General features: G+C 35.7%; 3 protein-coding genes and 2 long non-coding RNA genes across 6 annotated transcripts in view; 3 read left to right on the forward strand and 2 right to left on the reverse strand.

Annotated features, from left to right (window-relative positions):
- Nucleotides 1–20,588: 20,588 nt before the first annotated feature.
- On the reverse strand, nucleotides 20,589–21,424 carry LOC133783019 (uncharacterized). Its single transcript, XM_062222535.1, has one exon. The coding sequence runs from the start codon at nucleotides 21,253–21,255 to the stop codon at nucleotides 20,896–20,898; it is 360 nt and encodes a 119-aa protein (XP_062078519.1). The 5' UTR covers nucleotides 21,256–21,424; the 3' UTR covers nucleotides 20,589–20,895.
- Nucleotides 21,425–26,312: 4,888 nt separating this feature from the next.
- On the forward strand, nucleotides 26,313–27,815 carry LOC133784400 (uncharacterized). The gene is made up of 3 exons (XR_009871326.1): nucleotides 26,313–26,533; nucleotides 27,021–27,119; nucleotides 27,208–27,815. It is a non-coding gene; the product is annotated as an uncharacterized LOC133784400 (long non-coding RNA).
- Nucleotides 27,816–27,986: 171 nt separating this feature from the next.
- Nucleotides 27,987–29,413, forward strand: LOC133784401 (uncharacterized). Of its 2 annotated transcripts, none has more exons than XR_009871328.1 (5): nucleotides 27,987–28,093; nucleotides 28,228–28,362; nucleotides 28,594–28,647; nucleotides 28,752–28,835; nucleotides 29,369–29,413. It is a non-coding gene; the product is annotated as an uncharacterized LOC133784401 (long non-coding RNA). The 2 variants fall into 2 exon arrangements; XR_009871327.1 differs by having other exon boundaries at nucleotides 28,553–28,647; nucleotides 29,369–29,410.
- A 293-nt stretch (nucleotides 29,414–29,706) lies between these two features.
- LOC133783020 (7-dehydrocholesterol reductase) lies at nucleotides 29,707–32,943 on the forward strand. The gene is made up of 8 exons (XM_062222536.1): nucleotides 29,707–29,817; nucleotides 30,304–30,430; nucleotides 30,948–31,048; nucleotides 31,547–31,672; nucleotides 31,776–31,840; nucleotides 32,121–32,202; nucleotides 32,284–32,366; nucleotides 32,700–32,943. Exons 1-8 carry the CDS (start codon nucleotides 29,707–29,709, stop codon nucleotides 32,764–32,766), a joined length of 762 nt encoding a protein of 253 aa, XP_062078520.1. The 3' UTR covers nucleotides 32,767–32,943.
- Nucleotides 32,944–69,818: 36,875 nt separating this feature from the next.
- LOC133785883 (uncharacterized) overlaps nucleotides 69,819–72,089 on the reverse strand; it is a 2,643-nt gene continuing 372 nt past the window's right edge. Inside the window, exons 2-4 of the mRNA XM_062225099.1 lie at nucleotides 71,481–72,089; nucleotides 70,877–71,414; nucleotides 69,819–70,654 (exon numbers count right to left, since the gene is read on the reverse strand). The exon at nucleotides 71,481–72,089 is cut by the window's right edge and continues 60 nt beyond it. Of these exons, the coding sequence (XP_062081083.1) occupies nucleotides 69,819–70,654; nucleotides 70,877–71,414; nucleotides 71,481–72,089 (1,983 nt within the window). The remainder of the gene's footprint in view (nucleotides 70,655–70,876; nucleotides 71,415–71,480) is intronic.

Below are 72,089 nucleotides of genomic sequence, written 5' to 3' on the forward strand. Positions count from 1 at the left end.
TTTATACCTTGTTTGTTCAATTTTATTGAAATTTCCATGCTAAACATTTAATTTAGTATGCCAATGAGAGAGTATAGGATGATACACTTAGACATCTAGTTATTTCACATGAAAGAAAGTTCATTACCAGTAGCTTGAGTTGGTTAAGAACCTAAGAATATTCTTCCGTGTTTTTCTATTGATGGAATTATTATACATACTTGTTGTTCTTCCATCTTTTTCTATTGATGGAATTAATCTACATACTTCTCTCAACAGTAAATATAGTTGGTAAGCTATGCTTGTTATCCACAATTTACTGCCATGTATGCAAAAGTTTACTTTGTTGACATTATTGATATCAGACCCTGAACAACTAGGAAATGATATTTATGCAACCTAGCTCTTCTTATATTAATAATTTAAACATATTGAAATATGAATGTATTAGTGTGATGTCCCTAAGGTAGGGTACGTCTGCCACATACTCGTAATTCCAGAGTTTACGAGTATGTTAAGCACTTGACCAAATGAATTAAATAAAATGATACTAAGAAATACAAAAAAAATTATAACTTTTATATAAACTTATTAATAGAAATTATTACACGTATGAATACTTTAAATTTAAATGTAGCAATATGAAAAAAAAAACCCTAAACCACTATTGCATTGTTAATGAGTCCGTGCTCCACAAGTTGCTCAACATCTAAAGCCACGCTTGGAAAAATGTTGGAAAATAACATATTGAGCTAATGCTCAGTAAGTAAATCTCATGCATACACATACACATGAATGTCGTAAGTTTGAAGTGCACATATACTCATATGCTAACTTATAATACTTATGCATTTCATTAATTGATCAAGCACTTTCAAACTTTACTTTTGTGCATTTTCTTTCTTTTACTTTCACATTGTTATGGGTCTATTGTCTTATGTGCACACTGTTCGATTCAGCCAATGCCTACACGGCTTGTTACACATATAATATAAAATTCCATGGGTTCTCCTCCAGCTAGCCATCATCGCAGCTGGGCTCATCGTATTACTCATTTCATCGTTGCCATAGTTGCCATACTTATTACACATATAAATGGAGGAGAAAGACGGGAACATGACAAACATATCTGAATGGTCAACTCCGACCTAGCCCACACTAGTGGGCAACCACTATAAGCCTTATAGACTTCCGTCTTCTTTACTGAACTTACTTAATTGCTTCATCGAAATAGTAGCACCCTTTTTAAACATCGTATTATCACTTTGCTTAAGCTTTGTTGTCATTAAAATGTTCAACTTCATATAAGACTTTTCAAGGCATTTCACAACTTCTCCATATTCTTATGCATGGTATTATATCACATAATAATGTATCACATAACTGTACATGCCATGCATACATGCTGATGTTGAAATGTCAATGTTCAAGTTCACAATTGATGTTTGATGGTATTCAATCAAGGCATTGTATCACATCTCATATAACTCAAACATCTTTAGTCATAATACATGAAGCTTTGGGATGGTGGCATTGTTATACCTTAGCGTAAAGCTATGGCTCAGGTTTAAGGTTACCAACCTAAAATCTTAAAGGCTTCCTATATCATAACATGTAACAAAACCATGAACATAGAAGGCAATCAACATATTCATCAACATGAGAACACATACTTGCACATAACTCAGATCAAACTTAACCAATTAAGACAACTTTCACATATCACAAAATTCATCTATTATATATCATATAATCCATTATGATATACACACCACACATAACTCACATAACCATTCATCACATACTCATCATAGGCATCATCATCCCATACTTAACTCATCAGACATACACAATCAATGTATTCATGAATCTCACACTTAAGCACAAAAGGTGAAATTTACTTACCTTAGATCTTTAGCTTATTTTAAAACTGCTCATCAAGAGTCAATCAATCCAATCCATACATATCCTATTCAAGGTACATCATTTATTAAATTCTATCAAAATCGTAAATATACACTATTGATGATGTATATTAACAATACTAGAAACCACATAAATGATAATAATAATTATTATCATTATAATGCTAATACTCTTCATGCATCATAATCCTCTTTACAAAACAATGCTTTAAACCTTACTCATTATATAATGTACTTTTATGATACATTAATAATAATAATTTTCATCTATAAATAAACTTATTTCAATATTAAAAGTCTTTCAAACATATTGATAATATTAATAACAAAATACATGAATAACAATATGTGTGTGAGTGTATATATTCGAATAATCATTTTATAAAAGAAATCATATTTTTAACATAAAATTGTAATAATTGATATAATGATAATAATATAAATATAAATATTATATTACTATTAATCAGCCATAAAATCGATCACATTGATAAAATAAATATAATTTTTACAAAATTCAATGTTCTTACAAATATCAATAACTATATGAATTTTTTTTTATATTATCTTAGTATTCAAATATTAACCAAAATATTAATACACCATAATAACTATTAAATAATAGTTTAACCACAATCACACTTTACATATAAAAATTATATTCTTAATTTACCAAACAAAATAATAAAAATAAATTATAAAAATTAACTATTCATAATAATTTCCATATTAATAGAAAATCAATTAAATATGTCTATTAATAATTTATTTAATGTCTAATATTTTCTAGAAAATTGGACAACACATCAGCTATAAAATGGACAATCCCAAATTTAAAACATGTATCAGAAATACATATAATCCTAGATAGCCAATATAATTACAGAAAAATATTCATTATATCAAGAATATAAATATATACTATAAGTACACATAATAACAATTACTCAAATCAATCACAATTAAATCACATTATATATATCAAAGAAATTATACCACAATGATCGGGGTTTCAAAACGAATTAAATGATGATTTCTGAAGCTCAAAATGAACTCTAGGACCTCAAAACTAAGTTTTTACCGTCAGTCTACAGTGGATCATGGTGGCTCGTGGTGGGACCGCCACCCAACTATAGTAGATGTGGGAACAATTTATTGGGTTTTGAGGCCCACAACACGAGGAACATGAAGGTGGTGACGGATCAGCTAACAGATGCTCGAGGTGGATGGATTGAACCTTTGAAGTCGCGTGGTGGCCGAACTTAAATTGGCCGGATGAGGTACTTAACCGGCGAGTGAGTTCTAGATTCCCGCTTGGTCGATAGTTCGGAGGATTCTTCACATTTTGGTCAGGTGCGTGTCTATATGTGGCAGCCGGAAAGTGGTCGTTCATCGTCAGCAACAGTAGCACACAAAGAGGAAAAAGAGAGAGAAAGAAAAGAAATTGTTTGAGGAGAGAGAGAGAGAGAGAGGCTACGGGAAAATAAGGGCGAAGCCTTTTTTTAACTTACATTTGGACCCAAAATATTAAAATTCTTTTCAAATAAGCCCTTTAGCAAAACTTTATTAATTTTATAAAAATCTCCAATTAAAATTACATGGCATTTGAGTCCAATACTTGACTACTCAAGTTTATCTCTCTCTCTTTAATCTCGCTAATAACATAACATCATGTTTTAAACACTATTTTTCCATTACTATTTCTTAAATTTGTAAACTTGTACATTTTATGTATTGAAACTCTGATTTATAATAAAAAAAATGTATTATGAAAATGTTGGGTGTTACAATCCTTCCCCCGTTAAAATAATTTTGTTCTCGAAATTTCAAAATAAATTGGATAGTCGGAGAAGAAAAACTACGATTACTAATAAGCAAAACAACATCACACTGCACAAGGTTTTATACACAACACTTACTTTCACCCCGGAAAACGAAACTCATTCTTGGCTTGTAATCCTTATCATATACAAAAAGACAAGGATGTATAAACACCTCACATGTGAATTACAATATGAAAAAGAAAGGAAAATAGCTATAACAAGAGTATAAATTACAATGAATGTATACAAAAATACAAATGAATCCTCATCATCTATACTTCCGTACACATACCACACAACGTAAGAAGAGAAAACGACAATCCTCATGAAAACATCCATGAGATTCATCTTTTACGGTCAATTTTAAAGCATATGCAATTGACTAGTTATACCTTGAAGATAGAGGCTAATTTGAACAACAAGTTTTTTCAATAAAGAGTTTATCGACATAAAATAAAATTGGATAAATAGAAAAAAAATGAATAGCCAATGAAGATCAGTCTTTAAAACCAAGTCTCTGTGAAACCCTTCTGTTGTCAAAACCGAATTCTTGCCCTAAATGAGAAACAATGAGATAGGCCATCCATTAGGTACCAGTTCAAAAAAGCCTGACTCTCATTCTTTCTCTAAGAAAATATTTAAAAATCAAAATTGTTTCCAAATGTATAAAAAATAATAATAAGGGGCGTATTGATACTATGCAAGAATGCAAATAACCGTGGCCACTAAGAAATTCACATACTTAGCTTAGTATCCTATCATTGAATAAAACATGGGAAAAGTTTTAATTGACATATCCACCACCCCATTCACGCAAAATATTTTCCACATATCTAACAAGCTAGGCGTGTCACATTTCAACACCTATACAAATAATACTCAGTCATCACTTCACACAAGAAATGCATTAACTTACTTTTAGAATAATGTTGATGAACGCTATAATTTAATCGCCGAAAGTAATTCACACTACAGAGTAATTCAGTAATTAACATTTATCACCTCAATTCATTAAACAATTCACAAACTGTTCCCATGGTCAAATCAAGATCACAAAATCAATAGAAGTGATTCCTTTGTCGACAACATTTAATAAGTTTGACTTTCTTCATCAAAGAGGATAGTGTAATACATATTAAACAAGATAAAATTTGTGATATCTATCTTGAAAACAACCAAATTCAAGGATCCAATGACCCAACAGTTTAACACATATTTCTATAAATAAAATTCATCACAGACACACTAGAACACAATCCATCTAAAGCTTTTGAAAACCAAATCATTCTTACTTCCTTCCATTCCCCAAGTTAAGCAATACATGGCATCCTCATCATCTCAGATGAACTTAGACCTAACCATAGCTTTACTTGAGCCAAATCTACCCACTTTCGAACCTTCGCCAAAAATTTATGAACCCCTACCACAACCAATGGTGTATCCTACTGTAAACATCCCAGAACAAAAGACTCAATTTCCCAAAGTTTGGCTTCCGAAATTTTACTTTGATACTGGCCTTGTCACAATGGAGGATTCAGTTATGCTTAATAACAAGGTGGTCGTTAGTATAGGTCAAAGCATACTCACCCCTAAAGACCAAACAATTTTATCTCGTAGGTCAGTGATGGACCCAAAATGGGTATGTTTTAAAAATTTATACTCGCAAGCGCACGAATCGTATATAGAATATAGTGTTCATGTAAGCACGAGATCGAACCCAAAGGAGTTGTCTAAAATAAAAAAGAAAACTATTTTAAACCAAAATTAATAAATTCTAACCTAGCTCCAAAGATTGATGAGTTTTAATGTTATGAACATAAAATAAAAGATTGAAAATAAAACTATTGAAGAGAATAAAAATAAACCAATAATGATTTGAAAATAAGTGTTAAAAGAAAGATTATTAAGATACTAGAATCCACAAAATGTAAGTTTAATAATACTTATTAATATATTGATTCCCAAGTTTTAGTGATAGTTAAAATAAGTCAAACTATCATTTTCCAAATAGATTTATAATTTTAAGCACAAATTATTTATGAAAAGATAGGATTTTTCTTCACTTCTTAAAAAGTATAATTTCAAAGTATTTAATGTGAATCAACCTAATGAAACAACAAAAAATCAAATAACATTATTTATAAGGCAAAACATAATATTTTTTTTCTAAGCATTGGATGTGTACAATATGAGATATTAAAGATGAAAGACATATATGAAAAAGAAAAAATCATAAACTTTGTTGCATTACAAGGGAAATCAACATACAACATAAATATTATCTAGTTATAAGTTGCTTCATCATGATCTTAATAATCTTATAAAAAAGATTAGAAGTACATAACTAGAATAGAAATTACAAACCAAAAAATTACAAACATAAATAGGAAAATTTGGAGGAGGAACCCCCAAAATTTTCCTCTAAAAACTCATAGAAAAATGACCAAAAAGAAGAAAAAGATGAAGAGAATGGAGGGTCTTGAAAGTGTAGAAATTGTAGTGTAACCTCTCCTAAAATTATCACCCTAAATGGTCTTGAAAATTCCCTATTTATAGCCAAAATGAGAGTATTAAAATAATCAATATAAATTGATTAAATTAATTATAATATGGCAAATAGGGGTAAATTTTAGGGTGTAATGATGATTTTGGGGTAAAATTTGTGGAAAATTTTGGGTAAAAATATGACATTTTTAAACAAAGGGACAAGGGGACATTGTTGGGCTCAAGACAATTGGAGGCATTGTGGTGGCTATTGGCAACTAGGATGGCTGATGGGCCTGGTGTCGTGGCCTGGTTGAAGGCTTGGATTGGGCCGAAGGAGTGCATAGGAGGCGTGGGGAAGCTTGAGGCATGTGGGCCTGGAGGCGTTGCTGGGCTGGTGGGCTGAAGGCTGGCGGGCCCGTGTGGCTTGAGAGGGTAGCTGAAGGCTGTGATTGGGCTTGGATGACTTGAGCCTCGGCTGAAGCAACAGCGGGCCTGGAGGCTTCGGCTGGGCAAGAGGTGAAGGGGCATGGGTCGAAGGTGGCATGGAGATTTGGGCTCATGGTGGCTGGCTTCAAAATCACCATTTTGTCTTTCTTTTCTTTCAAAACTACCACTTTTCTTTGCAAAGTGCATCCCACAAAATAAGTAAACATTAAATTATAATCAAATATTTTCAATTATAAAATAACTCATATTAAGTCCATGAAAATATTAATTGAAATTTAATTTACTTTGGCAATTAAGTTCAATAAAATCATATTTTTAACTTTTAATCTAACAACACAAATTTCAAATAATTAAACTACAACATTTTACAACAAAATAACTATAAAAATACACAAAAGTCTATAAAATTAAAATAAACCTAATAAATTCAAAATTACTTAAAAACTTAATAAATTACTTCAAAACTCAAAGACTAAGCAACAATTAGCATAAAAAATGTGGTAAAATAACTCTATTTTATAGAATTATCAGTCAGACTTACAAGCTTTAAAAGATTCCTTAGTGTTTACCATTTAGGCTGCAGCATCGGTCTCAAACCTAGGCCAACTGGTTCTTGCAAGTGCACAAGAGCTTGACCACTTGAAAAGGTATATAGAAATGCATAAACAAGAGGTGTTAACCATTAGAAAGGTCAACCAGAGATTGACTCAAGAGAACGAGAAGTTGGTTAAGGAGAATGAGTCTTTAACTAAACTTATGGCAAACTACCCAACCGATATGAAGGAAAAATGTCAGACACTTCAAACCACTGGGAAGAACCTTATAGTTGAACAACGAAAGTTGATAATCGAGGTAGAACGTGTCCAGAACCCCAATCCTTAATGTGACTCCCAAAATTTTAAATGTATTACGTACTTTTATATATATATACTATTGTTTTTTGATTTCACTAAAGTTTCTTATTGTGTGTGCTCTGAACGAAAACTTAAAACTATGCTCTCCAAAACACTAACCTGACATATTAACCCTTTAACATACTAACTGAATTGATAGGTCACTTTCAAAGCTTGAGAATATCAAATAACAATCCAAACATCGACATCGATAAATCATCAATTATTTATTACATCAATAATAAAGGCATGCATTCAGAAAAATAACAAATTTTAATTTCTATATCAAGTATAGGAATAATCATTTAATCCAAATTCATACTTATATCATGGAAACTCAAACACACAATGAGTTTCTAATACAATTATACAACATCATTAACATACATTAACTAAAATATTGATAGATTATACTAACCATTCATGTGTGGCTTGTCTTGTGGCGGAACTCGGTAGCATTTCGGATCCCAAAATTTAATAACATAACGAGTATACGACATCTACAAAATCAAGGCTCTGATACGATCTGTGACGTCCCTAAGGTAGGGTACGTCTGCCACATACTTGTAATTCCAGGGCTTACAAGTATGTTAAGCACTAGACCAAATGAATTAAATAAAATGATACTAAGAAATACATAAAAATTTAAAACTTTTATATAAAATTTTAAATGTAGAAATATGAAAAAAAAACCCTAAACCACTATTTCATTGCTACTGAGTCTGTGCTCCACAAGTTGCTCAACATCTAAAGACACGCCTGGAAAAATGTTGGAAAATAACATAATGAGATAACGCTCAGTAAGTAAATCTCATGCATACATATACACATGAATGTCGTGAATTTGAAGTGCACATATACTCGTATGCTGACTTATAATACTTACACATTTCATTAATCGATCAAGCACTTTCAAACTTTACTTTTGTGTTTTTCTCTCTTTTACTTTCACATTGTTATGGGCCCATTATCTTATGTGCACACTGTTCGATTCAACCAATGCATACAGGGATTCTTACAAATATAATATAAAATCCCATGGGTTCTCCTTCAGCTAGCCATCATCGCAACTGGGCTCATCGTATTACTGTTAGGAAAATGTAATTTGCCTCAATGGAAATTGGCAAGAAAAATACAAATCTAGACAAAATATTACAAATAAATAATTATTGATTAAAAAATGTTACAACTCTATAACAAAAAATACATGTAAATATAGAGAAAGATGTAGAAGATGATAGAAGTAGAAAATACAACTCTAAGACAAAAAGATACAAATAAACTAGAAGTAGTAGAATGAAAGATATAGGTAAGATTACAACTCTAAAACAAAAGATACATATAAAAGAGTAAATAGAGAATAATAGAAGAAATGAAAAGCAATAGAATAAAAGAATAAGAACATGAACATGAACATGAACAATGAACAAAAAACTCTCTCTCACACAACCAAAGTGAACAGTGTTGGTGATCATCAACTTGAACAAGGTTTGAAACCTTTGTCCAAAAGCTTATTTCTCCCTAACTCAAGCACTAAGGGATCTCTCACAGATTTTGGAAATACTTTCTGGAATAATCAAGCCTCTAGGTATTTTCTAGCCAAGTGCTCTAATGGATAGAAAAGGTGTGTCTTTCAAGTGAGCAATAGGCTCCTACTTATAGAGTTTTGAGACACCCCTTTGAATTTGAAATTCCACCAACCCACATGGCTGTTACCAATGATTAGTTGGATGTTTATGGAATCAAAATAGAGATTTGGGAGTTACTTGGCTGTTGGAAACGTTCAAAATTGGATAAAACTGAAGTTTGGAAAACGTTGTCAGCCTCTCAGGCCGCGGCCTGAAAAACACTGGTCGCGGCCCACGATGTTTTTCTGCCTCTTGGGCCGCAGCCTGAAAAACACTGGTCGCGGCCCACGATGTTTTTCTGCCTCTTGGGCCGCGACCTGAAAAACACTGGCCCGACCCAAGACGTTTTTTCAGCAACCAATTTTCCAAAATTTCCAAAACGTTCCAAAGTCATTCCCACTTGATTTTGTAACTTCCATACACATTATGGGAGTTAAAATCACATCTCTAACATCCATATCACATATGGCTTTAAGAAATTCATCTCAATATTGTGTAGCAACAAATCTACATAATAATGGGTAATATTTGGAAGTTACAAATTTGTGATTGAATTTGTAACACCAAATATGGTACATATTTGGAAATTTCACATATATCTAAATAATGTAACTCTCTATTATATGTTACAATATGTGACACTCTTTGTCACATTTATTTAATCTAAAACATTATATTATAAAATAATATAACAATTGCTCATTTCATCGTTGCCATAGCTGCCATACTTAATACACATATAAATGGAGGAGAAAGACGGGAACATGGCAAACATATATGAATGGTCAACTCTGACCTAGCCCACACTAGTGGGAAACCACTATAAGCCTTATATACTTTTATCTTCTTTACTGAACTTACTTAATTGCTTCATCGAAACAGTAGCACCCTTTTTAAACATCTTATTATCACTTTGCTTAAGCTTTGTTGTCATTAAAATGTTCAACTTCACAAAAGACTTTTCAAGGCATTTAACAACTTTTCTCATATTCTTATGCATGGTCTTATATCACATAATACTGTATCACATAACTGTACATGCCATTCATACATGCTGATGTTTAAATATCAATATTCATGTTTGACGGTATTCAATCAAGGTATTGTATCATATCTCATATAACTCAAACATCTTTTGTAACACCCTGGGTAACCAAGACCATTACACTGTGTGTTTAAAATAGTGCAAGACTTGCTAATCAAGTCATTTAAACAAAATGTGAATCTAACATCATCAACGGATTAAGAATAAAAGAATTTGGTCATAAACAGGTTATTTTATTAAAAATGACAGTTTAGTACATGGAATCTCAAAACAGGGTTTAGATGACATATTTACAAAAGTTTAAGAATTTATAAACAACTCAGGCCACTCTAATGGAAAAATACACATTTTAGGTTTCCGTCCCTGTACAATCCCTCGACTGTGGCGGCCGAGCAGCTGACAATGTACACTTCGCCCCCAGAGCTCTCCAACTCATGGTTGAATCTACATACCCTTGCCTTTACCTGCACCACGTAGCACCCGTGAGCCGAGGCCCAGCAAGAAAACATAATACATAGCATGATCAACACCAATAACCAAATATCCCACATAGCATATCCAAGTATTCAACAAGTTCATAACATTCATCTATTTAGTGATAACAATCGAAAAATAAACAACTCGTCATCCAAATAACCCACTTATCATATTCTTCATATTAACAACGATAATCACATTCACAATCAACAGTTTATAGCAACCATTGCACAATATTAAGGGTCGGCGCCCTTAGGTCGCACACTCTGCATAACCCACTGTCTTTGGCTCACTTAGGCCACCCCAAGTGTTATACCCACTGACTCCGGCCAGCTTAACCGAGCTCAGTGATTAATAAGCTGTCCTCAGCTACCAGTGGCTGAGCTGCGCCCTGTGCGCAAATATTGATTCCGACACTCTTAGGCCGGTTATCACATGTCCCATGGCATAATACCATCTCATGACATGATATACAAATATAGGGAGCTCTTAGTCCCATCATGTTCACATGGTTTATCACAATCACATAACAATGCAAACAAACATAGGGAACACTTAGTCCCAACCTAACCACATAATCGGGTGCAGTTTTCTTACCTCTTATTCGAGCGAGAAACACGTTACGAACGAGCCTTGAGAATGATCGATCCTTTAATCCCTTAGCGGTCACCAAGTCATAACCAAACATGGAATCCAATTAATGAAAACTTCAATAAAAGGGTCTTAACCTAAACCTCACTCCCGAGACCCCAAATTGTGCCCATACGGTGAGTAGATTCAATCCCGAGCCTTAAGGATTGAAACCCCGAGCCAAAAACCCTTAAAAACACCTAGAATGAGCATCTGAGAATACAGGGTAGCGCTACAGCGCTACCCCCCTAGCGCCCCAGCGCTACAACCAGGGACATTTTTCCCTGGCTAGCGCTGTAGCGCTACCCTCTGGGTGCTATAGCGCTAGGATCAGGCAGACATGGCCCTGGTTCTTCTTCATTCGAATTCTCCATTTCCAACCTGATTCAAAAGCTTCCAAAAACCATTTAAACCCTCAATTGAACCCAAATACCATATATACTAGTCCTAGGCATCATAACCTACCCAAGATTTGCCAAAAACCCCATTGAATTCTCTACTTTCAACCCCAAAATCTCAACTGAACAACATAAGAAAACAGAGCAGAAAACCAGGGTTCTAATGGTTAGAATCTTACCTCAAGCTCGGTATGAACTCCTCTTCATTGGTGGAGCAATACCATAGATCCTCAAAACTTGATTCCCTAGCTTGGTTCCTCAAAGGAAGCTTCAAAATCCAAAGAAAAATGGAAGGGTGATGATGTACGGGAGAAGAGGTGAAGTGCTCTATTTTGCTTCCTATTTTCTACAGCCTTCCTTGATTCATATACATTCTTAAGGAAAAATCGTCCTTTCGCACCTTTCTCATTAACCATAATTAACACCCTCCGATTCCCTTTACTCTCAAAATTTTCAAATACCAATAATTCATATCCCGTTATCCCTTAACTCCCGGTAATGCTCTAATCACCAAATTATCTTGGGACTCACCCCGAGCCCCGAACTTAATCCCGTTATGACCAAACTGCTAACTTATACCCAAAGATCGTCTCATGCCGAACAACTCGAACAAATCCACATTATAATGTGGCCTCAACAATAGCTTACCAATATGCACACAAATACACAATTACGCCCTCAATGGGCCAAATTACCAAAATGCCCTCATAACAAAATATATACCCATATGCATGCGTTTATCATCATATAATAATATGATCCACATAATCATGCATATAATTATATAATGGCACAATAAATCAATTATGGCCCTCCCAACCTCCTAATCGAGGTCCTAAAAATCATCAGGAAATTTGGGTCGTTACATCTTTAGTCATAATACATGAAGCTTTGGGTTGGTGGCATTGTTATACCTTAGCGTAAAGCTATGGATCAGGTTTAAGGTTACCAGCCTAAAAGCTTAAAGGCTTGCTATATCATAACATGTAACAAAACCATGAACATAGAAGGTAGTCCACATATTCATCTACATGAGAACACATACTCGCACATAACTCAGATCAAACTTAACCAATTAAGACAACTTTCACATATCACAAAATTCATCTATTATATATCATATAATCCATTATGATATACACACCACACATAACTCGCATAACCATTCATCACATACTCATCATAGGCATCATCATCCCATACTTAACTCACCAGACATACACAATCAATGTAATCATGAATCTCACACTTAAGCACAAAATGTGAAATTTACTTACCTTAGATCCTTAGCTTATTTTAAAACTGCTTACCAAGAGTCATTCCAATTCATACAGATCCTATTCAAGGTACATCATTTATTAAATTCTATCAAAATCGTAAACATACACTATTGATGATGTATATTAACAATACCAGAAACCACATAAATGATAATAATAATTGTTATCATTATAATGCTAATACTCTTCATGCATCATAATCCTCTTTACAAAACAATGATTTAAACCTTACTCATTATATAATGTACTTTTATGATACATTAATAATAATAATAATAATAATAATAATAATAATTTTCGTCTATAAATAAACTTATTTCAATAGTAAAAGACTTTTAAACATATTGATAATAGTAATAACAAAATACATAAATAACAATATGTGTGTGTGAATGTATATATTCGAATAATCATTTTATAAAGAAATCATATTTTTAACATAAAATTGTAATAATCGATATAATGATAATAATATAAATATAAATATTATATTACTATTCACCAGCCATAAAATCGATCACATTGATAAAATAAATATAATTTCTACAAAATTCAATGTTCTTACAAATATCAATAACTGTATGAAAATAATTTTTTTTATATTATCTTAGTATTCCAATATTAACTAAAATATTAATACACCATAATAACTGTTAAATAATAGTTTAACCACAATCACACTTTATATATAAAAATTATATTCTTTGTTTGCCAAAAAAAATTATAAAAATAAATTATAAAAATTTACTATTCATAATAATTTCCATATTAATAGAAAATCAATTAAATATGTCTATTTATAATTTATTTAATGTCTAATATTTTCTAGAAAATTGGTGTAATGACCCAACTACTCTAGACTTTGGACCATTACTGACTACTATACATAGACACTAATCTTTAATAAAACTCACTAGTGAAATAATCATAACTTCATTAAAACTTGTAAGACAAATGTTAAACTACATAAAATTTAAAGTAGGATATGGGATCCCATTGTTTTTAAAATAAAAACATAACATAACTTTAAATAAATGGATTACAAAATAAAGTGCGGAAAATACATATAAAGCATAATTTTTAAAAGACTAAGAAGCGACTTCATCCTCGAATCGAACGCTCAATCCACTGATTCCATCCTGCCTCAATACACAACCCCCAAGCTGCCAAGAACCTTTCCGCCGCCATAGCTAATTTCCTACACATATAAACATAAAGGAATGAGCCTAATGCCCAGCAAGGAAAATATAACACGTAAATCATATACATAAAATTCATATCGCAACATATACTAAAACATATCATAAACATATGTCACATATACTATAATGGTCATTGCTACTTGGGGCTCGTAAACTAAACAAGTCATATGCCCATTAGATTTGTGGGGCTTGCTAGCTAAGCAAGTCATATGCCCATAAATTTATTGGGGCTTGTTAGTTATACAAGTCATATGCCCAAGTCTACAAACATACATAATATAACATATAGCATATAACATAACACATAAATCATAAGATAACATATAACATAACATATAAAATCCTATCCTATTTTCCTTACCAAATACCGGGATATGAGAACAGGATTGGGATGTTGGAACACTCCTAAAAACCATCAAAGAAAGGTGAGTATACTAAAGAAAAAGGGATGAAAAGAATGAAAGAACTATACCATCGAAAAGTTACTTACCAAGAACCTTACGTTCAAGATCTTAGATTTCCTAACCAAGAATAAAGAATAGAGTTAGGATTTTGAGTAGAAAACTATAAGAACATAAGGAAACAATACAGAAATGAACTAGAATTTGGAATACCTTTAATGCTTCTATGACCGAACTCCCACTCAAATGAGAAATATACTATAAACCTTACTTCCCGAGTGTTTATTAAGCTTATAAGGATAAAGATTATAACCCCAATCCAAGTGTTTATCACTCTTAAAATAACCTAGCAGCTTGCAGACTCTGAACTTAGCTTGATGAATGAATAAATGGCTGGGTACTAGGTCCTATTTATAGAGTTCAAGAATGAAAAGATCTTCATTTAACTTGAATAAAATAATGGCTTTTTAATTGAAAAATATTTGAATTATCGTTCAGCAGAGGCTGAAGACTCGGTCAGAAAGATGCTGGACTTATCAAGAGGTTAAAGATTAAAATGAACTCGGTTTTAAAAACATTAAAAAATCTGGTACATGAGCCGATATATCGCCCCTAGTAGGCGATATATCGCCTGGGCTAATATGCCCGAGGCTCGTCGAGGTGGTCGTGCGAAGCTACATGTTTTTCGTATCCCCGTATGGCGATATATCGCCCCCTATATCTGCGATATATCGGCATACGCTGAAATTTTAAACACGTAATTACACTTTTCAGCCTAATTTGAATTGAGTAAACAACATTGACTAAGTCCTTTAACGATTTCAAAGCTGCTGACAGACCCTAGGATATTCAAATATTACTCTTAATAAACTTATTCCTAAAAAATACTTAATTTCTCATTAAACCTTCATATGACACGTGTTGCTATCTTATTGGGTCTATCTAAACCTCATAGTATAATAATTATCACTTTCATAATCAGTCATATTAATCAAACCTTAGGTTATAATTAATATTCTTAAACTATAGGTTAAACTTAGAAAATCTACAAGTGGTACTACGAGTGTCCAACTAAATCCCGGTCTGAACCAAAATCCACAGTCATAAAAATACTACAACTATTACTATTGCTACTACTATCTAACTAGCTAAGTAAAGTTCTTGGACTCTACAATTGGACAACACAACGGCTATAAAATGGACAATCCCAAAATCAAAACATGTATCAGAAATACATATTATTCTAGATAGCCAGTATAATTTCATAAAAATATTCAGTATATCAAGAATATATAAATATATACTATAGGTACACATAATAACATTTACTCAAATCAATCAAAATTAAATAACAATATATAGATCAAAGAAATTATATCACAACAATCGGGGTTTCAAAATGAGTTAAATGATGATTTCTGAAGCTCAAAATGAACTCCAGGACCTCGAAACTAAGTTTTGACTGTCGGTCTACGGTGGATCACGGTGGCTCGTGGTGGGCCTGCCACTCAACTATAGTAGATTTGAGAACAATTTATTGGGTTTTGAAGCCCACAATATGAGGAACACGATGGTGGTGACGGATCAGCTAGCAGATGCTCAAGGTGGCTGGATCGCAACTATGAAGTCGCGCGGTGGCCAAACTTAAATCGACCGGTTGAGGTGCTTAACCGACGAGTGAGCTCTAGACTCTCGCGTGGTCGATAGTTTGGAGGATTCTGCTCATTTTGGTCATGCACATGTCTATATGTGGTGGGCGGAAAGTGATTGTTCGTTGTCGGCAACAGTAGCACACAAAGAGGAAAAAGAGAGAGAAAGAAAGAGAGAGAAAGAAAAGAAAATTTTTGAGGAGAGAGAGAGAGAGGCTATGGGAAAAAACTATTGAAGCCACATTGGATGGAAGTCCTACTTTACGACATTGTGAATAGTTTGAAGGGAATTTTTAACGACTCGAAAAAATCAGGAGCACGATAATGTATATGTCATAGTTCGGAGGGCAAAAATCCTAAATAGCCTTAAAACTCACTATAGATGCAAACTTATTTAAGGAAACTAGCATATTACATATTGGGAACAAAAATAATTATAGAAAAAATTATTAATGGTGGTCCTTTACTATAGTTGGATTCTAAGAAAGATTAGAGGCTCTTTAATTTATTAGTAAAAATTGATATTTGTAATTAAATCAATTATTTACATGTAATATGAACATGTAAGTAATTTGCATCTAACATGGATTAATAATCAATTATGTATTTTTGAAAGATTAATGCATAGAGTAATGATATGTGCACCCAAAATATGCACTCATATATTACATACAGTGATGTGCCATTATTTTTTTTAAAACAATGAGTCTTAATTTTGATAAATATAATTAGTTAGACTAAACTGCTACGTCATCGTGTATAATATTTGTGTGCATATTTTGGGTACTTATAACATTACTCTTAATGCATATGAAGGGATGGAAGTAGGTATACCAAGAGGGGGAGGGGTGCTTCAATACTCCTCATTTGTTTTAAAGAAAATTACATAATTCTTATTTTATATAACAATTATATATTTGGCTTCATTTTAATTTTTTTTTCCTTTCGGCCACATTGAAATAGATTTCTCTCTCCATCAATAGACTCTAAATGTTCTATTTGACGAGATTAATCATATTTAAATGATTTGCATACATGAGGAGTGCTGGTGAAACTTTATTGCACTCTCGTTTACAATATCTTTCATCCATGCATCACATGTGGATATTATTCAATTTTTTTTATATTTTAATATATTTTTTAAATAATTAGTTGAATCCACATATCATTCATTGGTTTAGATCATGTTTGGTAGGAAGGAGGGAGTGTAGGATGGATGTAGAGTTTAGGAAGGATGAGGATTATGATGGATGAAGAGAATAGTTGCTCTCCTTTATGTTGTTTGGTATTAGGGGTGAAGCTGGAATGATGGAGAGTAAATTAATTATTGAAATTACTATTTTATATTTTTAATATAAATATTTATTATTTTTTAAAAGTACATATATGTCATTTACATAATATTTTTTTGTCTTTTGCTTGGATCCCTCCATTTTAGGAGGGAATGGATTTTGAAGCTTTGGAGGGAGAAGGTCTCCCTCCATCTCTCCTCTCCCTTCCTCTCTCCTTCTTGCCAAACAAAAAGATTCAACATCTTCCACTACTCTCCCTCCAACCCTCTCCATCCACCCATCTCTCCTCCCTACTAAACATAGTGTTAAGAGAGTACAAAAGAGACTGTAATATAGAGTCTATTTAACATTTCTCTTGCATATATATATATATATAGGGAAATTTTCTTATAGGGGCTTCATTTTAAGCCCTATCGGTAGGGCTCTCAGTATTTACAACCCGTGAACATTTTTTGGCGCGATTTTTTTAATGACCGTGTATATTGTAGCTATTTAGAGCATTCTGCAAATTTTCAGAAAATTCTGAATAGTTTACAGTACTGAAAACTAGGTTTAAACATGTTGCACGCGTGACTAATTTTTTTTATGCGTGTGGAAAACAACATGTTTGAACCTAGTTTTTGATACTGTAAACTATTCAGAATTTTCTGAAAATTTGCAGGATGCTCTAAATAGCTACAATATACACGGTCATAAAAAAAAGTCGCGCCGAAAACTGTTCACGGGTCGAGAAACACTGAAAGCCCTACTGGTAGGACTTAAAGTGAAGCCCCTGTAGAAGAATTGTCATACATATAAATATATATATATATATTTAAATATAAATTTAGGAGAATTCTCTTATAGGAGCTTCACTTTAAGCCCTACCGGTGGGACTCTCAGTGTTCTCGACTCGTGAACAGTTTTCGGTGCGATTTTTTTTTATGATCGTGTATATTGTAGCAATTTAGAGCATCCTGCAAATTTTCAAAAAAATCCGAATAGTTTACGGTACCAAAATCTAGGTTCAAACATGTTGTTGCACGTGTGACTAATTTTTTTATACGCGTGGAAAACAACATGTTTGAACTTAGTTTTCGGTACAGTAAACTATTCAGAATTTTCTGAAAATTTGTAGGATGCTCTAAATAGCTACAATATATACGGTCATAAAAAAAATCGCACCGAAAACTGTTCACGGGTTGAGAAACACTGAAAGTCCCACCAATAAAACTTAAAGTGAAGCCCCTATAAAAGAATTGTCCTACAAATTTATACGCACGTATACATATAACTTTACATAAAATAAATTTCTCTCGTGCGGGTGTCAAGGTTTTTTATTTATTTTTTAGTTTGTTTTAAATCCTTCAAACATGTCAGATTGAGCAGCTTTTTCATTTATTTGTTTTTAAATTCTGCAACATGAACTTCTTTTATTTAAATAATTTTTTTATTTTTTATTTCTAATTACAATTTTGCCTTAATGAATATATGATTTTTTGGGACACGTGTCAAAATCTGAGTGGACTACTCTTTTGGGCTGTACAGGCCTGGTGCGTATTTGGGCTAAATTCTTTGGGGTTAGGGATAACAAAAATGCTAACTTCTATATTTTGACTCTCAAATTTATCATTTTCTTTATTTCTTTTCTTTTTCTTACTTTTTAGATGGTAAAAATTGCTCAATTTCCCAATAAAATAGTCATAATAATTAAATGAAAAATAAATATTTCTATTTATCAATAAAAGTCCCAATTTTTGTTAAAAGAAATTACATTTAAATCCTTTAAAATAAAAAAAAAATGTCTCTAAATTTTAGAAAAACTTACATTTTAAGTTCCCTAAAATTTTAAAAAATTCTCCAAATTTAAGAATTATCATATATTTAAGCCCCTTAAAATAAAATAAAAAAAATTAGCCTCCATTCACCATATTTTGGTTTCGTCCCAGCGTATTGTCTTTTTTTTAATCTTTCTTCTTTCGGAGCATTAGAGATGATAATCATGCTAGCTTCTTTTTAATGCTTAATGGTGCCTGTTTTCAATTAAAATTATATATATATATTTATATATTATGATAATTACGCATATAGCACTCTCATTTTTTTAAATAAAAAAAACCCTACTTTCAAGTCTCCAATCAAAATTGTACCAACACCTATTTCAAGTATACAATTATTTCATCCAATTAGACTAGTACTCATGATAATTAGAAACCATATAATAAATGTATAATGATTGGAGTGTGTTTATTAGCATTTCTTTGCACAAATTTTATTATGGCCAGTAAGTAAGATTATGTTACTGTCCGAGTTATTTGAGCATTGCTATAATGTATTTTAGGGTGCTCAATTTTGTAAAATATTGTATATCACTATTAGTACGATTTAGTATCAGGTCTCGTACATTTTAATTTAATTGAAATATATAAGACTTAATATTAACTTACTAATAGTAATTTGAGGTGTTAGATACCACAATAAGTGTTCTTTAACATTTCTCAAGTTATTTGTTCTTCATCGTGACCTGAAAGGCTCAAAACATTTACACATTACTTTTATTCGGTAAGTATTTATTGTTATTGAAAAAATATATATGTTATATGTACATGCCAATTCAGATAGCAAAAGCTTTCGTTTTTATAGCTGCGACAATACACTTTAATTTACATATATTCAACTTAATTACATAATTATACAATACTGTGTATAATTACGTAATTGTATATGAAATTATTTTTTTTAATAAATTTGTTGTAATTATATTTGTTTGCAAAATGCTAAAATTTAAAGTTAGGAACTTAATAAGTACGAAAGGATGTTAAAGTTAGGGATTTTTGCCTCAATACCTTAATTTTTTAATAGAAAATTGGATGGAAAAGTGAAAAAGGACAAACGATGCTATCTTTTTAAGACACTGACCGAGGGTTTAAATGCAAAAAATTTAAGATTGTTGACTTAATTGCAAAAGGTGGATTAAGTTAGAGAATTTTGCTCCAAATAAGCCTATTATTCACGTACAGAGGATCCAGGCAACCTAGCTTAGATACTGCATATAGACCAATAATATTATATTAAGCTGATACCGTTCATAAACATATTTAATTCCAAGTTCTTAGTATAAAACAAGAAATGCGTAAAAACGAATATTTATAAAACAAAATCTAACACTTGAAAAACAAAAAATTACACACCACAAAATTCGCCGTCGGCTTATTTATTCATAACGGCGAATCTTAATCAAACCATGCAAATACACGTACGTAACTAATAACTAACACTTGTTCTTTCTAATACAATTAACTTCAAAACAATAAGTAACAATATTTGTGAGATATAACCACAAATATATATGTATATCACTCACTTTCCACCCCCGTTTCTACCGGATCCTGACCCGGCCCTGGACCCGGCTGAAGACCCGGCAGAAGAACCCGCTCCTGACCCTCCACGCCCACCGGAGCTAGATGAAGAAGAAGAGGAGCTAGAACTTGAAGAAGAGCTTGACCCGCCGGATCCAGAACCGGAACCCGAACCTGCTCCGGCGCCACTGCCTCCACCACCTAGTCCGATCCCTATCCCAGCTCCAATTCCAACCCCCAAGTTTCCCAACCCACCAAGGTCTAACCCTAACTCCTTTCTTGCCACTATTCGACTCTCTGATGCCATGAACAAGCTTGACGCTAGCAAAGCTATGAACCACAAACACTTGAAGGAGGCCATTATTGTGTTGGAATAATAAGTAGTAACTCACTCAGAAAGTCAATAAGCCAACGTAAAAGAAAATATGATAATGAGAGAGAGAGAGAGAGTTTTAAGATGAAGAGTAGTAGTGAGAATTAGAAATCAATGAAAGGTATTTATAGAAGAGAATGTTGCTATAGCTAGGTTTGGTGTGGGACTACAAAGCGTGTAAACTGTATATATATATATAGATATGTGTGTCTGTGTGGCATGCTAATAATGGTGACGCGTGTGACAAATTTGGTCCATACATACTATGTACAAGATTAAAAATTAAGGCTGGTTGAAGAGGATTATTTAAAAAAAAATGAGTGGGGATAGGTTGGGGATGGTGCAGCCGACCCATTATTAGTAGTTTCATATAATCATACCCCACTTACTCTAGTGGAGTATGATTGGTATGCCTCAAACATGTTCATATGTATAAGAGAAATGATGATTATATAATTAAGGTTTAATTGGAATATATATATCTTAGCCAAAAAAAAAAAATGTTAGTCTCAGTCTGTTTCGTAAATGTGCCTGTTATTACTCTGGACCATTAATATTAGGCTTATTTTTAGAGTAAATATTCATTTGGTATCTTGTGTTTTCTCCAAATACACACTTAGTATCTTTTGTTTTGGATAATGATCACTTGGTACAATGTGTTTGCAAAAACTATCCACTTTGATATCCTGAGTGCATTTAAAATTCTAATATTCCCAAATTACTCTCATTTAAATATTTAATCAGATTATTATATGTATATATATATATTTTGCAGCTGCAGACATGTCCGGTATAGACCGAGGGTAGAGATGAAGAATTCTATGGAGGCTGAAATTGTACATTAGGTCCACCTGGAAGAAATTGAGACATGAAATTGACTTGCTCAATCAATTTCTTTATCGTCTCCACCAAATCACCATATTCACTAGTTGATTATTGAGGAGCTACCTGAGATTGGGTGTTTTGAGAGGGCTGGCTAGAGGATGGCCCCATCCCTCTCAGTTTGCAGCCCATGATCCTCGCTCGTGATCGCTCCTCCATTCCAGTACTTTTTCTAGGACCCGCTCCTGGTCAACTGAGGTCGAACCATCCTCATTCGAGGTAGAAGAAGATGTCTGCTGACTTTGTGCTATAAAACCGGCCTTCAATTTCTTCTATTTTAAAGAAAATGTTGGTAGGAATACAAAAAAAGAATTCTAAGAATAACACAATATAAGTAGGTAAACTTACATAATCTGATTGAGCATCTTCATTGACACACTGTTTTGTCTCTTTCTTCCAAATATAATCCTTCATATCCTCAATACTGTTACATAACTTATACTTTAATTAAAATTAATTGTGTTAATATTTTTACTTACTTTTTCGTGACAGCGAGCTGCCAAAACAAGTTTGAATACTGCGTTGTTGCATACTTTTGTTGCGCTTTGTTTTCCTTATTCTTTTTTTAGCGCTCCATCCAACAAGGATGGGTAAATAACTCACAAATCTTCTTCCACTCGTTCTTGTTGACATTCTCGTTTGAGTTTTCGAGAATTTCATCCCAATCCTCAGTTCCATTGTAATATGTTGCAAAATATCAGTGTCTTTTTGTTTTCCTATTACGGTATTGATCTTTCATCTCTCGATCGATACTGTCTAGACATCGTGGAATCTGATCGGCCATCTATTTGATAATACCACTACATTGAAAAGAAAACATAGTAATAATTGATTAAATAAATTAGTCACCTTAAAAGACACATTCTTTAGTAACAATCAAAATAAATTGCCCACCTTAATATTTGTAATGACTAGGTCTTTGTAGTGTTGAGGCACTGCTTCCCATGTATCGTAATGTCCAGGAATTCTTTGGGAGACCTAGGTGCCGATGAGGCGGACAAAAGCAACATGCTCAGCCCCCACAACCTTGTATGAACGTGGATCAAATGTTAGCTCCAATGGATGAACAAATTTTCTACGTCTGGTCTCCAGATCTTTTCTAGTGTTTGTGCCACAACCCTTTTTCTTTGGTGGGGCCACTGTCTTTGTTTGAATAATGAAAAATAATTAGAAATATTAATATATTAACAAATAAACAACATTAGTGGGTAAGATAGAAAAAGAGAAAAAATTACCTGACTTGCATGAAGTGGGGATCCTACTAGGATCTAACGGAGGGTCACTGCCAACATCTCCACCGTGCGCGCGCGCCACATCTAAAGAAATCTTTAAAGTAAGTATAACAAATTTGTTTGTTAGTTTAAAAATTCATGTTTATATTTAAATTATTGGAAGCAATGTACTTAAAAAGATGTATCTTATTTCTTAATATAGTTTTTTCAAGCTTTATTCCTTCGGACGAGCTTTATTCCTCTCATAGTTTTTCAATTTTTTCATGTACCTTTTGAAAGGATGCATCCATCTCATAAAGACAGGGCGTCCCATTATAGCTTCGTTAGGCAAGTGCAAAATTAGATGGATCATTATGTCAAAGAATGATGGAGGGAAAATCAACTCCATCTTGCATAAAATTAGAATCATGTCATCTTTTGCCTTCTCCATATCATTTACACTAAGTGTCCTTGAGCATAATTGTTTGAAGAAATTGCAAAATTCCATTATGGTGTTTGCTATGGATTTTGGAGAAACTTTCGAACACCAAGTGCAAGTAAACGTTGCATGATAACATGACAGTCATGAGACTTCAACCCAACAATGTTTAAGTCATTATCAATTACTTTCTTCTTCAAATTAAAGCAAAATCCATCGGGCAACTTTATACCTTTAAAAAATTGGAGGAGTTCTCGTCGCTGATCAGGGTTCAAGACCTATGAAGCATGTTTCTTTAATAATCTTTTGTTCTCATCTTCACAAATCCATAATAGTTTCCTAACTCCCATATTCTTCAGATCATGTCTTGCATTGGTAGAGTCCTTGGACTTATCATTATCCAATAAGGTTCCAAGAAGACAGTCGCACACATTCTTCTCAATATCATCACATCTATATTATTAAGTAGAATTGACTATGTGTGTGTGTATCCTAGTCCACCTTCTCACTCAACTTCTAAAAGGGTAAAAACATATCTCATTTAGGTTTTGTGGTATATATATAATTTAATATACACTCATTTCATTGTATCGTTTATGTAAAAAATTTGGCAGCGCCTCCTTATGGTTCTCATAAGTGGGCAAACTAATATTAAGTACACGAGAACAAATAAGGAGACACATACCAAAATCTCTACTAACGAAGCAATAAAATGAGTAATAGATCAAATTATAGGTATACAACAAACCCAAACTATCCATGCAGACAAGAAAGTCCTGGATAATTTGGAGAAACGTATTTAAGAGTCCTTACTCACTCAGCCTCTCTGAACGGATCTAAGTCTTTTTGTGATTAAAAATAATATAGAAAACGTTATCACTACCACTACAACAATAATGGGGGATTAAAATTAACACGGAACTGATGAATATGGGGATTAAAATTTTTGGCGCCATATGACTAAAATCCCAGGCGGCAAAATGAATTTAGCCAAAATTCCCTTTCTCTCAGATTTTCTCAAGCCTTTCTCTCAGCCTCAATCTCTCACTCACGAAGTCTCTCTGCCCTCACCGAAGTCTCTCCGCCCTCACCGCCCTCACCGAAGTCTCTGCCTCACGAAGACAACTTTCCAAAGTCGCGTCTCTCTGCCTCTCCGTCTGGACAGTTGTTGTGTTCACCGATCGCCTCAGCGACGAGGAGTCTCTTTCACTCTCTTCCGATCGTGGCTGGTATTGCTCTGCTATTATTCAATCGACGAGGATTTCTCCGACCTCGAACTTTTGCAGTTCTTTCGTATCCAAGGTCTCGACAAGTCCGGCAATCGGATTTTTCGCATCGTCGGAAAGTACTTTCCCGGTAAAATCCGAATCTCTCTACTCAAAGTTTTTTTTTTTTGGTTCGTAACTTGATTTTGATACGAGGGTTCTGTTTGTTTTATTGGTAGTGTTCTTTTTAAACCCTCTATTTAGTTAATATCGGTATTTTTGTTGATTTTGCTCGTATTGTTTTGAAATTGGAGGAAAAATTTGTAGCAGATATTTGATGTTAGTTCTCTTTCACATGCTAATTCCTAGTTTTGTATTTTGGTATGGCGTTAGTATTTGAATTTTGTAAAAAAATTGGATAAATTTTCTAGATTTAATGAAGTTTTGGGAAGAGAAAATTCAGCGCATGATTCTATCATAAATCTGTATACTTTCATAATAATAACCAGAAATTATTGATATCTTATTCAGAGCAATGTGAATGGTGGGGGATTTTACTTGAAGAAGTAATTTTGAGGTAAAAGTAGCTTTTTTCTCATTCTCTTTCCAAGATTTGTCAAAGATACAAAGCTTGTAGGGTTAAAGTGCTGCGCATTTTGAAAGTTTTCTATAAATGACTTGGACTTTACAAATGTTGCAATGGCAGGAATTTTTACTGTATGTATTCAGGAATCTTCACTTCAGATGAAGTTGTGGGAGCTGTTGGAGTTACTGCATTGCCATTAGAGGATTTTGTATCAGAAAGGAGGAGGAAATTGGAGTACCTTGAGATGCAAGTAGAACTTATGAAGGTAATACTTGCTATTCTTCTGCACTATCTAATAAATTTTATGGGTTGTGAAAACAATGTGCTTCTCTTCCAAATGAGATAGTTTTGTGCACTACTTTCTTCTTTCTTACATGTATCACAAAATAAATATGGAGTAATGATCAATCAGTTATGTCTGGCTGCCGCAGACTACAACTAAGTTTAGGTCTAAGCCAATGAAATCTGTAGCCCCTTGTATGTTTCTTTGTTTACTCGATTGATTCGACATTATTTAATGCAGGGGAAGAGAGAGAAGAAGAATAAGCAAGAATGAAGGAATCTAAGGGCAGTGAGGAGAATGTGGCATTGAGAGAAATGATTGTTCCAACCGCAAGAGAAGCACAAGAGCCAGCGAAGAGCAAGAGCAGTTATGGGAACTAAGTCGTGCATTGGCTGTTTTGAGCTTCTGTATCTGTAAGAATTAGATACTTTAAGCTCCCTTGTTCATTCTTTTGGATAAATTTAGAAGTTGTATTTACTTTCAACTTGTTAAATGCAGTCAGTTAGTAGAGAATATGTAGAGTTCCTTGGGCTTGTAAATAGGGAGCTGCATCGCTACAAGGAAATCATTGAAATGGAAACTTGTTATGTTCATTGTGAGGATAATGTCATCTTCAATTTTTTTGTGCATGACCAACTAGAGCAGAGATTAACATCCAAGGTATAAATGTTGTAATTCATATTAATTTACTTTTCTATGCAAGTATATTGACATATTAGGAATTCCTTAATTTATCATCATTAATTGGTTGAATGGATAGCCAAATAAGGATTGTCTACAAACATTTCCACTAGTAATTCTCTACTTTCACTTCTATAAATACTGTTGAAATGACAGTTCTCCCATTTTGGTGATTATCTAGAAATCTTTAAAATATCTCATACTCATACTGCCTCACACAATTAACCATGTATCAACTTTCTAATATTTAGTATTGTGATTTAGAATCTACTGGAGGACAAAGTGAACTTTATTTAATCAAATACATTTATCTTGTCTAGATTCTAGACCTATGAGATATGCATCTAGAGGCAAAGCAAACATTATTTCTTTTCTTTACCGTACTATTTCCTTATGTAACTATTAATTTTTTTGTTACTTCAATTCGTTTTTGACTTATAATCTTTTACTTTAAATTTTCAAACAGAGGCAACAATGAGTTGTTTCTAGTTCTATTGGTAGCAGAGAAATGTCTTAAAAAGTCAATCAGTCCAATGATCTGCACTCATGGTTTCTAGTTTTTCAGGTATGCAAGTCAATTGTGAATTTGTTATTTGTTCATGCTTTCTTTTGCTTCTGTATGTCACCTTCTAACTGCAAAGGTTTTTCTACAGGCTGTGCTGATCCTCTTCCTCTGGGGTCTTTTCATGTGGCTGGGATGTTGGCATTGATTTGGGTGATTGGGCTTGCTTGGATCAGATCTTGGCTGCAAGAATTTTTATATAAGCTTCTTCTAGTCACGTTTAGCTTCTTGAAACTAGACCCCCTGGTGTTTTGAGTCCAAAAATAGTTCTTGTCTGCATCAATTCAGTCAAATGGAGATTAATCATGTGCTTGATTTATTAGTTTCTTTTGGTATTTAAGTTTCTCACCAACACACTAATGGCGTAATTCTACCAAACTTTGTTTTTTGTTTGATTATTAGAGACCTTGTATCATTTTAGTAATTGTTGACTCACAATTTAGCCTAATTACTCCTTTCTCTGTCTAGAAATTTTTGTTTTCTTTCATTGAGGCATTTTGTGGGATGTTGTTATCCAACAGGATGTTCTTGGGAACTCATCTAGATTTTTTGTAGCCATTGGGCAGTGAATATTCTGAATCTGAAATTTCTTTGTAGTGTTCCTCTTTTCAGAGCCTTTTGGCAGTTTATTTTGCTATTTTGGGTGTTGCTGAGCAAGAAATGTTTTAGCTAGCTGGCATACTTCTTCTAGCTTAACTAGATACTTGTTTTCTTGAAATTTTAACTAAAATTTTAAATTCTCTTGTGGTATCATTGTAATATACTTTATACAAAACAACTCTATTTACCCCTTGGCATTGTGATGCTTTAGAGATTGTTGTCAAGTTTTGTTTATGCTGAGTTAGATAAGTACCTATCTAATGGCTTGTTTCTGTTGTTAGCCTGCGACAGCTTTCAAGGTTGCTTATGAAAGTTTAGGTCTGGATGCATCTGGTGGAAAATCCGTTCATTTTCAGAAGATTTGGCACCTTATTCAGGTATAGCAGATGTGTAGGTGCTTAGATGATATCTGATTGCGTGCTCTGCCCCCTGAGGGTCTGGTACAATTTTGTTTTGTGATTTTCTTCGTAGGGGAAGTTATCTTTTTTTCTTTCTTCCCACTATTCTATAGGCATTAACTGGTGAAGACTCGTCTGTTCCAAAAAGCGTGTCAAAAAAGATGTCTTTAATTATTGGTGCAAGGCGCCATCTTGAGCGGGGTCATGAAAAATATGTAATGGATACTATCCAAAGTCATCCTGCCCAGGTAATAACTTAATATTCTACCATGACGGTTTATTGCTGCCTAGCAGGATTTTAATATTTTGGGAATGATTTTTTCCAATGATGCTTGGTGTAGCCTAGATTCTAGTAATTATGTAGCTTTATTGATCCATTCTTGCTCGTGTCTTATGCTCAAATTTTTTCTTCTGCTATTGTGTTTTACATTGATTTAGGGAACTTGCTATTTTGATGTTCACGATTACTCTCATTATAGGCTGCACTTGGTGGGGTTGTTGGAAACATGCAAAGAATTCGTGCATTCCTCCAGGTTAGCGCACATTTCTCTTAACCTTTAGTACTTGCATTTTTCATGTCATCTTGTCATTCTGAATAATTGTTCACGTCTAATGTATTTGATGCTTAAAAGTGCAGATTCGTTTGAGGGACTATGGAGTTCTAGAGTTTGATGCAGGTGATTCTTGAAGGCAGCCTCCTATTGATACAACTAGGCAGCAGGTCTGCAATAAATGTTCTAGTTCAAACTATTTTCTAAATATTTTGGTTGATTAATGTTAACCATCTCATACTTGTGTTTAAATCATATGAGGCTATGTTGCATTGACGTTGGATTTGAGAAAGTGAAAAATAAAATGGGGATACTTTCTCAGTAGTCTGGCTGACTTTGTTCTTCTTTACGTTGCCCTCTTCTTGTTTTGCAACAGGCTGTTTAGGCATAAATTTTCTTGCTTATTGGTCTTTACACTTCACTAGTAATTACACGAGTCTTTTAATTCCTAACTGCTTAGAATTTGTGTATGTACACTGATGCTGTCACACATGTTTGTATATCATAAGAGCTTGTTTGCTCAGAAAATGGAATGGGGTTCTTTTGTATGCCAAGGTCAACATTGAGTACAAAATAGACAAACCAATGGTCTTTTGAATTTGTTTAATGCATTTGTATGACTTATGTATTAGTCCGTAGTTTATTTGAGTTTAGATGTTATTAATTCATTTTCATACTAATTCCTGTTTGTTGTCTGAGACAGATATACTTTTGCCTGAGAACTGGGTATTATGATGAAGCAAGAAATGTTATCTAGTTTTTTAATTTAAATAATCATAATAATAAAATTAGCACAAGTCTTGGCACCACTTGTCAACTGTCAAAAGGACTTTGAGTGGATTTTTGGTGGTGGTGGTTGTTACTTGTTTCTGTTAGTTTTTTGTTGTTGTCATTTTTACTATTTCAATTTTGCTAGAGAGTATGTGCTTTGTAGCAGCTTAAACTCTGCTGGGTTACTAAGTGTATGCGGTCATTATTGAAATTTTCCCAAACCATAACTTTTGAATATCCTTTCGAATTTCGATTGTCTTTTTGCAGGATATGGAACTCTATCCTCGCATTGGTAAAAACTTCGACATTAAAGTTTTTACAAATTGCAGATTTGGAATGATGTCTTGGGCAGTTCTAGCTGTAACCTATTGCATAAAGCAGGTAGCGTCTATGGGATAGTTGTGAATTATGCCTAATTATGTCAGTAATTCAGCATCACTTTGTTTATGTCCATGGTGTTGGTTGATGTGCCAGTTGCAATATGAATTGCATTTTAGGTTTGAAACTTGGCTCGCTTACAATTTGAAATATGTGGCAGCAGTGTAGCCATTTGATTGTGTGAACTTAGACTGTTAAAATTTTATTAACGAATCTGAGTTGCTTTGCCACAAAATCTCTACAATCCATTTCCAGCGGCCAATCATTTTCCCTCTTGTTCAAGGATTGTTTCTCTGTATAATTCATTTGAACAAAAAGAAGACTTAATCTTACTTTACTGTGTGCCCGTGCAGCTGGCCTGGTGGTTATTTCTTACCTCTAAATCAGACCCGACCTTCCTGTTTTACACTTCTACAACAGATTGCTTTGTGGACACACTCTTTAGCTCTTTTGCTAGTATTTAACGTCTATCTTTTTTCTTTTTACCAGTATGAAGTGAACGGCAAAGTGGCTGATTCAATGCTTGTTAATACCATATTGATGCTGGTGTATGTTACTAAGTTTTTTTGGTGGGAAGCTGGATACTGGAGCACAATGGATATTGCACATGATCGAGGTTCTACATCCTTTTATTTTAACTTTCCATCCTTGTTATCCATTATTTTATTAAACATCATTTTGGCAATAATCTTCTAGATGGTTTGATATTTTGGAACATGTACAAATTTAGATGTCTTATTATTTTTTTGAATGCATACTAAGCATAACTTATATTTATGAATTAAGTGAGATAGAAATAAGATAACTCGTCTTCTATGAAATCATCATCATTAAAGTCTCTTACTTTCGTTACCATTCGAAGATTATAGTTACTTCCCCTTTAACCTTTTCCATCTATTGCTGTATTTGATCCCAATTACTTGGATTGGCTACCATGACGTTGCAAATTCTTGGCCTTAATTTTAGCAGATAAATTGTTTCTACTACCTAATTTTTCACTGTGATTAGAAGAGACCAAATAATTATTAAACAAATGTTCTTGTAGTGCTGAATTTATCTATTGCTTCTTTCCCGTTCTTTTGGTTTGTTCATACTTTCTCTCATTTGGATCATTGTACCTATCATTTTGACAGCTGGTTTTTATATTTGCTGGGGATGCCTTGTATGGGTGCCTTCTATATATACTTCTCCTGGCATGTACCTGGTCAATCATCCTGTACACCTTGGAACTCAGGTATAAAGTTTTCTATTCTAAGTTTATTTGGTCAATAAAATGTAATATTACTGCTTTCGTTCAGGAACAGTTCCAAAATGTTTTTCAACCTTTTCAAAATGTGAACACTTTTCTGCATTACTAGAGAGTAGGAAACTATAGCAATGGCTATGTAAATACCTTGGTGGGATTCAAACTTTAGACCTTATGGAAGAAAACCACATGTCTTCCCATTTGAGCTAACTCCCCTTGGTATACACCAGTAATATTATTATTAGCTTGTAAAAGCTGTATATTGGCAATTTGATTCTAGATTTGAGTTAGAAGCTGCAAATCTATTCTACCAGCCAAATGCAAAAGTTGAATGCTTGTAACTTTGTTTGTAAGCTGCCAAGCCCATGAGATGAGCGTAGACTTGATTTTTTTTGCAACCAACCATACTTTCTTTTCTGTCCTATTTCCCCATTGTACCTGTTAAATTAATTCTTAATTTTAGTTGTCTACTTTGCTTTGTCACAGTTGGCACTCTACATCCTAGAAGCAGGCATTCTTTGCATATACATCAACTACGACTGTGATAGGCAAAGGCAAGAGTTTCGCAGAACAAATGGCAAAGCTTTGGTTTGGGGTAAAGCTCCATCAAAGGTATATGGTTCTCTGAAACTCGTTATTTGGTTCTCATTATACATACAATTTTCTGTATATCTGCTGCTAAATCCTGCATAATTCTTCCCTTTCTGTTTCACAGATAACTGCCACTTACACTACCACAACTGGGGAAACAAAAAGCAGCATTCTTTTAACTTCGGGATGGTACGTTTTCAGGCTCTGCCATGTAAATATGAACTAACTGGATTTTTTTTTCTTCTTGGTTATGAATGCGGGGGGTGAGCATGCTGTTGTTGGCCTACTTGCTCCAACAGGATGTTGGAAACCTTGAAATGGGTACACTATGTATATAAAATGAGCATTCTAACCATGTGGATGGTTTGGTTTTCTGATAGAGGGTGCTTTCTTCTTCTATTTCTATGAGCCATTGTCCTAATTTGTCAAATGCTAAAATTCTAAAAACAAAGTTCTCTGGTTCACGCAGGTGGGGATTAGCTCGACATTTCCACTATGTCCCAGAAATATTAGCTGCATTTTTCTGGACTGTTCCAGCTCTTTTTAACCACGTAAGTAATTTTCCTTCTGGGGTTTAGATTTGTTTATGTTGTTAGAAGTTGTGTTTGAATTGAATCACTTTTGTCCTGCAGGCTTTACCCTACTTTTATGTGGTGTTTCTTACAATCCTTCTCCTCGACCGGGCAAAAAGGGATGATGATCGGTGCCGATCCAAGTAAGCAAACACAATCTCATCATTTGTTTATGAAAAATTATATGTCCCTTAAAAATTGCAAAGGTAAACCTTCCAAATTTAGTTTTTCAAATAGATCCCGAAGTTGAGGTAATTCATTAGTTAAAACTTACCTTACGAGTGCTACTAGTTTATTTGCTTGTATGGGAGAGACAAACTCTGATCATGTTAGTGGTTTCTGGTCCAACAGGTGTAGACAATTTACAAACCAATGCCAGTGTAGAGAAAAATAAATAAGTAGACGAAATGAATAATGGTTTGCGCGTTTTCATACAGATAAAGGCATAAAATCTTGACATGTGATTGTTATTGTAGGTATGGAAAATACTGGAAATCGTACTGCGAGAAGGTTCGGTACAGGGTCATCCCCGGAATTTACTGAGAAAATGTTGCACAAGTGTTTGTTCTATGTTGAGAATGGCATGTATATTCAGCCTTTCCAAATTAAATGATGGCAGGCTGGTATCATGTTGTTATTGTTGTTTTTGTAATGGTCAACTTTATGGATGTTGTATTTCTCTCATCTTCAATGACCAAAAACTTTTCTTGTTTAGGAAAATTACTATAAAGTTTTGTTTCTATTTTTCATTTTTGAAGTAAAAATTGTTCAAAATTATAAAACTTTATTATGTTATGCTTTCAAACTTAAGTTAGAACTAAGATCTCATGAAGTAGAGACATTTATGGTTTGAGTTAGTTATTGTTTAATGTAATACTTATGGTTTATCAATCTATTGAGAATTACATTTTATGATTAATTTTGAATTTTTTTATCAAAATACAATAATGAAAATCTTTTAATTAAAAAAAAACCATATAAGTATACTTATCAAAATAAAATTTAAAATTTTATTACTATATGTTATGATTTAAAAGCATATTATAAGCGTAAAAAATCGTTATGGTTTATATAATATAACAAACTAAAAATGTTATCAAAATAATCAAATGTAACAGTTGAAAAGTGTTATGAAAAAAATACAAGATTAAACTTCAAATTTATAATCAAAAACTCTATCTAAATGTTATTGTTTGAATATTATAGCACCTAAAAATGTGTTATTGAATAGTTTAAGATAACACCGAACATAACATTCAAAAAATGTTATAGAAAAGACTGGACTTTTAATAACATGGGCTACGTTAGCATTTTCAGAAGTGCTATCAATAGTCCCAGATAGCACTTTTTAAGTGTTATGAATACTGTTTTTTCTTGTAGTGTACGTCATAATTTATAACCCTTTTATCCTATCTCTGGTCATAAAATTTTATCACCAAAGAGAAAAACAACAAAAATTAAATATTTTCTCAACACATTTTATGATGTCTTACAAAGTCTTATGATTTGCTCAAATTATGATGTCGCATATTTTCAAATTATTGTAAAAAGTTTAATATTAAATGTTAATATATAATTACCTATATATTTATGAAGTAAAACTTATTCGAGTTTAGTTTTATTTAATTCATATTATAATTATTATTATTTAGAAATTATTTAATTAATATTTTATTATTTAATTATCTTATTTCGAACTCCAGCCTACCATATTCCTATCCTACACTATGTGATAATAACCATCCTATCCTATATATGGTAATAAAACTAAACCCGACCCCCAACCCACGACCCCCAACCTATTGCTAACCATCTGTGGCAGCCCACACCTAGCAGGAGATAGTGGGAAGGCAAGGGAGCGATACGCCCGAACCTTAAGCCATGACCAGGACATTGAAATGCTGAATGCGGAGGAGCGAACTCCCAAGAAAGCTCGAATAAAGGAAGAACTGATAACTTTCTCTGAGCTTGACGCTCAGCACGTCCGGTTCCCTCATTCAGACCCTCTGGTCATGGATGTCCAAATCGCCAATATGATGGTTAATCAGGTGTTAGTGGACACAGGGAGTTCAAAAAATATTTTGTACAAGTCTTCGCTGGAAAGGTTGAAGTTGTCAGTGAAGGATTTGGAGTCATGCAACCAAACCATTTATGGTTTTTCTGGCGAATAAGTCACGCCAACAGGGTCGATCAGGCTTCTGGTCACAGCAGGAACTGCACCTTCGAACAGGACATTACTCACTACTTGTATACTAGTTAATTGTCCTTATGCATATAATGCTATGATTGGAAGGCCTATTCTAGTCGACCTGCGAACTGTAACATCGGTCTGGCACCTTGCCATGAAGTTTCCAACTAACACAGGGATAGGATGCGTGTTGGGAAACTAGTGAGAAGCGATGGAATGCTACAATTCCTCGATAACTAAAGCGAAAAAGGGTGGATCGAGGGAAGGAGCCGAAAAAGGATTGCAATTAGCCAATGAGATACAAGCCCAATCAGGTGAGCACGTCGCCAAATACGGTGTTGCCCAAAGTGATGATAGGGATTTAGATCCTCGCTTTGCGGATTTTGAGGAAGATGTGGGGCCAGTGGAGGACCTCGAAGAGGTCCAACTCGATTAGTCAGATCCGACCAGAGTTGTGAAAGTCGGTAAAAACTTAGAGACAACAACAAAACAAAAACTGGTGGAATTTTTTAAGAAGAACCAAGAGATCTTTGCCTGGTCACACAAAGATATGGTTGGGATTGACCAAGCAGTTATCTGCCATGTCTTAAACATAGATAAAAAATTTCCACCAGTACAACATAAAAGAAGGCTGCTCGACAAAGATGGATCGAAAAATTTAAAAGATGAAGTCGAGAAGCTGAAGGAGAATGGATTCATCAGGGTAGCATTTTATCCATCATGGGTCTCTAATCATGTACTGGTTCCCAAGCCAAATGGCAAGTGGAGAACATGCGTGGATTTCATCGACCTCAATAAAGCCTGCCTAAAGGATTGTTTCCCACTCCCAATGATCGACCAACTGGTCGATGCCACTTCAGGGCACGAGATCCTATCATTCATGGATGTATACTCTGGGTACAATCAAATCAGTATGCACCCACCTGATGAGGATCACACTAGCTTTCAGACTGATACAAGTTCGGTTTGAAAAACGCTGGTGCGACTTACCAGCGACTAGTCGATCACATGTTCAAAGAGCTGATCGGTATAAACATGGAAGTATATGTTGATGACATGCTGGTTAAGTCGAAGAAGGCAGAAGAACACATCGGGGACCTGCAAGAGTGCTTCAACATCTTAAAACAAGTATCAGATGAAGTTGAATCCCCTTAAGTGTTCCTTCAGAGTTGGATCAGGGAAATTCTTGGGATTTATAGTGAACTCATGAGGTATCAAAGCTGATCTCGAAAAAATCAAGGCCTTGGTCGAGATGAAGTCCCCAACAAAGATAAAAGATGTTCAAAGCTTAACCAGGAGGATTGCTGCTTTAAGTAGATTTATCTCCAAATCTATGGACAAGTGCGTCCCAATTTTTAATCTACTTAGGAGCAATAAGAAATTTGAGTGGACGGAAGAGTGCGAGGAGGATTTCTAGGCCCCAAAGTCTCATATGTCGCAACCACCAATTTTATCCAAGGCAGAATATGATGTTAGTGCTGTCCTAGTAAGAGAGGAGGAACATGTGCAAAAAGCTGTGTATTATATAAGAAAAAGGCTAATAGGAGGAGAACTGCGATATCTACCCATTGAGAAATTAGCCTACTGTTTAATCTTAGCCTCCAGAAAGCTACGACCATACTTCCAAGCTCACCCCATCGCAGTTCTCACCGACCAGCCATTACGGCAAGTCCTACAGAAACCAAAAGCCGCTAGTCGATTATTGAAATGGGCAGTTGAACTTGGACAATTCGATATTTCTTATTTTCCACAAGCAGCAGTGAAGGGACAAGCTCTAGTAGATTTTGTCGCAGAATCTACTGGGCTCCAGGACATTGAGCGGACAGAAGAGCCTGGACTTCAAAGCTAAAATCCCTCTTGGAAGATGATCGTAGATGGCTCTTCTAACGAGCACAACGCTGGAGCAAGTGTGATTTTAGTCATTCCTGAAGGACATCGATTCCACTGGGCAATCAGATTCGAATTCACAACGTCCAATAACAAAGTCGAGTACGAAGCTTTGCTCGCATGATTAAGATTAGCCAAGGACATGAACATAAAGTCGCTTGAAATCTATAGTGACTCCTAGTTAGTGGTTAATCAAATTCCCAGAGAATATCAAGACAGGGGTCTGAAGATGGTTTCTTATTTAAACAAAGCAAAGGATTTGTTGGCACAATTTGAAAAATATACTCTCTAGTAGGTACCTCGCGACCAAAACTCAAATGTTGATGCTTTGGCCAAGTTAGCAAGTGCAAAAGATGCTGACACCTTAAATATAGTGATGTTAAACGTTTATTCGCACTAAGCATCCAAACAGAAGAAACCTCCCTGTTAATCCAAGCAGCAGACATATGGATGGCACCTTTCATTGAATATGTAGAACGTGGAGTATTACCGTCAGACAGAAACAAAGCCAGAGCCCTCCAAAGGCAGTCAGCTCGGTTCATCCTGGTCGATGGAGTGTTATACAGAAGAGGGTACTCAATGTCCCTCCTAAGGTGTGTTTCAAAAGAAAAGGCTAAAGAATTAATGCGAGAAGTCCATGAAGGTTTCTGTGGGGATCATGCTGGGGGGCAGAGTCTATCAAAAAAGATCCTAAGGCAAGGATACTTCTGGCCAACGATGAATGAAGAGTCTGTGGATTTTGTTCGAAAGTGCGACAAGAACCAAAGATTCTCCAAGATACCGCGAGCAGTCCCTAATGAGCTAAAACAAATGCAAATCTCGTGGCCATTCGCAGTATGGGGAATAGACTTGATTGGGTCGTTGTCCACGGGAAAAGACAACATCAAGTATGTTGTAGTTGCTGTTGACTACTTCACAAAGTGGGCTGAAGCTGAGCCACTTGCAACAATAACGACCAAGAAAATTCTAGATTTTGTGGTCAAAAACATCGTGTGTCGCTATAGGTTTTCAAGGAAAATTGTCTTAGATAATGGCACACAGTTTGACATCATTCTATTTACAGATTTTTTCCACAGGCACGAGATTATAAAGAGTTTTTCTTCAGTAGCTCATCCACAGGAAAACGGACAAGTTGAGGCTGTCAACAAGACACTGAAGGATACTCTGAAGAAAAGTCTTGAAGAAGCGAAGGGGGCATGGCCAGAACAGTTACCAGAAGTCCTTTGGTTGTATAGAACATCCCACCAAACAGCAACAGGCCATACTCCATTTTCCTTGGCCTATGTGTATGAAGCTATGTTGCCTATTGAATTAGATCTTCCATCACACCGAAGGTTGGCATATGATCAAAACGTTAATAGTCAGTTATAGATGGAATCTCTGGATTTGGTCGATGAAAGGCGCGAGCAAGCTCACTCCAAGTAAAAGCTTACCAGCAAAAGGTCGCTCGGTATTTCAACTCTAAAGTACATGAAAGAAAGTTTAATGTGGGAGATTTGGTACTTAGAAGAGTTTTCCTCAACATCCACGGTCAAGCTACTGGAGTGCTTGGACCTAACTGGGAAGGGCCATACTAAAACAAAGAAGTCCTCCAGCTAGGCACTTATAAACTTGCTCGCTTAAATAAAGATCTCGTTCCTCGTTATTGGAATGGAGGACACCTGCACAAGTATTATCAATAAATAGTTCTTTTTAAAGAATTGGCTTGTATTAATTTCACTTTTGACAAGTTTATGAACAAGGGTTAGTTAGCTATATGACTAATCGCTTATAAGTGTAAGATCAAATTTTTGATCACTCATACAGACATGATTGTCCATTTATTACGAGAATTAAAAGGAACTGTGTGAAGCCAGTTATTCTTGCCAATTATTGTATTTATTACAAGAATTTGCTCATTACGTGTGTTGTTTTGGTCTATTATCATTTTTATAAGTATTTATTCTGAGCATTAATGTTCGAACAGGTCTTGGTCAAGGAAAGTGACTGAGGACCTTAAGCTCCTCAATCACTTGGGGGGCATATAAGGTACTAAGTAAGCAAAGCATATCAATAAGTATATGTAAACACACGAGCAAAATAAGGGAAAGCATGCTATGGTACATAGAGTATTTTTTAACATTTTGTTTAAATTTTGTTAAATCAAAACAAAGTGTTATGCTAGGTTCGGTCATGCGAATAGATGTCATAATAAAGTACAAATATTATAATGTCAAAAGCAAAATCCTTTTCACCGCGAGCAATTTCTGCTTGGATGAAATTGTTAATTAAAAGAAAAAGTTGCCCGTGCAACAAAAAATAAATTGTCTTGACATCATGAACCGAGGTTCGTGTGTCCCAAGGTACAAATTAAAGTAAATACAGGTAAAAATTTATGAAGCAGCAAAAGGATCCTGCTGAGGTTCTTGTGGCTGCTGATCAATGGTGGCCCCAACATCTTCATTGATGTCCTCAATGCTTGTTGCCAAAGATTTCTCAGGAGATCCCTGAGCCTTCTCCTCCTCTTCCAGGCGAGCAATGCACTTCACCAACTCAGCATGCCTTATAGGGTCTAGTAAGTAGGTAAAGTCCGCCTTGGGATTACTCTTCCAGAACATATAGAAGCACTGGAACGCCGATCCCTCATACTTCTCCAGGTTGCGGGTGTTGGTCTCCTCAAGGTCGGCAATCTCTTTACGGCTGATCTCCAACTTCGTTTGAAGTTTGTTGGCTTCTCGGTAGTTTATCAATGAGGCCTCCTTATACCTCTCCTTGGAGGCAGTGATTTTGGCAACAGAGTCCTCCTTCTTCTTCAGTTCTGTAGAGTCCAAGAACTTTACTTAGCTAGTTAGATAGTAGTATTATAGTAATTATAGTATTATCTTTATGACTGTTGATTTTTGGTTCAGACCGGGATTTATTTGGACACTCATAGTAGTACTTGTAGATTTTCTAAGTTTAACCTATAGTTTAAGAATATTAATTTTAACCTAAGGTTTGATTGATATGACTGATATTGAGGATAATATTTAGTATACTATAAGGTTTAAATAAGAACCAATAGGATTATAGCACATGTTATGTATGGGTTATTAATGATTAAGTATTTTGAGGATTAAATTTATTAAGGATAAAGTTTGAATGCTCTAAGGTCAGTCAGCAGCTTTGAAAACGTTGGAAGGCTTAGTCAAGGCTGTTTACTCAATTTGAATTAAGCTAAAAATGTGTAATTTCGTGTTTAAATAATCAGCGTATGCCGATATATCACAACTATAGGGGCGATATATCGCAGCACGAAGATACGGAAAACACAAAACGATGCACGTTTGCCTTGGGCATAATGGTCCAGGCGATATATCGCCTATAGGGGGCGATATATCGCCTCCTTTAGCATATTTTGAATGTTTTCAAAATCGTTTCCCATTCAAACCTTCAACCTCTTGATAAGTCCAGCACCTTTCTGAACGAGTCTTCAGCCTCTGCTGAACGATAATTCAAATTATTTTCAATTAAAAAGCCATTATTTTTATTCAAGTTAAATTAAGATCCTTTCATTCCTAAACTCTATAAATAGGACCTAGTACCCAGCCATTATTCATCTTTTACTCTAAGTTCAGAGGCTGCAAGTTGCTAGGTGAGTGTGAGAGTGTAAACACTTGGGTTGGGGAATCATAAGCTTGATCATCATAAGCTTGATCATCATAAGCTTATCAAACACTTGGGAAGTAAGGTTTTATAGCATTTCGGTTCAAGGTTTAGATTGGTCTTACAAGTCTTCAAGGTATTTTCCACACTCTAGTTCATTGGTATTATTTTATTTAAAGTTCTCATAGTCTTCTACTCAGCCTTCTAACCTTATTCTTATTTTGGTTAGGAAATCTAAGTTCTTGAGCAAAAGGTTTTGGTAAGTATATTCTAAAAGTATAGTTCCTTCATCTATTTCATCTCTATTTCTTCAATAGACTCACCCTTTCATAAATGGTTTTTAGGAGTGTTCCAAAGTCCCAACTCTGTCCTCATATCCCGGTAATTTTGGTAAGGAAAATAGGATAGAAGTTATATGTTATATGCTTTTTATATGTTATCTTATGTTTTTATGTTATGAAATATGTTATGTTATGTACGTTTGTAGGCTTGGGCATATGACCCATATGACTAACAAGCCCCAAATGGATTATGGGCATATGACCTGCTTAGCTAGAAGGACCCCACTAATCTAATGGGCATATGACTTGTTTAGTCTATAGGACCCCAAGTAATAATGGCCATTATAGTATGTGTATGATATAAGTGTTATGTTAAGTTTTTATGTTTCTTATGAAATTTATGTATATGAACTATGTGTTAGATTTTCCTTGCTGGGCATTAGGCTCATTCCTTTTTGTTTATATGTGCAGGAAAATAGGTCTTAGTGGCGGGAAAGGTTCTTGGAAGCTTGGAGAATGTGTATTGAGGCAGAATGGATTCAAGAGCCAAGCATTACGATTCGAGGATGTAGTTTTGTTTTTATGGTTTTTACATGTATTTTTCCGCACTTTTTATGTAATCCCTTTTTATTTTAAATTATGTTTTTTTTTTGTTTTTAAAACAATGGGATCCCATATCCTACTTGATATTTTATGTAAGTTTAACTCTTATTTTTACAAGTTTCCTAATAAAGTTATGGTATTTTCACTTGTAAGTTTTATTAAGGATTAGTATGTATAGTTTTCGTTAATGGTCCAAAAGTCTAGAGTAGTTGGGTAATTACAAGTTCCTCCTTGAGCTTGGCGATCTTAGCCTCATCTGCTTGCAAATCCTCAGCATGCTTGGCCTCGACCAACTTGTGCTACTCAGCAAGCCTTCCCTCGACCGCCTTAATCTCTTCAGTATGCTTGGCGACCATCTACTTGGAGCAGCGTCAACTGGTACTCTTGGTCAGAATCCCCTGTGATCAGAGAAAAAAATAAAAAAGCTGTTAGTATAAATCAAATAGACAAGTAATCAAACCACAATGAAAGCGACGGCTGTTTGCGGGGTTATGTTGAGAAAAAGGGATTTCCGAGAATTACAGTGACAGCTGTTCTTATTCTTCCAGTAGTAGTGCGAGCAGGTCGTCGTCAATCGGCCTCTCACCTCCCCACGGGTCGTGCATGAAAATCTGTGAACAGAGAAGGGGAGATGAGAATCTACGGCCAATAGACTAAAGAAGTGGAAGTGTTGGGATAACGTTGCTCGTGTATAAAAGTTAAGCCTTTATACGACCATCAGCATTCTAACGTAAACACTAAATAGTATGCGAACAGTTTGGAAAACATATTAAAAAGTAGAAATGAAAAGTTTTTCAAAGAAAACTTCTCAACTCTGAAAAAGGGAGGGAAAAACCTAGTTTTTTCCGAGGGCCTAAAACTTGAATTTTTACTTCGACTTTGCACCCTAAATCAGTAATCCCAATTCCTAAGTCAATTTCTAAGCCTCATTTAGTGTTTTTTCCTTATCCTGTTATGTTAACACCTACATGCTCGATTACCCTAAATCATTTTTTCAAGAACATTCAGGAACTCAGAATCTAAAGCACAACAGAAAACTCAAAATATAACTATTGCGTGGCATCTCAGAGACAAAGAAGTTCAAGAAACTTACTTGAATAAAAAGCTGAAATGGAGATACAAACGTTGATTCGAGTGGCTGGACAGATACTCTGCAGATCTCCAAAGTTGTTTGAGTTTTCTGGGTACTTCAGGCTTCGTTCTTCAGTTCGTGCTTCATTCTTTAGTAGACTTGCAGAAAAAAGGGAGAGTAAAGTAAAAAGTGAAATTGAGGGGTTATTTATATTGGTTGAGGCACAGTTAATAAGGTAATGATGGAGGTGATTTTTCGAGGCATTAAAAAATGTGATAGCTGTCAAATCGCCTTTTGGGAAACTGCAATGACATGATTGGCTACCTTTTCCAAAAAGGCACTAGCGGTTCTGATAAGTCGGACAGGTCATGAAAAGGGTTGATCGTTTAAGTTTACTTTATCCTAGTCGCAGTAAATAAACTTGGGGGGCAAATATTTACCTAAAAACGGACTACCTGATGACGTGGCAGGATTTATCTACACGTGGGAAACATGTGGCAGTTTTAAGTGAGCGTATCCTCCTCGACCCTCGACCAGAAGATCATTGGCTTATCAAGTATCATAATCATGGGCGACCATCCTGGTCGCATATACTCAGTTATTTCCTTCAAATATGCAATCTTGTAATTACGTATTAATTGTAATTTTCATTATTAGTTAAGATACACATGTATTAAGTGTAATTAAGGCTCGTTGGCCCATGGAAACCTCCTTGAGCCTATAAATAAGAATCAAATGGCTCAAGAGAGGGGACTTTTGCTTTTCCAACATTTAACTTGAGAACGCTTGAGCTGAGAGATTCTAAGAGAGAAAAAGAGTGTTTTTACCCATCACAATTGTATTCATCCGAGATTTAGTGAAACTCGTGAACCCTAGTTCATTGATCACTGTTCTTGGAATATTACATCAATTAGAACACTAAGTAGACATAAGTTGTTACCATTCTATTGGGGCCGAACCACTATAAATTATTTGTGTCGTTTATCTTTTCACCTAGAGTTCTTCTCATTTTCATCTTACTTCATATTGTTTATCTGACTCCGTGTCGTTGACCAATTCGAGGGTCAACAAGGGGCATCGAGCTTATATGGCTATTATCATTAAGGAGAGTATGTTTTATTGTGTTTATGTTTTGTGTTAATTTTTGTTTTATTGTGTTTTGTGTAGTTTGTTTGCAAAAAAAAACTTTATTAATTTTTGTGTGTGTTTTGTAAAATATATATATATATTGTTGTCTTGTTATGTTGTTAAAAAAAATCAAAAAAAATTTCGTTTTCATAAAAAGTAAAAAAAAAAAAAATTGGTGATATTTTTCATTTTCAAAGATAAAAATCTTGATTGAGTTTGAATTTAATTCTATTAAAAATATGAATAATTTTTAAGTTTTGTCTTTAATTATTGGGTCAATTTTGTTTGTAACGAAAATTACATTTTTCATAACAAGAACTATTTTATTTCCTTTAAGTTTAAGTGAAAAATAATTTTAATGAAAACCTCTTTTTTTAAAAGCCAAATTAAAATTTTAATTAATTATATAAGCTTAACTTTTATCCATAATAAATTTTTAGAATTATTTTCATTGTGCAATTTTTGAGAAAATCATTTTTATATCACCAATAAAAAAAAGAATGTGTGTTTTAATTTTTCTTTTGCTTGAGAACTAGCAAAACTTTAAATTTGGGGGTGTGATAACTCTACAAAATAGAGTTATTTTACTATATTTTTATTCTAATTGTTGCTTAGTCTTTGAGTTTTTAAGTAACTTATTAAGTTTTTAAGTAATTTTGAATTTATTAGTCTTATTGTAATTTTTATATTTTTATATGTTTTTATAGATATTTTATTATAATTTGTTATTGTTTAATTATTTGAAGTTAGTAATGTTAAGTTAGAAGTAAAAATATGCACTTTTGAGCTTAAATGTTTAAGTAAATTAAGTTTTAATTAATATTTTCAAAGAATTATTATGACTCATTTCTATAATTGAAATTATTTGATTATGATTTAATTTATTTGGTAGGAAAATTATTCCATTTGAGGTGCTTGAAGTAAAAAAAATAAAGAAAAGAAAAGAAAATGAAGTTGTGATAAAAATGGAATTATGGCATTTTTTGAAGAGGATTCAAGCAAAAAGTGGCACCTGATCCAAGCCAGCCCAAAGCCACCATGGGCTTGCATCTCCTAGTAGCCTCCTACCCAATTCGGCCCAGCGAAGCCCACCAGGCCCACAAGCCCAGCCGAGCCCAATCCTGCCTCCTAGCAGCCTTCACAAGCCCAGCCCAGCCTCCATGTTTCCTCTTCTCCTCCACGAGCTGCTCCACCAACCAGCACAAGCCCAGCTCACCCAGGCCCATACGCAGCCATGCCCAGGCCCACTCGACCCAGTTCCCTGCCGCAGACACCTACCACAGCCCCTTCTTGAGCCCATCAAATGAACCTTGTCCCCTTGTCCATAAAATGTCATTTTTACCCAATTTTTCTACAACATTTTACCCAAAAATCATCAACGCTCCTACAATTTACCCCTATTTGCCATATTATTATTAATTTAATTAGTCTAATCAATTTAATTAATTTAAATTGATTATTTTAAAAATCTCATTTTGACTATAATTATGGAATTTCAAGACCATTTTTTGGGGCTTAATTTTTGGTTACCCTCTTCTTTTCTACTATTTTTCTCTCTACCATTCTCTCTTCCATTTTTGTATTTTTTCAAGTATGTATTTTATTTTTTTTGTAATTTCTATTCTAGTTATGTGCTTTTAATCTTTTTCATAAGATTATTAAGATCATGATGAAGCAACTTGTAACTAGATAATATTTATGTTGTATGTTGATTTCCCTTGTAATGCAACAAAGTTTATGGATTGTTCTTCTTCATATATGTCTTTTATCTTTAATATCTCATATTTTGGATTGTTAGATAATATTGCACTTTGTTCTTTATTTTGCAAAACATAATATTCTTTGTGTAAGATGTGACATTAAATTGTACACATCTAATGCTTAGAACAAATATATTATGTTTGGCCTTATAAATAATGTTATTTGATTTTTTTTGTTTCATTAGATTGATTCACATTAAATACTTTGAAATTATACTTTTTTGAAAAGTGAAGAAAAATCCTATCTTTTTAGAAATAATGTGTTCTTAAAAGTATAAATCTATTTGGAAAATGATAGTTTGATTTATTTTAACTATCACTAAAACTTGGAAATCAATATACTAATAAGTATTATTAAACTTACATTTTGTGGATTCTAGTATCTTAATAATCTTTCATTTTAACACTTATTTTTAAATCATTATTGGTTTATTTTTATTCTCTTAAATAACTTTATTTTAATTCTTTTATTTTATGTTCATGACATTAAATCTCATCAATATTTGGAGCTAGGTTAGAATTTATTAATTTTTGTTTAAAATAATTTTATTTTTTTATTTTAGACAACTCCTATGGGTTCGGTCTCGTGCTTACACGGACACTTTACTTCATATACGATTCGTGCGCTTGTGAGTTATAAATATTTAAAACATACCCGTTTTGGTTCCATCAACCTGCGTTGTAGAATACTTCTGTTTCTTCCAATTTTCCTTATTCTTTACAGAGCGCGCAATAAATTTTGGACTTGTATATACCACTCCTCCTTGTTAACATCCTTGGTTGGGTTGTTTAGAACCTTGTCCCAATCCTCCGGTCCATTGTAGTGTTTCTCAAAGTGTTCATGTCTTATTGTTTTCCTATGACGGTATCGGTCTTTCATCTCTCGATCAATACCATCTAAACACTTTAAGAAATCCTCGCAGCCCGTTATTTGATAATACCACTAAATTGAAAAATAAACATATTAATAATATATGTACTATATTAAAGATAATTTTTTTAAAAAATATTTAATATTTTTTATACCTAGATTATGCCAAGGACCTGATCCTTGTATTGTGTAGGCACTGATTCTCATGAATCAAAATATCCGGGAACTTTCGTTTTAATTTGGGTGCACACGAGGATGACAAAAGTAGCGTGCTTGCCCCCAACAACCTTGTACGTTCGTGGGAAAAACGTTACTTCCATTGGTTTTCCATTTTTACGCCGCCTCTCATCTAGATCTTTTCTAATAGCTGCGCCACAACCCTCTCTCTTAGTTGAGATTCTTGTATTTTTTTTTATTAACAATACATAGAATATTAGTATATACAAGATAAACATATGTGAGTAAATAAAAGAACAAAAAAATTACCTGACTTGCATGTAGTCGGGATCATAATAGGATCCGGTGGAGGATCACCGCCAGCGTCTCCACCGTGGGCTCTAGCCACATCTCCTGACATCTACTAACACGACAGTAATTTAACCTATCTATTTTAATATTTAATTATTATTTATAATTAATTTATTAAGTATTATTTTAATTAATTAGGTAATTTGAAACATGTTATTTGAAAACAAACTTTTTATTTCTCAATATGTATAATACATTTAACACTAGATACAAAACTAAGTAGAATAGTCACTATCCTCACTAATTACATCAACATTTATCGGGCACACATCATCAGTATTATCATCTCTAAGGTCGACAATTAATTCATCCTCATCTTCTGCTTTTCCTACAATGTCTTCCATATCATCTTCATTGTTATTGATAAATCCATCATCTTCTTGAACAACTAAAGAAGGTCGATGGGCCGTGTTGACTTGAGTCACTGGTACATCAGATTGCTGAACAACCAACTCTCCGAGATCCACAATCAAAACAAAATTCGATGAGTTGGTGTCATGTACAACATCAACATCAACAATCATATCTGAAGCATCTGGAAAGTCCCAAACTTGCCGATGGTTCACTTCTTGGACAACTTTCCAATCTCGTCCTCTAATGAGATCATCAATGTAGAATACATGTTTTGCTTGACTAGCTAGTATGAACGGTTCATCTTTATACCATTCACTCCTGACGTTGATACTAGTAATATTATTGTCAGTGATGGTTTTTTTTTTTGGATCTATATTGAACCATTTACATCGAAATAATACCACCGAATAAGAGCCACTAAGAGACAGCTGGAGTATTTCTTCAAGTTGCCCATAATAGTTAAAACCTTCTGATCCAGCAACACACACTCCACTATTTTGTGTAGTTCGATTTTGATCTCGATTGTATGAAACAAATCGAACTCCGTTCACTATACATGCTTGGTAGGAGTAAGCCAATAGATCTGACCCAGATGCTAAAGCTAGTAATTCATCAGCATGCTCTAATGACCTAAGCTGGTGCAAGTCATATATCTAATAATAAAGAGATTTTTTAGAATGAGAATGTAATTTGTAGTATACAATTTGCTAAGTACAAGTTACCTTCTTATGAAATCATGAACGAAACTCTTTATTATGTATCAATTTATGATTAGCAGCCAGATCTCTTTGTTGCGCCTTAGTTAGGTGTTCCCTGTTAATTAATTAATTGTGTCAATATTATTAATTAAGGAGTAGATTGAATGAAGAATAATATGAAAATTAATTTTGTACTTACTCTAAATACACTTCAGTTTCTGGAGAATTATCCAATATGAACCACTCAGCTTTATTCCGAGTATTTTTATCGAGGGGCATGTGAATTCCCTTACTAAGAGGATGAAATTGAGATTGAAACACTGTGAGGTGTCGATTCACATACGATGCATCTTCATTATGATCAGGCTGCTTAAATTTTGTTTCCACACCTTTGAAATACATTGAACGAAATGTCAAACCTCACCTGCAACATATCCTTCTGCTATAGATCCTTCAGGACGAGCTTTATTTATTTATTTAATTTTTTTTTTATGAAAAAGAAACTTATATTTAACCACAAAGCAAATACAAACACAAGCTCAATACGAGCCCCTCAAGCCGAGGATTACAAAAAATGAACTTTCTCTAAGAAAGCTACATCTTTCCTCTTCAACTTAAATCTATGTAAATTCTCAAGTCTAGCTTTCAGACAATTTTGCAATAATGCAAACACTGCATTAACTGAAACAGAACGAAGGTTAAAAATGCAATTATTTCTGACATAGTTTTTTTTAATTTTTTCATGTATCTTTCAAAAGGATACATCCAACTCATAAATACAAGTCCTCCCAATATTGCTTCAACAGGCAAGTGCAAACCAAATTGATCATTATGTCAAAGAATGCTGGAGGGAAAATCAACTCCATCTTGCATTAAATAATAATCAAGTCATCCTTAGCTTTCTCCATATCAGAAACGTTTAGTGTCCTAGACCACAATTGTTTGAATAAATTACACAATTCTGTAGTGGTAGTGGATATAGATTATGGTAAAAACTTGTGGATACCTACTGCAAGTAATCGTTGCATTATCACATGAGAATCATGGGACTTCAACCCAACAATGTTTGAGTCATTGTCTGTGACTTTTTTCTTTAGATTAGAACAAAAACCATCGAGCAACTTCACTTCTTTCAAAAATTGACAAAAATCTCACCTCTGTTCAAAAGTGAACATGTATGGAGCATATGGTTTCATTAACCTTTTATTGGCATCCTCGTAAGTCCACAATGATTTCCTAACCCCCATATTATTTAAATCATGCCTTGCATTAGTGGTGTCCTTAGATTTATCATTATCTAACAAAGTCCCAAGGAGACTATCGCACACATTCTTCTTGACATGCATCACACCTAGGTTGTGTTTTAATTGGTTTGAACTCCAGTAATCAAGTTCATAGAAAATATTTTTTTCCTTGAATTACTTTCCTCTGCACCTCGCTTGCGCTTCACCCCCCCCCCCCCCCCCCCAAAATCTGTCATGTTTACCAGGCACTTGAAGCGGTAAAGCATTGACTTGATCTAAAACTTGTTGACAAGTAAACTATTGTGGATGATTTCTTTTCTTAACTTTGCCATCAAATTCTTTGTTCCTTTTATACTTATGAATACTCCTCAATAATTGCCTATGACCGACATACGATGTCTTACCAATCACTCAGATGGAAGTGATGTCTTCATTGCACATTGGACATGCTTTGTACCCCTGCTCGCTCAACCTAGACAAGCTACTACGAGCAGGGAAATCATTAATTGTCCACAGAAGGGCTGCATGCATCTTGAACAATTCATTCCTTGTTCCATCTCTTATGTCGATCCCGTTAATCAACAGTTGTTTTAACTCATCCACCAAGGGTCTTAGAAATACATCCATGTCTTTACCAGATGATTTTGGCCCATGAATAAGCAAAGTTAGCATAAAATACTCCTCTTTCATGCATAGCCACGGGGAGATTGTAGTTCATCAAAATCACAGGCCACATGTTGTATGATAAGCTCATGTTGCCAAAAGGATTAAACCCATCAGCAGCCAAGCCTAGACGAACATTTCTAGGAACTTTTGCAAAATCAGAATGTGCGGCGTCAAAGTCTTTCCATGCAGACCTGTCAACCGGATGACGCATCACCCCATCTTCTATTGATCACCCAGTATGATACCATAACATGTCATTAGATGTATGTCTTGGACTATACATTCGCTTTAATCTGGGAGTCAACAGAAAGTAACGTATCACCTTATGTAGAACTATTTTCCCCTTCTTCTTTTAATTGACCCATCGGCTACTTCCATACACATGACATGAATCTTTGATTTCATGCTCATTATAAAATAAGGAACAATCATATTTACACACATGGATTAATTGATATCCCAACCCTAACTTACACAGCTTCTTTTTTGCTTCGTAGTGTGTTAGGGGAATTTTATTATCTTTCAAAAATGCAAACTTTAGTAACTTCAACAATTCATCGAAAGAGTTCTTTGGCCACTTCCCCCTAACTTTCAAATGCATCAACTTCGCCAAAATTTTTAAGGATGATATCCAATCACAACCCAGATACAACTCAGCCTCAATCTCGTCGAACAACTCATCATAATACTGTCCCATTTGACTGCCAGACACACCATCTGATTCTTCTGCATTTTTCGGTAAGATGAAATCGTCAACGACATCAACAATATCATCTACATCTTCATTCTACTCAACTACCTCATTGGCAACACCAGCTTCCACCTCATCGTGGTAAACCCACTTTTGATAATTCTATTGCAAAACCCTTGTTAAAGAAATGAACCTCCACCATATCTATAGTTTGTAGTTTAACATTTAGGCACCTCACGCATGGACATAAAATTCTCCTGTCGCAGTCTACGTCTTCTTTTGCCATTTTCAAGAAGGCTTGGAGACTGTTCCAATAAGCATCACAGTTACGATTCCTTAATGTTGTCCAACTCTTATCAATCGACATCTATGATACAAGAGTAAACAACAATTAAATATTATTGTCTACTTGTCTGTGTGTGCCCTAATTTACATTTTCACTCCACTTCTAAAAGGGTAAATAACCTATCCCATTCAGATTTGTAGTATACATATAATTTAATCTACACTCTTAAAATTGTTTTATTTATGTAAAAATTTCGGCAACACTTCCCTATGGTTCTCATAAGTGCGCAGACTAAAATTAAGTTTGCCCACTTACGAGCACAAATAAGGAGACACATACTGCAATATTTACTAACGAAATAATAAAATGAGTAATAGATCAAATTATAGGTACACAACAAATCCAAACTATCCATACAGTCACATACCGTCATGGATAATTCGGAGAAGCATATTAAATAGTCCTTGCTGACTCAACCTCTCCGAACGGGTCTAAGGCATTTCATGATTAAAAATAATTAAGAAAAAATTATCACTAGGTGATAATATATAAAACTTCTATTCTTTCTTTGGTAATCAAATTTTATCACCAAAGAAAAGCAACAAAAATGAAATATTTTAACAGTAGTTGTTTTATGATGTCTTATAAAGTCTTATGATACCATAAAAAATTATGATGTTTTATAAGTTCTTATTTTATAATGTTTAAAATTCTTATTAATTATTATTTAATTACTTTAACCAATAGGATTTAGTTTTATTGTTCGTTTTTTATTTTCTTAATAGTTTTTTTTAGTTATCAAACTTACTTTTTCATATTACAAATTAATATTAAATTTACAAATAATATTATTTTAAAAAAGTTGAATATATGAATGATTTATTTCAAATTATTAAATTTGTTAATATTAAAATAAATTATTTATCTAATTTTTTAATTTATTTTTAAATTATTAAATTTGTTAATATCAAATTAAATTATTTATCTAATTTTTTAATTTATTTTTAAAATATTAAATTTTTTAATATCAAATTAAATTATTTATCTAATTTTTAATTTATTTTTATATTATTAATTTTTTTAATATTACATTCAATAATATTTTTTTGTATAAATAATTTATTATATTAATTCTAATTATTCATAGTTTTATTTATTATTTAATTTTTTTTTTTTTTTGATGAACAAAGAATATTATTAACACCCAAAATCAAATACAAAACCAGCTCAAAAAGAGCCCAGCAGACCGAAAATTACATCAGATTAAGGTTTTTAAGAAAGACAATTTCAGAACTCTTCATCTTAGCCTGAGACAAAAAAGAAACTCTAGCCCTTACACAATCTTGCACCAGAGAAACAGCCTTACAAACAGATACAGAAAAGGAGTTAAACAAGCACTGGTTTCTGTTCCACCAAACCAGATAAACAGAGGCAGCTAAACCAGCAGCAACAACCTTCTGATGAATTCCCTTCGGCTTCCCCTCCATTCATTTAATCCATTCATGAAAACACTCAGGCCAAACCACATTGCCCAGCCAACTAGCCACACCATTCCTCACCTGTTGAGCAAACTGACATTGAAAAAATAAATGCTCATGACACTCCTGCTGCACTTCACATATTGGACAAAGATAAGAAGCCAGCTGCATATGGCACCTTAATAAGTTGTCCCTGGTTAAAAGATGCCTCAAGGAAGCTTGCCAAAGAATAAACCTGTGTTTGGGCAAGGAAAAATTACACCAGATAACAGAAGCCGAAGGAACCTTTTCCTTATTAACCAGCTGCAAATACAACTTGCTGGTTTTTAATTTGCTATTCACTACAGCTTTATCTAACATCTCCCTGCTTATGATTTCCCTCATCTTGATTAGCTTACGCCAATACCAGCTCACATCAGTTTGAAGATTGTACTCCCAAAAAGATTGCCATTTAAGATAAACAGCATCAATCCATTTAACCCAAAGTATATCATGTTTAGTAGAAACAACCCAAATATATTTAGCAAGAAGAACCATATTCCATTTGGCCCCTTCCCTAAACCCAATACCCCCCAAACACTTAGGAAGGCACACTTGATCCCAAGCTGTGAGGTGAAGTTTACTAATATTATCATTCCCTCTGCTGGTCCCCCACAGAAATCTCCTGCACAAGCTATCAATCTCATTAATTACACTCTTAGGGAGGAGAAAAATACTCATCCAAAATGCTCTAATTCCCAATAAAACCGAGCGAATGAGCTGAGCTCTTCCAGCAAATGAGAGATGCCGATTAGACCAATGGTGAAGCTTCAACTGAATCTTTTGAATAATAGTAGCGCAGTCCCCATCCCTCCACATTGTAGGCCTCAGCGGAACACCAAGATACTTTAAGGGGAAATCACCTTCAGCAAAATGCAGGTCCCTTAGAATATCCTTGGTCTCTAACTCTGTTAAACCCCCAAAATACACTCTAGATTTGTCCAAGTTAGCTGTCAAACCAGAAACCTCACTGAAATCTTTAAAACACTGCTGTATAATCTGAACTGAAGTGCTATTTCGCTTGCAAAATATCACTAGGTCGTCCGCAAAACAAAGACTCACTAGATTCAACCTCCTACATCGAGGATGAAATTTAAAGTCCCTGTTTTGAGTGAATCGAATGAGCATCCTAGTGAAGAACTCCATAACCAGAACAAATAAGAGAGGGGAAATTGGATCCCCTTGTTTCAGCCCCCTCCTACCAGTAAAACATCCCTGCACTCTACCATTCATCAAAATAGAATAAGAAGCATCTTTTAAACACACCATAATCTAGTTAATAAACTGCTCCGGGAAACAAAAACCAGTAAGAATCTCCTCTAAAAAGTGCCAATCAATGGAGTCATAAGCCTTGCTAAGATCAATTTTCATCACACATCTAGGGGAAATATGTTTTCTCTTATAACCCTTAAGGATATCCTGAAAAATAAGAATGTTATGCGCTAAAAGTCTATCCTTAATAAATGCCCCTTGATTTTGATGAACTAGAAGAGGAAGGACCCCTTTCAGTCTCTCACACATCATTTTAGAAATACATTTATATAATGTATTACAGCAAGCAATGGGCCTATAATCCATCGCCTTAGTTGGATTAGCAATTTTAGGAATCAAACACAACAACGCATTATTCAAATTTTTAGGAATACTACCTTGCTGAAAGAAACCCAAAAAAGCCGCTGAAATATCATCACCAATCTCATTCCACAAAGCTTTAAAGAAACCCAAACCATATCCATCCGGCCCCGGACTCTTTATAGTTCCAATGCTAAACATAGCATTTCTAACATCCTTCTTAGTAAACGGTTTAACTAAAGCCAGTTGATGCTCTAAAGAAAGGATATTACCGTGAACAAAGCAATCCATGTGAATAGACCCCGAAGCCTTACTTTGGCTGCCCAAAACACTTCTAAAATGATGTAAAAAATGATCCACCATCTCCTCATAATTCTCAACCAACTGTCCATTGTCAGAAACAAACGAGGCGATTCTATTAATTTCCTTCCTCTGTTTTAGACAAGCATGGAAATACGCTGTATTATCATCCCCAAATTTGAGCCAATTAACTTTACTTTTTTGCCTCAAGAAACTATCATAAATCCTGGAACACTGAACCAGAAACTCAAACGCCTGTTTTTCCTCAGCCTGAAACTCTGAAGAAAAAGGATCTTGTTGAAGATGAACTTGGGCCTGGTTATACGACTCTTTAGCCATCCGAAAGTTACGCTCAACATCACCAAATTCAGACTTATTAAACTGCCTTAAGACATGGCTAAGTCTCTTAAGCTTCACCAAAATACCAGCAAAACCTCCAACAGCTACTGGTTTTTTCCAACTTTGCAAAACAGTAGTCGTAAATCTATTATGTTCCACCCACATGTTATAAAACCTAAAAGGTTTAAACCCAGTTATTACCTCCTGAAACACCTTAATAATGCAATAGCAGTGATATGACAGAATGTCCCACTGTTTGACAGCAACTGAAGCAGGAAAGAGGTCAATCCACTCTTCATTTTTAAAAACCCGATCTAACTTGGAATAAATCCTAGCACCATCTGTTTGGTTATTAGTCCACGTAAATTGAGAACCAATTGAGCCAAGTTCATCAGCTAACCCTTGACCTTGCCATCTCTGAGCATCAATCAACTCAGCAGAAGTAACTGGCCGACCCCCTCTTCTGTCATCAAACTCAAAAACAGAGTTGAAGTCTCCAGCCAACAACCAGGGAGTAACAGGGAAACTAAGGCAAGATAAATCATGCCACATCTGAGATCTTTCATTAACTGTGTTTCTCCCATAAGCAAAAGTCACACAGTACTCCATCTTTGATTGATTTTCCTTAATAAGAGTATGAACAATTTGATCACTCTCTTGAATAATATCTACGAATAGAGTACTACTCTTCCAAATCAGCAAGATTCTACCCTCACAAAGAGAGCCCTTAAAATAATTCCAACCATAAAAAAACCTGCTCATCATATCTTCCACTTTCTCACCCCTTAATTTGGTCTCAAGAAAAGCACCCAAACCAATTTTATTAATTCGACAAAAAACACTAAGGGATCTCTGTTTTTCCCTCTTATTCAAACCACGAACATTCCAACTAAGAATTTGGAACTCCCCCATCAAATTTTTTGTTTGCATTCAGAGCCAAATTCGCACCCTCCCCACTCTTGTCTAGCAAGACAGTGTAAGCATTTTTCACCTTGTTCTGAGCCTTAGGAGCCATCAATTTCTTCCCACCAACTTTCCTAGGAGTAATCCATTCCCCTTCCTTCTCTACCATGCTAGCTGAACCTCGATCAACAGTCCCCTGATCACCCTTGGACACTTGGTTAGTACCAACCACAATAGCCTCTGTATTTGGCTGAACCTGTGAAACCTTCAGAGCACTGTCATTCAGGGTAGTCTTGACCCCAGCTCCAGTACTCAGCACTGAAGAACTAGTCTCCATATGCATCTCAGATTTGCTCAGTTTAGCCTCTTCCATCGATTTATCCAATTTAGCGCCATTAACAACCTGATCTTTTGGTCTCCAAACAACTTCTTTTTTCTTATTACACGAAGATTCAGTATGACCAAACACCTTGCAAATCTTACACTGTGTGGGCAGCCATTCAAACTCAACAAATTGTTCCATCAATTGCCCTCTTTCATTCAAGAATTGAATAGATTTCGGGACCTCATCAGCTATGTCAATATCAACTAAAACTCTTGCAAATTGCATCATAGACCTATCCTTTGTAACCTTATCAACAAGAATTGGTTTGCCAAGAGTACTAACTAAAGCACTCAAACATTTGGTTCCCCAATATTGTAACCCCAAACCAGGCAGCCTCAGCCATACTGGAACCGATTTAATCATCCTCAAATGATCTAAATCAGTAGTCCATGGCCTAACAATGACAGGTTTTCTATCAAAGTGCAAAACCCCATTTTCTAGCACCAAGTCTCTAGTCGCTTCATCCCTGAATTTAACCAACGTATGACCTGCATTTAATCTCGCTATTCTCTCTATACCCAATTTTCCCCACATTCTCTTAATGAAACCCTCAAACACTGCGAACGGGGGGTTAGCACCTAAAACCGTACACACTACCGCTGAGTTCCAGATAGACGTTTCAACAACGATTTCTTCTAAATCCATCTGAGCAATCCGATGGCCATCCTGAACTAATGGCTCCTCAAATTGTAAACGAGCACCCCCTTGATTCGGCAACAAATCTTTGAATGATGCCCACTTATCCTTAGCTTGATTGATGTAATCATTATGGACTTCTTCTTGCTCACTCCATTTCAAACCAGACTGAGAAACGCCCACCCTATCCTTATTCAAATCCCCTTTCACCGACCCTCCAATCTCTGGGAAGTCTGCCATCAAGTCCTTGAAAACGTCCTCCATCTCAGTTGAAGGAACGTCATCATCAGCGACAACCGATTCTCCTCCCATTTCCACAGGTCCACTCGCATCCCTACCCTTGTCAACTTTTCCCTTGTTGATCGAATCTGGCTTCTGGTGTACTCTCTTACGTCTCTCCATGGAGCAGCTAAAGAGAAACCTCACGCCCCTAATTCTGTTTAAAATTGATTTTCCTAAAAAGATAATATCAATTTGGAGCGTTCATTGATATATTTCTGACTCCAAGAGTGTCAACCTTTTCCAAAACATATTTTCAATACCTTTGTGAGGATTTGGAGTTGAGAATTTATTCCATGGTTATTTAATTATTATTTGTGTCCTAACTCTATCAAAATTTTGGCAGTATAACGACTATATTCTAATCTATCCCAAAAATTTAAAAGCCTGCAAGTGACATTCAAAAAAATTCCCAGAACATTCACAATATATTATAAATCAAATTCAAGCAATAAAACACCATATTCATAAACATATTTTCATAAACACTAAACATTTCTACACATATTCACAATATATTAGGGGCAACACTTCACCCCTAATATTAAAACACACGGTTTGGCTAAATTTTCCCAAAAGAAGATCGCAAATTTTTTTCCTTGCGTGGGTTGACAAAATTCCCAGATTATCAGGGGCGACATTGTCGCCCCTAATATTGTTTTCCAATATTAGAGGCGATTGATAACATGTCGTCTCTAATAATCCTAATATTAGGGGCGACATAGTGTCACCCCTGATATTGTCGCCCCTAAAACTTGTTTTTCTTGCAGTGTGTGGTTATGGAGGTGGGTACGGTGGTGCCGTGGTGGAGGTGGTGGAATTTATTTTATTTTGGGTTTAGGGCATTTTAGGATTGAGGGGAGGGGAAATGGAGGAGGGGAAACGGTACACCAGTGGGGGCATCACTCAATAGGAGAGGGCAGACTATAGAATAAAAAACAAATTAGTCTACATGAGATTGAAGTAATTTTCATGAAAATCACACTTTCTCTAAACACAATTTAAAAAATTATCATAATACCAATTGATGACGACTCATTTTTCTATTAAAACCACAAATACATCTTGAAACTTACTAATTAATTTCTATTCAAACCAACTACAAGAACATCGACAAGAAAGCACAAAATTATTATAACATCATTTTGTTCTTGTCAATTAAATCTAAATAAGCCTCCTTCAATTTTGCAATAGTTCAAAAGCCCAAAAATACCCCAAAAATTCACCAGAATAGAAAAAGAATTTAATTTTAAAAAAAAAACAAACACTTACCGTGGTTGGGTTTGGGAATTCAGTGACCTACAAATTCCAGAGGAGCAAACCTGAAATACTGGGAAAACTCTAAGCTGGAAAACAAATTCCATTATGCAAAATATATCCTTACCAGATATGAAAGCTTCAGTAAGTGGGTTCTTCAGTGGAAGTGACATTCGGCTTGGAATTATGATGGATTTCAGTTGTGTTTTAGGGTTGAGCTGTTATATCGTATACTGGCGACTATTAGCAGCGACACATGTCGCCGCTAATAACATTATATATTAACTTGGGAGGGAATTTTCCACTTCTTTTTCAAGGTATTTTTAATATATTAGTGGCGACACATGTCGCCGCTAATAGTAAAAATGTCGCCGCTAATAATATTTTTAACCAAAAAAAAATTATTCGTTTGATATTAGCGGCGACCGAGATTTGTTGTCACTGATAATGCTATTATTAGCGGTGACTTTTCATCGCCGCTAATATTGTTTCCGCAAAGGAGTGCATTTCTTGTAGTGTGTAACCAATTTAAAGTAAATAAAACATATAAATGCACTAAAAATGTAGATAGAAAAAATTGACTTAATAGTGTAATACGAATTTTTCTTTTGTAGTAAGTGTGATTTTTTTTTTAAAAGAGATATATACATTGGACATGGTTTTTAAAATTTTATTTACAATAATAACTTTGAAATTTCATTTACAATTGTTATGCCCAGATTTCGAGACAAGAGGTTATGACCCCGAAAACTGGGCTCGTCGGGTGTGAGCTAGAAATGTATGAAAACATCATATGGTCTAGCCGTAAAATCTCTGAAGTAAAACACCGACCTAGAAGATGTGTAACCTCGGGATATTTTCTCAGTTCGAAATGGCACGACACTGAGATATATCTTTTACTAATTGTCTTTAGATAAGACAATCCGAGCTTGGGAAGTGTAAGCTCGGGTGTGACAGCTTCGACAGTACCTACATATCCCGAGCATGGCCTAAAGTTAGGTGACAAGTTCGTAACAGTTCCGTAAGTCTTGACAGTCACAATGTTGATTGCTGATCTTGAAGATCTGATGAGTCACCTGGGATAGCCCATTACGTGTGAACATATTTATTGTTGTATAATCCCAATATTTAAGGGATACCATTTAATCTGTCATATGTTCCCAATTTTCATGGGACGTTTCCATGTATATAGGAGATATTGCATTTAATATCATTATTTCAATTGATATACAGAATATCTTCCCGAAATATGTGTGAATGAACTCTATAACCTTCCCTAAAAATAGAGAAGGAATCACCACTTGTAAGGGACCGATTATCTAATTTATGACTTTTGGAGAGAAAACTCTTGGTAGTTCATCTCTGAAGAATTTCCAGAAAACTCCAAGTCTAAATAATATAGTCTCGCGGACTAGGCATAATTAACTGCTGAACCACGTAAAAACCTTCTTATCTTCCTCTTTAAATTCATTCGCCTCATTTTCCATTTGCATAATTGCTCTGCTATTTAAGTTGATGAAAAACGACGTCAACATATTGGTGCTTTCATTGAGAACATTAAGCAATACGTGTGTGAGTCTAGCCAAAAAGCCTCCCTGAATCAACAATGGCAGTGAATGATCCCAACATTCCAGAGGAGGAAATTTTAGATGAAGCTGACTACCCCCGACGCCCTGGAAAATAGCCCATGGTGAATTCGGACCCTGAAGAGAGGAGTGGGTCATCCGACTCTCGGGGACCACCGGCCCCCAGGGACGACGAGGACATATATTATAATCCAGAACGATATGTCATAATTGTAGAGCTCGAAAATCGTCAACTGCGAAAGCAGTTGGCAGAAGAGAAGAAACGTAATGAGGAGCTGGCTAGACTGGCTGCCGAGGCCCAGGCTGCTCAGGCCCCGCCTCCGCCAGCGGCCCAAGATCCGCCTCCATGAGACATTCATGTTCCACCACGCAAGCCTCGCGGGCGACCGCGCAAAAACGCTGCCACCTGGAGAATGGAGCAACCTCCGCCACCAGCAGAACTGCCTGCTCCATCGAGGCCCCGGAGAAGTACCCGGGCTGGAGCTCCTGCCAACTTAACTGCAGAGGTACGGACCGAGATAGGGAATAACCAAGCCCCCACGAAGGCTCAGACCCAAAATATTGGTAATGCACAGAGCGTTCCTAAATCGGTTCGAGCAAACTCGGGACTATCTAGGCCTCGTAATGGATGGCAGCCACCCTCACCCATAAGGCACCCACCATCGCCGATAAGGTACCCCTCACCAACTCGGAGAAGCACGCAACCGACTCGGGGTGATAGAGAAAGGCGAGCTGGGCAAAGACATGGGAATGGGGAGACTGCCAGGGAGCATAGAGGTACCCAACCCATGGGAAGCCAATTGTCTCGGTCTCATACTATTGAGACGAGGCAACCAGGCAAGGAACCCATTTCGAAACAACCACGCGGCGAGCCATGTTAGTGAAGGCTCGAGAGACACTAGATCGGTCAGTATGTCTGACCAGGAATGCAAAAATATTGGGAATCGAAGGGATCGCCCAGATTTACGAGAACACCTGAACCATAATCAGGGTAATGTTAACCCCTCGAATCCAGACTTGAGGGATCATCTCAATGGACGGAAGAACCCTATGCGGAGGCGCAAAACTGGGGTTGTGATCAACGATAACCAGTTTCAAGTCAGACCTCTCGTTGATCCAGTCCAAGAAAGGATTAAACAACTGGAAAGAGCATCCAGGCTCTTACAGAATGAACGAGGTCTGGATCAGGACGAAGAGTTCGACGAGGAACTCGAGCCCTTCTCTCCTCATATTTATAGCACCTCGTTTCCTCAGGGATTCCAAATTCCTCATGTCCCACCATTTGATCAGAATTCTGATCCATACAGTCATTTGAGTACGTTCAATACAATTATGAGAGCGAGTAATGTGGGCTACGAGCTCATATGCATGTTGTTTCCAACCTCGCTCACATGACTAGCAAAAAACTGGTCTGAAAAATATAAGAGGCATTTGATTGCTTCTTGGGATCAATTGTCTAGAGATTTCAAGAAGCAATTCAAAGCCATGGTCGGAATAAGGCCCGAGGCATCTGCCTTGACCAATGTCCGACAGCAGCCGAATGAAACATTGAAAAGTTACCTTACAAGGTTTAATTTGGAAGTCACAAAAGCTCGTGACGTAGAAGACAGCGGCCATTTAATGGTTGTCCAAGCCGGAGTAATGCCTGGAAGCCCTCCCTGGGAAGATATGCAGTGGAAACCCGTGAGGTCCTTAACCGAGTTCAATCGATGAGCTCAGAGGTTTGTTAATGTAGAAGAGGCGAGGTCAGCATTGAATATGGCCTCTCAGCCCATAAATACTATAACAAACACAAACTCTGCCTCGACCTCAATAGATCCTACGGCCTCAAAACCCCCCGTGGATAACCCTTCCAAAAGAAAGAAGAATGAAGGGAATAATCACGAGGCGGAAGGGGAAAAGAAGAAGAAAGGGGAAAGATATTTCTTCGTGTACAAGGAGTATACCTAACTCAATGAGCCTCGGGAGAATATCTACCTGGCTAATGAAAACCAGGTCCCTTTCAAGTGTCCAGACCCCATGAGGAACCAGAAAGCGAAGAGAGACTCCAACAAATACTACAGATTCCATAGAGATATCGGACATACAACCGATGAATGCAGGCAACTAAAGGACGAAATCAAAGGCCTGATCTCGAGAGGGTATTTCAGGCAATATGTAAGGAACCAAAACCCTAATCAGGCTTCTACCAGCCAAAGGGCAGCAACAGCACCTCCTACCCAGAACAGCAACTCATGAGCAAGGGAGGATGAACGACCCCCTTCGATTGATGGATAAGACGTCATAACCATCTCGGGGGGACCACATATCGCAGGATCGGGCAGGAACGCCCAAAAAGGATATGTAAATGAGCTAAAAATTGGTGATGGGTCCCTTTACGAACCTGAACCCAGAGATCCAAAATAGCAGAGGGTTGAATATCAACCTATATCTTTTACTGAGGACGATGCATCTCAAGTGCAGTTTCCTCACAACGACCCACTGGTCATCACCCTTTAGCTCGCGAATAAGAGGGTTCACCGAGTCCTGGTAGATAACGGGAGCTCAGTGAATATCCTCTATAAGGCCACCTTAGAAAAGATGGGACTCATGCTTCGTGACCTAAAGGCCTGCGCAATGACATTGTACGGCTTTTCAGGAGAAGGGATTGCCTGTATGGGATCCATCGAACTCCTTGTAACCTTAGGAGACTTCTCGATCTCGACAACCAAGATGATTGAATTCGTAGTAGTGGATCTACCATCGGCCTACAACGTACTGCTCGGGAGACCAGCCTTAGTAGGGCTGGGGGCAGTTTCATCTGTGAGGTATTTGGCCATCAAGTTCTCGACTTCTAGTGGCATCGGGACACTGAAGGGAGACCAGCTCATGGGAAGGGAATATTACAGTATTTCAGTTAGAGGGAAAAACAGACAAGTGCGCAACCACTTGTCATAATTCAGAACAAGGATTGGACAGTCTTCGAGATAGACGAAGAAATTGATCCAAGGGTAGAGGAAAGAGCCGATCTCGAACCATTAGAAGAGCTCCAAGAGGCCAAGCTCGAAGAAGTAAACCCCCGAAAACAGTAAAGGTAAGAAAAAACCTTCCGGAAGAAACGAAATAGCAATCAACTTGCTTCTTGAATAAGAACCAGGATGTTTTCGCGTGGTCACATTTGGACATGGTAGGGATAAATCCGAATGTGGTAAGCCACACTCTAAATATTGACAAGAGATTCCCCTCGAAGCAACAAAAGCAAAGACTCCTGGACGACGACAGGAAGAAAGCCCTAAAGGAAGAGGTCGACCGGTTAAAGGCAAACCGATTAATACGAGATGCCTTCTACCCCGATTGGGTCGCCAACCCGGTGTTAGTTCTGAAACCTAACAGGACATGGCGAACCTGTATTGATTACTTAGACCTCAATAAAGCTTGTCTTAAGGACTGCTTCCCCTACCTCAGATTAACCAGCTCGTAGATGCCACAGCTGGGCATGGACTTATGTCATTCACGGACGCTTATTCTGGATATAACCAGATTGCCATGAACGCCCCAGACCAAGAGCATACGAGTTTTGTGACAGATAAAGGACTATATTGCTACAATGTCATGTTGTTCAGACTCAAGAATGCTGGAGTCACTTACCAACGGCTCGTAAACATGATGTTCTTCGAACAGATAGGTAATAACATGAAAGTTTATGTTGATTATATGTTAGTTAAAACTAAACATAAAAATAACCATGTGGACGACCTTGAAGAGTGCTTTTCCGTATTACGGAAGTACGACATGAAGCTCAACCCCCAGAAGTGCTCTTTTGGAGTGTCGTCAGGGAAGTTCCTAGGTTTCATTGTGAATGCCCAGGGAATAAAGGCTAATCCTAACAAGATCTAGGCTCTAATTAATATGCCCTCACCTCGAAAGCATAAAGATGTCCAGAGTTTAACTAGACGGATGACGACATTAAGTAGATTTATCTCGAAGTGTACATATCACTGTCTTCCATTTTTCAATCTTTTACGAGGGGGCAAAAAGTTCGAATGGGCAGAGGAATGCGAGCTGGCATTTTAGGAGCTCAAGAAGCACCTCGCAGAGCCTCCTATCTTGTCGAAACCTATCACATGAGAAATTTTGTATCTATATCTCTCTACAACCGAGCACGCCATCAGCGCTGTGCTCGTCCGTGAAGACCAGAAGGTACAGAAGCCAGTGTATTATGTCAGCAAAAGGTTACTAGGGACATAATCGAGATACCCCTTAATAGAGAAGTTGGCTCTCAGCCTAATCCACTCATCTCAAAAGCTCTGACCTTACTTCTTGGTGCACCCCATCCATGTGTTGACCGATCAACCACTATGACAAGTCTTATCCAAGCCAGAAGCCTCGGGCCGATTAATAAAATGGGCTGTTGAACTCGGAAAATTCGAGATCACTTGCCATCCGAGGACAACCATAAGAGGACAGGCCCTAGCAGACTTCATAGTGGAATGCACTAGAATGACTGACGACGAAGTTATAACCCCAGCCCGCGAAAATGGGTCTTCAAATGAAAATGGGTCGGGGGTAGGAATAATACTGATCACCCCAAATGGGAGTCAATTTCACTCCGCTTTAAGATTTGACTTCGAAGCGTCAAATAACGAGGCTGAATACGAAGCTCTACTAGCAGGACTTCAAATAGCCAAGGAACTCAAGGCTAAGGCGATACATTGCTACAGTGACTCCCAGTTGGTGGTTAACCAAATCTTAGGGGAATACCAGGGTCGTGGGACAATAATGGATGCATATTTAGAAAAATCAAAAGCAGCACTCGAACATTTCAAATTTTACACGATAGAGCAGGTTCCCCAAGAGCAAAATTTGAATGCAAACGCCTTAGCCAGGCTCGCCACATCCACCAAGGTCGACGAGTTGAACGTCGTGCCAATCGAACATCTATCGACACCCAGTATAAGCGAGCCTGAACAAGAAGATGTCTGCATGATTAACTCCGAGCCAACCTGGATGACCCCGATAATTGAGTACCTTGAAACCGACATTCTCCCAGCAGAATGGACCAAGGCTCGAAAAATGATGCATCAAATTCCCGAGTACACCATTGTGGATGGAAGGCTATGTAGAAAAGGATACTCTATGCCATTACTCCGATGCGTGACTCCACCCGAGGCTAAGAAGATCATAGAAGAGATTCATGAAGGATTCTATGGAGACCACACTAGGGGGCATAGCCTATCCAAGAAAATCATACGCCAAGGGTACTTCTGGCCTACCATCAAAGTAGATTCGTTTAATTACGTCAAGAAATGCGATAGGTGTCAACGGTTCGCCACAATCCCTCGAGCTCCACCTTCCGAGCTAACTATGATGACCTCCCCATGGCCATTTTTGGTCTGGGGAATCAACCTCATAGGCTCATTTCCAACTGGCAAAGGCAGAGTCAAGTACGCAGTATTCGCAGTAGATTACTTTACGAAGTGGACTGAGGCTTAACCTCTGGCGAAAATTACCTCGAAGAAATTCTTGGACTTTGTGGTAAAGAGCATCATCTGTCGATATGGGATTCCAAGGAAGATAGAATCCGATAACGGTACCCAATTCGATAGCGACTTGTTTACCAGCTTGATGGCTGTCGTATACCACAAATTTAACAATGATTTTTCTTTCAATACTTCCAATTATTTCAGTATAATAGCAAGCACAGGTCGAACCCATGAGGACTTTCGTTCACTTTATTATTCAAGAATTAACACTAAAACTTAAAAGGGGATTTGATTTTTAACTCAAAATTAAATAGCATAAACTAGAAAGAAATTAAATATTGATATTTTGTTATTAAGAAACAGTTAAAGGTTAATCTCCACCCTCGAAAATCATTCCTAATCACTAATAATAAATATTATTCAAATTTCTCAATTAAACTATTAACCCCGCAGATAAGGCTGAAGCAATCAATTATCCCAGTCTCCCTATTATAAGTAATCAAGGCGAAGCGCTCAATAATTAACTCTTTTATCTAAGCAATAAATCTATGAAGCATACAATCTATTTAACTTAATTAAAACATTAAGTTCTATGGAAACAAGTTAATCTAGGCAATAAATTAATGAAGCATATAATTCATTTAACCTAGGTTCTATTTTTCATCACAATCAACAATTCTTTTGACTTAACTATCAATTGCAATTTATCACACACACTTAGAATCCTAAACTATTAGGTGAGTAGTAATTCTAAGATGACAATTGAACAATGTAAAACCTTAATTAGTTGGCCATCTAACAAGAAATTACAAGATTCATAACATTCAATTGGAAAAATAGAAACAATTTAATATTGAGAGAAATTGAAGAACAATATTCATTATCAATAATCAAGAATTCATGTCTTGGGTTTTGAATTAACCCTTAACCTAAAAAGAATCTACTCCATAATTGTAATCATAATCACAAACATAATTATAATTAAAATTAAAGAGATTAAAGGAAGAAAAGAAACTAGATTGATGAACAAAAGTAATGTAGTCTTGTAGTCTTCTCTCCAACCCTTTCTCAGTCTTTTTCTCTCTTAAAACCGTAATAAAGATCTCCCTCAAATTAACCCTAATCCCCCTTTATAGTCTCAATTAAATTCTAATTAAAAAGAAATAAGAAATCTGAAACGACATCGCGAGCCGCGGCTCAGAACAAAATCTGTGCCTAAATCTGTCCCTCAGGCAGCGACCTGGAAATTACGCGCAGTGGCCTGACACCTTAGGCAGTGGCCTGTCTGGAAGAAAAAAAATCTGAAAGTGCAATTTCCATTTAAAGTGCCACGACCTACCTCCAATTTCTTCAATTCTTGATCTTAGATAGCTTCCACGTTGCCACCACTTCCACATTTCAATCCCGAAAGCTTTGAATACTCCTAAAACTTTATTTTAACTACACTTGCCATCAAAATGTCAGATTTATCATCATAAAACGCAACATATAAAATATGTTGTAGAATCACAAAACTTAGTTAAAACTATTAAAAATGCTATCATAACACCATCCAAGCATAGAAAAACTTAACAAATATTAATACAAAAATGACCTTATCAAATTCCCCCACACTTGAATATTGCTAGTCCCTTAGAAAAACACTAAAATAACAAAACTAAAAATAAAACAAACTATTCTAGACTCACTAAACAACGGTCTTGTCAAAAGCTTGAATGTCTCTGAGAATCATACAAATAAGAAATGCCAAAACAATTCAGATTTTCATACTCATTAGAATTTCAACTCCATATGTAATTTACCATTTGATTTTCAAAAATAATTTACTAAGCACTTAATCACAACACCAACTCAAATGCATCAAATTTAATCCATACTTGCCAAATAATTTTCTTTTAAATCAGTCCCTATATACTAAAATATTTTTCAATGAAAAGCATCCACTCCATAGACATTAACCAATCATTCTCCACTAATATAAACACACAATGATCAAAAATCAAAAGGTCTTTATAGGCTTGTAATGTAAGGCTAAGGTTAAGGGTAGTTGAGAAAGATACATTTAAGCTCAAATCACACCATAGCATACATCAATTTCATTCTTTGAACTTGCCCCAAATTTTCCCATACAAATCAAGAAGTACCTATTTTTTTTCTTACTCTTCTTTCCATAATGATCTCAATATTTCCCCCACACTTATACTTTTGCAAAATTTGCATATATGCATTTTCTTTCATTGCAAATCATTTTTTTCTTTCTTTTTTTTTTCATAATATTCCAAGGAGAGAAATAGAGATCATACACAACTTACAACCAAACAAATAACCCATAAGTATTTCCCCCTTTTTTTTTTAACAAACCATCCCACAAGATCAAATCATATATAAATAACCATGGTGTAATGGGTTACAAAAAAAAATATTTTTCAAGGAAGTATAAGGTCAAAAATTTCGGTTCATAGAAGAAAAAAAATAGTCATCATGGCTCAAACATGGGAAACTAAGGATTATCATATAATAGGTTGGCTTGAACGGCTCAAACAATCCAAAGAACTGCCTTAATCATCTTCCTAATCATGTGAACTTATGATTTCGCCTCAAACAATTGATTAATGATTTCTAGAGTGGTTGGGACTTCAAAAAAAAAAAATTCAACAAGCAAATTTTTTTTTTCAACACATTTAAGTGGTGAATTCAATCGTGCATAGAGTGAAAAACAACATAAATCAAAATAGTAATTCACATAGGAGTCAAGCACACAAATCATACAAAATTCCTCATTGTCTGACATCACTTTAAGCATAATACAAAGTTTCATCATCAACCAATGCTTTCAACAAGACCAACACAACTGAACACTAACAGACACTAAATAAAACGAAAAGAACAGAAAATTAACAAACAGAGCAAAACATAAAATTTCTTTCCCCCCCACACTTAAATAGTACATTGTCCTCAATGGACTTAGGAAAATAGAAAAGAAAGTGAAAAGAGAAGAAAGAAAAACTCCCTCATAACACATCACTCCTCAGGAATATCCATATCTGCCGCGCCAGCAACATCCTCATCATCAGGGGCCTGATATGGCACCATGGGCATGGGAACCGGTGGTGGGTATGGCTGCAGCCAAGTAGGAGCAGGTGGATAGCTAGACATATCCACATTCAATCGAGCCTGATCAATCCTATAACAAATATCCTGATAGCTTGCATATTCCACAAACCTCTGGTTGTGATCCAGGATATGCTGAGTATTCGCCCGAATATCAAGTCGGCCATAATAAACCTCTTGCTCCAAAGCTTGCAAGCGTTGTTGGGTGGTTCTTCTACTATCGTTCAGAGGAGGAACAGGGGCCGGAATAGAAGATTGGCCTTGATCATTAACTTGAACAGCGGTTTTCCCCTTCAATCGATCAAGGGTATTATGATCAATGATGCACAATGGATGCACCTTGTCTTCAGACTCATCCCAAGGAACACTGGCCTTCTTACATAATGCTATGATCAATGAGGGAACATAAAAGCCATTTGCTACTTGGCTCATACTTCGGATGATGGAAGCATGAATAATTTGGCACACATTAATGGTTTTGTCAGTGAGAATTGCATAAAGAAGAATTGCTTCATGAATATCCACATGACCAAGTTGGGCTGTCGACATTAATTTTGCCCCCATGAACTGTTGCCAAGCTTTTGTATTGCTATCCAGGTACACGGCTTTGATGTAGCAAGGAGCCCCATTATTATATAAATTCCATACAGCACCCGGCATTGCAATTTCATCAATAATAGCTTGATGATCAAAATTATCTTTAACCGCACCATATTCATCACGCTGAAAGTGAGGTAGCTCATAATAGCTATTAATATCAGCTGCTTTGAAGGACACTTTCACACCTCTCACTTTCACCTTGTAATTTTCATGAGCCACAGCATTGGCATAAAACTCTCGAACAATAGGACCAATGCCCGGTTCAGAATGAGCACATAATTTTTCCCAACCCCGAGACTCAATTTGATGCATGAGGAAAGGTTGATCATGATGCATATGAAGATCAAATCCTCGCTCAGGGACCCATGCCTTATCATGAGCAATGGCATTCAAGTAGCTCTCATAGGCCTCCATAGACACAACTTTTTGGGGATCGTATGGAATTGGTGTCGATGAAGAAACTTGATTCCTATTTGTCTTTGGAGCCATGGCTGTTCAAAAATTATAAAAATAAAGAACAAGCACCCAACAACACCATTGTTAGTCATTAGAAGATTAAGAGAAAAATACCACATCGGCCAACATTAATCTTTCCAAAGTTTAAATGCCCCCATATCCGGGGTCAAAGTGACACAATGCATCACCTCAACTCCTACATAACAAATTCTAACTCACCCCAAGAACACTCATACCCCAACCATATACTCTATTCCTCATAAAATTTTTATCAAACACATAGAGTGCATAAAAATACCATCTCCAACAAATTATATACCATGAAGCAAAACTTCCCAAAAAAAATTAGAATGTCCATGAATTAATAATCAAAGTAATACAAAGGACATGGCTTATCAAAATAAACTACCACACAAATATTTCCAAAATACACCACACTTCAATTATTCAAGTAACAAAAAAAAAATATTGTATTTCAAAGAAAAACTTACTTGATGAAATTAATGAATGTGAGTGCAAATCTTCTTGGATTATATATATGAAATGTGAAAGAAATGTAGCAAACAAAAGAGAATGTGTGAATTTCGGATTAGTGTGGGGAATTTCGGATTAGTGTAGGGAAATTAAGGTAGAGATGTGTTTATGGAGTAATGGGGGAATTAAGATGGGGATGTATTTATGGAGTAATGGAAACAAGGGGAAATGGAGGAATTGAGAGGGGTTTGTGGTGAGAATGATGGGAAAAAGAAGAAAGAGGAATGAGGGTTTTTGGTGATGTTTAGATAAATGATGATATGGAGTTGTTTTAAAATTAAAAAGAGGCTGAACTCATAGGTCGCGGCTTGCAAATGGTGTGCCGCGGCCTACACAATACCTGACGCCGTTTTTTTTCGAAAATGCCTCTCGTGTGCCGCGGCCTATCATAAACGTGCCGCGGCCTGAATTGCCCTGAAGCAATTTTCTGGAAAAAGAGCCGCGGCCTACTGAAGACGTGCCGCGACCTGCGAATGCTGATTGTTGAAATTCCATTCGTAGGCCGCGGCTTGCAAATGGTGCGCCGCGGCCTGCGAAGCCTCATCATTTTTTTTCATAAAAGGGGCCGCGGCCTAAGTCCCTTTCCCCCTTTTTTTTTCAAACTTTTTTAGTTTTTTTCATTTTTTTTTCACGATTTTCACGGTTCTAAGTACATAAATTAAACTAAAATTACCTCAAAAAAAAACAAAAATAAAAACATAATGTTCAATTTAAATAATGAAAATAAACTAATTTACAAAGTAGCTAAGTTTATCGTCGCTAGCTTGACATAATGCTTCATTCATCAACATATACCGGGTCAATGAGGTGAATCACCGCAGCTTGTTCTTCCTCCATTGATTCATAATATGGCTTTAATCTGTGACCATTCACCTTGAATGACTTTCCGGTACTTGGACTTACAACTTCTACCGCTCCATGAGGAAAAACCTTGGTAATAATGAACGGACCTAACCAACGAGACTTCAACTTCCCAGGAAAAAGTTTTCGGTGAGAGTGATACATGAGAACTTTCTGACCTGCCACAAAACTCTTCCGAAGAATATGTTTGTCATGAAAAGCTTTGGTTTTCTCCTTGTAGATTCTCGAACTCTCATATGCTTCATTGCGTATTTCTTCTAGCTCATGCAATTGAAGCATTCTTTGTTGTCCTACAGCAACCATGTCCATGTTACACTTCTTTACAGCCCACCAAGCCTTATGCTCTAGCTCAACCGGTAGATGGCAATGCTTCCCATACACTAACCGATAAGGTGACATACCGATAGGTGTTTTATATGCCGTACAATACGCCCACAAGGTATCATCAAGCCTTGTACTCCAATCTTTCCGGTTTGGATTTACAGTTTTCTCAAGAATCAATTTAATTTCACGATTAGAAACCTCCGCTTGCCCGTTGGCTTGTGGATGATAAGCAACTCTCACCTTGTGCGTTACACTATAGCGTCGAAACAATGCTTCTATACTCTTGTTACAAAAATGAGTGCCTCGATCACTAAGTATAGCCTTAGGTGTACCAAAACGCACAAAAATGTTAGAGCGAATGAAGTCCACTACTGTTTTTGAATTGTCCGTTCTAGTTGCAATTGCTTCCACCCATTTAGACACGTAGTCTACCGCCAATAAAATATATTCATAGCCGAAAGAGGATGGGAACGGTCCCATGAAATCCATACCCCAAACATCAAAGATCTCAAGAATTAAAATAGGAGTTTGAGGCATTTGATCCTTGGTCGTTATGTTACCAACTCGTTGACAACGATCACATGCCTTACAATAAGCATAAGAATCTTTGAAAATTGTGGGCCAATAGAAACCACTGTCAATTATCTTACGAGCTGTCCTCTTAGGTCCAAAGTGTCCACCACAAGCATAGGCATGACAAAAAGCAAGGATGGAACGAAATTCAGATTCAGGTACACACCTACGAATGATTTGATCAGTACAATGCTTCCAAAGATAAGGTTCATCCCATATGTAGTGGCGAGCATCATGCTTGATCTTATTCCGTTGTGCTTGTGTGAGATCACTTGGTAACTCCTTTGAAGCAAGATAGTTTACAATGTCGGCATACCAAGGAATAACTTCCTGCATGGCGAGGAGTTGCTCATCCAGAAATTTTTCTTCTATGGGCAAATTATCTTCATCCCGAATAAGACGACTCAAGTGATCCACCACCCTATTCTCAGAACCCTTTTTATCTTTTATCTCCAAATAAAACTCTTGAAGAAGTAAAATCCACTGGATCAGCCGAGGCTTGGCTTCTTTCTTTGCCAATAAATAGCGAAGAGCAGCATGGTCGGTATAAACAATCACTTTAGTTCCAATCAAGTATGACCGAAACTTTTCCAAGGCAAAAATGACTGCCAAGAGCTATTTTTCAGTGGTGGAATAATTAAGTTGAGCATCATTAAGAGTGCGAGAAGCATAATATATAACATGAGGAAGCTTGTCAACTCGCTGCCCAAGAACAGCACCCACGGCATAGTCACTTGCATCACACATGAGTTCAAAAGGTAGCTCCCAATTTGGTGGCTGAATTATAGGAGCTGTAGTCAAAGACTCTTTTAATAAGTTGAAAGCCACTAAACACTTTTCATTAAACTCGAACTTTACGTCTTTTTGGAGAAGGTTGCATAGTGGTGTGGAAATTTTAGAGAAATCCTTTATAAATCTCCGATAGAACCCAGCATGCCCAAGGAATGATCTCACTTCTTTCACAATAGTTGGAGATGGTAGAGAACGAATTAAATCAATCTTTGCCTTATCGACCTCTATTCCCTTGACTAAAATCACATGACCCAAAACTATACCTTGGTTTACCATAAAATGGCATTTTTCCCAATTAAGCACTAGGTTAGTTTCAATGCACCACTGGAGTACCAAAGTGAGATTATGAAGGCAGCGATCAAATGAGTCACCATAAACACTAAAATCATCCATAAAAACCTCAATGATGTTTTTAATATATTCTGAAAAAATGCTCATCATACATCGCTGAAATGTGGCAGGAGCATTACATAACCCAAACGGCATTCGTCGGAAAGA

This window comes from Humulus lupulus, chromosome 6, assembly GCF_963169125.1.
Source record: "Humulus lupulus chromosome 6, drHumLupu1.1, whole genome shotgun sequence".
NCBI classification, from domain to species: Eukaryota; Viridiplantae; Streptophyta; class Magnoliopsida; order Rosales; family Cannabaceae; genus Humulus; species Humulus lupulus.

What these genes read in the sequence shown, in the direction of transcription:
- LOC133783019 (XM_062222535.1), bottom strand. Translation starts at nt 21,255, where the DNA reads ATGGCCTCCTTCAAGTGTTTGTGGTTCATAGCTTTGCTAGCGTCAAGC.
- LOC133783020 (XM_062222536.1), top strand. Translation starts at nt 29,707, where the DNA reads ATGGAACTCTATCCTCGCATTGGTAAAAACTTCGACATTAAAGTTTTT. An exon ending in GGATATTGCACATGATCGAG is followed by an intron (nt 30,431 to 30,947) that starts GTTCTACATCCT and finishes TCATTTTGACAG; the next exon opens with CTGGTTTTTATATTTGCTGG. An exon ending in GGGGTAAAGCTCCATCAAAG is followed by an intron (nt 31,673 to 31,775) that starts GTATATGGTTCT and finishes TCTGTTTCACAG; the next exon opens with ATAACTGCCACTTACACTAC.